Source organism: Schistosoma haematobium, chromosome 3, assembly GCF_000699445.3.
Source record: "Schistosoma haematobium chromosome 3, whole genome shotgun sequence".
Classification (NCBI taxonomy): Eukaryota; Metazoa; Platyhelminthes; class Trematoda; order Strigeidida; family Schistosomatidae; genus Schistosoma; species Schistosoma haematobium.
Window position 1 is genome coordinate 1,447,208 of NC_067198.1, and position 68,096 is coordinate 1,515,303.

At 36.6% G+C, this 68,096-nt stretch overlaps 1 protein-coding gene across 1 annotated transcript; it reads right to left on the reverse strand.

Moving 5' to 3' along the window:
- Window positions 1–6,071: 6,071 nt before the first annotated feature.
- On the reverse strand, window positions 6,072–39,995 carry SFRP5_1 (Secreted frizzled- protein 5; the record flags this gene model as incomplete). Its single annotated transcript, XM_012940061.3, has 4 exons — window positions 39,020–39,995; window positions 20,770–20,844; window positions 14,179–14,726; window positions 6,072–6,650 (listed from the first exon to the last, which is right to left on the reverse strand). Exons 1-4 carry the CDS (start codon window positions 39,585–39,587, stop codon window positions 6,072–6,074), a joined length of 1,770 nt encoding a protein of 589 aa, XP_012795515.2. The 5' UTR covers window positions 39,588–39,995.
- Between the last annotated feature and the right edge of the window lie 28,101 nt (window positions 39,996–68,096).

Below are 68,096 nucleotides of genomic sequence, written 5' to 3' on the forward strand. Positions count from 1 at the left end.
ATAATTTGAGAGAACATTTACAATTAAGTACAACATACTTTCATAACTGAATTACAAATATCTAATTGAATCACAAATTGTATATTGAATAATAATACCATACCTATTGACTAGTATATGATAGAACATAACTCCATCTGGAGCCCATCTGAGGCTGCTGCCGGTCCCAAGCCCGGATAAAGGAGGAGGGTTGGGCATGGAGTTAGCGACCCCATCCCGTAGAAAACTAACTCGCTTAAAAAAACGCCAGCCAGGAAAACTTATTCAAATCGCTTAAAATGATAGAACATGCTCAGATTGTCATTATTATACTTTTAAAGGTTTATTCTATTTAAAAAATGCCTGTGTAACCAATTGGTATTTTATCTATTCTATACAAGGAATTATTATTTATGAATAATGAAAAAGAAGTAACTTTTGGTGTGGTGGTGGTGGTGGCGGTGATAGTGATGGGGGTACGATGTACTTAGTGGTCCTTCTGGAATGGGTTCCGTTTATTTGAAACGTACAAACCCACCAAGTGAATGTGATTTAGTGTGGACTGTGGCCTCATGGATCTTTGGATGTATAATGGCATCGTACCAAAAGAACAAGTAAAGATTTTTGAGTATTTACTTGGCCTGGATATGTATTGTTTACTTGTATCCTAGTTAACAAACGAACTTTCATCCGAGTATCACTTGGTATACATGCCCTGTGAACAAATATACGTTACATGCACACCGGTAATACATAGATTATACCCCATGCATCTTATAGTATACACATAAGTATATTCACCCACCTGGGAGGATAGATGTTCACCACTCTCAAAGAAAACATATTTGCTACATCAGACTGTCTCTTACACATTACATTCATATCAGTTAGCCCATAGCTACCGCCCCAGTATTTCCTGATACACACATAAGCCTAAGCATTCTCTCAAAGGAGGTTGTTGGTCGTCTCTTCGTAGTATTTGTTACCACCATTTTTTATTGTCTTCGACCTGGTAGATAGGTCGCTGATTTTATAAGACATAGGGCAAATATTTTTGCAGCTCAACGGTTCCTTAGTACGACACAACATGTGTACCCGTTGCATATACTTATATACTTGAAACCATAGGTTCAAGAACTTCTGCATTTCCAATACATACACAACTGGTCGCCCGAGCATTAAAATAAGCTTCGAGTATAGAACCGAAAATTGATCAGATACAACAGAGTAAGTGATCGGTTCGATCTAACAGGGTTGCCCCCACTATCGAGCAACGCCACGAGAAGGCCTTAGATTAGACTTTACTGCCAAGTAAATTTTAACATTTATAAATAAAAAATATCAAGCTAATAAGTATGTGATATTTAGCTTAACATATGTATCTCAATAAAGTCGTAGTGCTGAGGAGTTCCATATTACAACAAAACGGTCATCAAATGCTTCAAAATGGTCCATAGTGGCCCAGCTTACATTGACTCATGTATTCAATTATTAGAATTAAAGAATATCAGCAACCTACATTCTACTCGAATCATTAATTAACATCAACTCAAACTGAACTTAACCATTCATAATTAGCCAATAAGGGTCGTATGAATAATGTGAATGCTTTCAACCATACACTTTAGTTAAAGGTAAACATTTTGAACATTAACTATAGTAATTGACGGTCGTTAATGAATCATCATAATATGTTTTACTGATATTATAAACAACTAAGATTGGACATATTCAAAGATAGATAGTGGCTAGCAGTGGAACCCAGAATGCGCGTCACTTCGTCCTATTTGGTCTTCGTCAACTGGATGTACCTGTATCTCAGACTTGTTGGTGTTCACTTTGGGACTTGAACTTAGTACCGTCCGCTTTAAACGTCATCACGTTGCTAGTCACTATCCATCTTTTTTTATGAAGCTTTTGAATTAAGGCAATATGAATAGTATGCACATATGCACATATGAACATATAAACATTGGTACAAGGGGGCACCAAATACACATGCACCATACAGTAACAATGAAGCCAGTAACAGTTATCACTGATTCGTGTGAAGGCTATGATATTGCCTAGGTTCTCAAACCGAGGCAGGTGGTTCCCTTAGAAGGTCACACTCGGAAGCACTGAATGGCAGTTTCGTTTCTCAATGATAGAATAGTAATACAATAGTAAAAAATTTACTACAGAATTTATACATAACAATTCTCATAAATATGTTGTTTATATATGATAACAATCAAAACACCATTGTTATGTCCTTGATCTGTTAGCTCAATAATATACGGGAGAGAACTTGTCTTGATCTAAGTTAAGGGTTTGACGCAACAGGCTAACTGCTTCAACCTTGAGGCTAGAAGTGCCTCAGTCCGAATTGAGATTGAAAGATTTGGATAGAGGTGGAAACTATTCTATCATTTGATTGATTGACAAGCGAGACTGAGTGTGAGAAAACTAGTCAACTGGAACAATACTCGATTCATTCCTGAATCGCACTTCGGAGGTATATGAATAAAAAGATGACAAATACGATCACAACGGACAAATAATCAAAACAACATAATTATATGCATACTAAGCGCTATGGTAGAGAAATGGTGTATCAAAGGTTACAAGCAAAGATGCACAGTGGCTAGCAGTGGAATTCGTCAGATGGATGTACCTGTCTGAACTAAGGATAGAGAGTGAAGTAGTCGAACGCGTTGACAACTTCGCTTATCTTGAAAGTCTGATCAGCCCTAATGGGTCGGTGTCTGACGAAATCTCTGCACGGATTCGAAAAACTCATTTGGCTTTTGCCAAATTACATCACCTATGGCGAAGGCAAGATGTCCGTCTATCAGCTGAAGAACGAATATACTATGCGGCAGTTCATTCTGTTTTACCTTACGGCTGCAAAATGTGGCCACTAAGAATAGAAGATATTCGTAAGCTACTAATAACTGACCGTAGATGTTTTAGAAATATTGCTGGCATCGGCTGGGATCATCGAGTAAGTAATAGTGAGGTTAGACGTAGGGTATTAAGGAATGATGGTAAATCAGTCGATTAGGTTGTGAATCTTCATCGACCGAGATGGTTGCGTATGCCTGAACACCGATTACCACGACGCGCAGTGCTAACTGGTGTTGGGGATGGTTGGAAGAAATTTAGGGGCAGCCAAACCAAGATTTGGCATCAGTCATTTAGGTCACTAACTTGTAGTCTGAGCCATGTTGGTAGATGCAGACTACTTGGCTTGGGTCCGCATGACTGTCGTAACCAATGGTTGGAGACTTTGAGTGACATGGCTCAAGATCGATCACTCTTCATCCTCCCTTAAACCGTGAGATTAAAATTACTTTATATCTTCCTTTCTACCAAATAATTCTTTCTTCCTGTATTACATACTTTTATGCACTCTTTCTTTTATAGATTACTACGATTGACGTGATTATTTCTATGAATCCGGTGTTGATCTTGTTGTGCTAATGTGGTATGGCAACTTGGACGGATGTATATATGCGCCTGATCCTATGTTGTAGCTGACTGACTGACTGACTGACTGACTGACTGACTGACTGACTGACTGACTGACTGACTGACTGACTGACTGACTGACTGACTGACTGACTGACTGACTGACTGGATGTATCTGCATCTCATAATCGATGTTTACTTTAGGACTCCGACCCAATATCATTCGCTTCAAACACCATCACGTTATCCACTTAACTACTGAATCCTAATAGCCACCTGCTTATGGTTTATAGAATAAACTAAATATTAACATTTTACAAGCTCCAAATTTGGCGAACTAATGTATTAAATAATAGTTTCTATGATTCGCCATGTCTTCTTTATTTCATTATTCATAACAATCATAAATCAATTACTAGGTAAGCTTGGATAAATTCATCCATCGATCGATTAGAATGTTTACCAATGATCGAATAATATTTACTATTATAATTGATTCTTAATCTCTGCCTATAAATTCACTTTTTTTATTAGATAATACCAATTTAAGAAACGTTTTCATCAAAATAGCTTTATTCACTTGATATTGTTTGCTTGTATCTTCCTATTGAGGTTTAAGACTGCAATTAATCAGTCTGTTATTGGCATATGTCCATACTATGTGTATTACCTCGATATTGCCTTAATTCACAAAGCTTTATAAGCAAAGATTGATAGTGGCTAGAATCCAGGACGCACGTTTCGTCCTATTTGGGATTCGTCAACTGGATATACCTGCATCTAAGACTTATTGATGTTCACTCTGGGACTCGAACCCAATGTCGTTCGCTTCAAATGCCATCGCGTTATCCACTCAGCTACTGAGTCCTTTATATTTGGAAGTTTTCCATACATACATTGAATATTTATTGCATTAGATAAATCATTTGTAACTACTGGGGTCATATAACATGTTAAATTAAAATTGAATTAACACATTGCGGTGTGTACTACTGATATCGATAGACATAAGTAGTATGTCGTATCAATGGAAAATGAAATTTTTGGTGGTAGTAGGTTAGGAAGATTAAAGAGAAGAGAAGGAGAAGAGAGAAAGATTGGTGTGGAAACGAAAGAACAATGAATTCTGAGACGATTGATTGACATTTTACACACGTACTATTTATTGTATGGCTCTCAGATTTTACTAAGTTGTATTATTTATTTATTTGATCGCATAAATATTGGTACAAAAGAGCACCGAATACATGTGCGCCACACAAGTTACTTGATTTGTGTGTAGGTTGTGATGCTTCCCGGGTGCTCAAACCGAAGCAGGTGGTTTCCAAAGGGAGCCACACTCGGAGCCTTCAACTTAAAGGTCTGATCCACAAGGCAGTGGAACAACGTTAAGAGAAGTAGTCTCGTGATAGCCGGTGACCAGTAATTGGTTCATACGCTAATCGATTCCTCAAGATCCTAGAGCACTTATGCACAACTGATTTTGAATCAGGGGTTTCCAACTCACCTATATGGATCCTTCGTATCCACCAACCAGGTTAAAGCACCGGACATTCGCTTTTCGTCGACAACACCCCTTTCACGAGAAGGCAGTGAGTAGGACTTCCCTGACAGTCTTTGTCGTGAAAGTAATGACAATCACAATGAATAAAACCGAACTTATCAATTCACAAAGATGTGATTTTAGTAAGATTATAGATTTTCAATATAATTGAGAGCAGATTGGGTTGGACAATGCTGACCGGCGGTCTATGCTCCATTGTGAGTAACAGGCCTAAGTAAGTAACTAAGTAATTAATTAATTAATTAATTAATTAATTAATTAATTAATTAATTAAGTAAGTAAGTAAGTAAGTAAGTAAGTAAGTAAGTAGAGTAATTAAGGAAGGAAGGAATTGTAAAGTGAATATTCTAATGCTGAACTATTAAATGTGTATTACAATTTGAATGATGTATTTTAAAGCTTCTTATCTCTTTTTTCATTGTCATTTGATGTAAATATGATTCCCTTCAACTGAAAAATGAAAAAAAAATTTTTTTTTAGAAAATATCCTTCATTTTATTGTTAGAGTTATATGTTATAATTTACAATGATATGGTTTGTGCGAAAAACGTTCAAAGTTTAACTGAAGGTAAACAAATCAAATGAAATTATCATGTGTATATATGTATACGTTGGATAATGATAATGAGGTAGCAACCAAAAAAAGAAGAACAATTTGATAGAAGCAAAGTTTTGTTTTGGCACAATAAATTTAACTACTAATATTTATAATTAAGTAGTGTAATTCTTTATAACGAATTTATTTAACTTGCGGCAAATACATTCCTTCTATACTCTCATAAATTCGATATAAATGTGCATTAAAAATTACTATTTGGGGTGTAGGTATGTATGAATGTGTACATAATGTCTTCATTTTATGGCGTTGTTATTCAACAATAAATGAGAATATCAACAACAACAGTAATAATACAAACGAATTAAAGGAAAGGGTGGGGAATATATATATGAACTTGTTTGTAGGTATTCAGTTGAGGTTAACTTTATAAGGACCCTGTATATAAGAGTCTTATTATTTAATTAATGGTAGATAGTTATGACACATCAAACCAGAATATAAAACTGGAGGGTTTTTTTAATCCGAATAAGGATTTATTGGTGATTGATAACGATAAAGATTAGTGTCATATTGATTTTGTGAATTAGATTTCAACAAAACTTTGTTTGTTGATGATTTCCACTTTTTTCTACGTTCACGAAACCTTGATTTGTGTGGTCTTTGTTGTTGTGGTCGTTGCTGTTGTCTTTGTAATTGATGAATTTCATTTAAATAAGTAGTTTGTGCATTATTTATTTCAAGATTTAAATGACTACTGAAATCATTATTAGTAGTATTCTGATTTGTAGATAAATGAGATGGATAATTATAATTGTGATGGTTGTTTAATTTAGTTTTTAGATTTAAATTAGATAATGGTTTATTGAATTCATTATAATTTGGTGAATCAGATAATTCAGATGGAGCTGAACGTAGAATTTTTAATGGTCTCCCAAGATGTTGTTGATGATGATTTTGTATAGTTTGTGGTTGAACTAGATTAGATAGACTTGCTTGATTTTTATTACATAAATGTGATGCTGATTCTTTACGAATAGCATTTAATGATTGACGAAATTCAATTGATTCACGATTCCATAAACCTAAGAAAGTCACCTGAAAAAAGAGGAATACAGATTAAATATCAGAAGGGGTTTTGTGGATATTATAGTAATTTTAATAGTTGAGGTCATGAGTCAGTTGAAGCTAGACCACCACGGAAAACCTGGACGTACAATATGACCGTTTCGTCCTATTGTGGAATTCCTCGGCAGTGCGACTCTACAATCCCGCCTCACGAGATTCCAACCTAGGGCCTTCGACCTTTCGTGAGAACGCTTAACCTCTCGACCACTGAACTTGTTAGCATCCAACGGTATTAATGTCTAACTTCAACTAATCCATGAAGTTAGCGACACATCTACCATTGTCTTTAGTGAGTTATCATCTCACAACAGACCCGGCTGAACTCTACTGGTCACTGCTTCTTACTAGAACTCCAGGAAATACTTCTTGAAGCTAGTCAGTGGTCTAGGTGTTAGACGTTCGCTTGTGAGATCAGTAGGTTCTGGATTCGAATCTCGCGGGTGGAAGGATCCTGTATGCACACTGCTGAGACGTCCCACAATGAGACGAAATAGCCGTCCAGTAGTTCCAAGTTTTCAATTCACATCTAACATTTATCGGTTCATGATCTCAATCGAAACTCGACAATCTTCACAAACTTATACTGATAAATATTAAATGAGTTCAGATAATTTACAATGGATAGAAAGGTGATATTTTGCATATATATCATATATATATATATATATATATATATATATATATATATATATATATATATATATATATATATATATATAATATATCACATAGTTCTGATAATCTTCGTCTTCTTATATCATTATCGAAATCTATAATCAATCATAAGGTATTTCATCACTGATACTACTGAATCAGAATTTCATTATTATTATCTAGGAATTCAAGGAGGATATGTGTACTCAACTTACAATCTTCTTTATTATAACTATTAGAATTTACGAAAGAATGAAAATAGTTTTACTCTGATCAACTAATTATTACATCTGAAAGAAAGAACGAGAGAGTGAGATAGGCGGGCGGGTGGACGGGCGGTCTGACTGACTGGTAGGCAACTAGTCAGACGAAAAACTATCTCTATCGACATTCATGACATAATACTTTTAAACTAGTTACTAGATTACTACTTATCAAACTAACAACAACAAAAAAAAAACACTTCATATTCACATTCCATTCTTCTCTTCTTCCAGGGTCTCAATCCATTACTCTATAATTGGCAGGTGAATTGTTTTTTTCTTTTTTGTAGTTTTTAATTCGCTATTCGGTCTAATAACCTTTTCTATTGTCTTTGTAATTCTAATTTGTACTAGTCATTTAATATTTGTCTACTAATTTCTTCGTTCTTTTTATATTGTTGTCTATTTACCGCCTTTCCACTCCCCCCTCCGTCTCTACAACCACGCACGCACGCATGCAGGCACACGCACCCACACACACAGGGGGAGACCTACTTACATACATATTGACATTTTCATCCTCCTTTTGAATTAGCAAAATGTAAAAAAAAAAAAGAAAAAAACATTTATCATAGGGAACATTTCATAAAGAAGCCATATGTATCCATGTCTGTTTTCAATGTAAATAATAATAATAATAATAATAATGATAATAATGCAGATCATTGAAACATACCAAAGAATAAAGGTGGATCGATTATTGAATTTTGACAGATTATAATTGTAGAATAAGAAAATTGAATTCTTTGTTTATTTGTTTGTTTGTTTAGTTCCTTCTTTCTTTTTTTTCTTCAGAAAATGATGAAACACAAAACTAACCATTGTAAGATTAGTATGGGGTTGTGGAGATTATTTAAGTTTTTGATTGAGATCATGAACCGATTGATGTTAGACCACCGTTGGAAATGTGGAAGCATCAGATGACTGGTTCGTCCTATTGTTGGACTACTCAGCGGTGAGCATTTACGATCCCAACTCGCGGGATTTGAATCCAAGGCATACAATCTCGCGCACGAACGCCCAACCTACTAGACCAATGAGGCGGTATCCAATAGTGTTAATGTCTAACCTCAACCAATCCACGAAATTGCGCAATCATCTTCCATTTTACTGAAGTAGATACCTGTCTCTACCCAAAACGGATCATCCTTGATGAAGAGTGCCACAATAGGACGAAACGGCTGTCTAGTGTTTTCAGGTTTTCTATGTCGGTCTAGCTTAAATCGACTCATGATCTCTACTATTGAAATTACCATAATATTCACAAAAACCCCTTGTGAAATTAACATTTGTTTATATTATGAAATGAAGATTGATTGAATGGTTAAGTGTTCGCACATGCGAGACCGATACGTCCTGGGTTCGAATATCGTTGGGTGAGATTGTGGATGCACATTACTGAGAAACCCCATACTAGGAGGAAATGAATATCCAGTACTTATACGTTTTCTATGGTGGTCTAGTTTTAATTGACTCATGAATTTAAATCTTATAATTACTAAAATCTCTACAGAAACACCTTTCTGGTAAAAGATGAATGTATTTTAAATTTAAATGGTTGACATCATGAGTCAGTTGGAGTTGAACCACCATGGAAAACCAGGAAGCACTGGATGGCCGTTTCGTCCTATTGTGAGACTCCTCAACAGTGCGCATCTACGATCCTGCCTCGCGAGATTCGGAACCAGGACCTATCAGTTTTGTGCGTGAACGCTTAACCTCTAGACCACTGAGCCGACATCCAACGGTATTGATGTCTAACTTCAACCATTGAAATTATTATAATATCCACAAAAACCCTTCTGATATGTATTTTAAATTGTGTAAGTCATTTGAGTTTAATTGTCGTTTGATTTGTGATTAGGGAATTGCATAGAGCTTAAAGGCAGTAGTAGAAAATATTTATAGAAATGATTTCAGTGAGACTATAATTTATGGACGACATTTGTGTGACGCTAAAGAGACCTTGAGAATGTCCACCTAGGGAATACGTCTAAATGAGGGTTATAAACCAGTGTAAAGAATTAGAATTAATATTAACGGTTGATAGTTAGGGTTAAGAATCAAATATAGACTTTTCATAACGAACTGACATCAGCCGTAATAATAAAAGTCTATTTAGTCAAATGAATGAACTTCGCGCCAAAATTCAAGACTTTTAATCATAACTCTGATTGGTTCGTCCATAAACCATAGTCTCGTCATGATTTCATTTCCTGATGAAAAATATCCCTAGTTTGTAATCTAAGATGGATGGTGGCTAGCAGTAGAATCCAAGAAGCATGTTTTGTCCTGTTTGGGACTCGTCATCTGGATGTATGTGTATCTCAGAGTTGATGTTCATTCCAGCACTCGAACCCAGTATCGTTCACTTCAAATGCCATCACATTATCTACTTAGCTACTGAGTCCAGATAGCCACTTGCTTGTGCAATAGGGTGAAGTTTAAATTCACTTGGTATTGTTTACTTAAATCTTTGCTTATAATGTTTGTGAATTAAGGCAATATCGATGCAATACACACAATATTCGCATATACCAATAAGAGACTGATCAAGTGCAGTCCTAAACATCGAAAGGGATGATTCAAGTAAGCCATACCAAGTGGATTTATCCCTAGTTTGATATTGTTCAACCCGGTTAATCATCTTGAGAGCGAATATTCAAATCAGGTTCTTTCATGTAAAAATATTCATGTTAAAGGATTTTATAAAGATAACTAATTGATTTTAATCATTGAAATCCATTGAACAATGGTATTGCGTTCATTCATTAATAACTGGATGATTTTATACATATTCCCAATTCTACCTCAATTTCATGGATTGGTTTCAGTTAGACATTAACACCATTAGATACCGGCAATTTCAGTAGTCGAATGGTTAAGCATTCACGTGCGAGATCATAAGACCTCGAGTTCGAGTCCTATGAAGTGGGATTTCGGATGTGCATTGCTGAGAAGTCCAATGCTAGAATGAAATGGCCGTTCAGTGCTTTCATAACGATCTAGCTTTAATTGACTTATGAATTCAACCATAAAACTACTAGAATCACCACAAAACCCCTTCTGATAAATATCATCATATGTTCACTAGAAACTGGCTTCAAGAGATATTTCCTAGAGTTCTAGTGAGAAGCAGTGACCGTTGATTGGTGGAGTTCAACCGGGTCAGTTTTGAGATAGGAACTTACTGAAGTCAATGGTGGATATGTGGATCAATTTCATGTATTGATTGAAGTTAAACATTAACACTGTTGGACGCTAACATTTTCATTTGTCTAGAGGTTAAGCGTTTGCGCAGGTGACCGATACGTTCTGGGTTCGAATCTTGCGAGGTGCCGGATCGTGGATGTTCACTGTTGAGGAGTCCCACAATAGGACGAAACAACCATCCAGTGCTACTAGGTAGTCTAACTTCAATTGACTCATAAAATCAATTATCAGATTATTGTAATCTCCACAAAATATTCCCTTTCTAATCATAATGAAATATACGAAATAAATCTATTACATAATCATTCATACTTAATAAAATGAATATACCATTATAATAGAGACTTAAATGAATCCCTGTGGTGAATGATAACTAAATTGAATCACGGTTAAATCACAGTAGGAAACTTGAAAATATTAAAAGTGACAATTTTCATTTCACAACCGTCTATCCCTGTGTGTGTGTGTTTGTGTATGTGTGATGTATGTATGTGTGTTTGTTTGTTTGTAAAGAATAAATGTCTGTTTTGTGTTCGTTGTATTAAACTAATGAGGTAGTGAAACATTTTGATTTTTGTTATTGATGAAGTTTTATTCACTAAGATGAATAGTTTGGTTATAAAGTTTTTCATTGAGATCATGAACCGATTGATGTTAGACCATCACAATTGAAAACCTTGTCGGGTAGAGACAGGTATCTACCCCAGTACAACGAAAGTTGGTCGCGCAATTTCGTGGATTGGTTGATGTTAGGAACTATCACTATTGGATGCCGGCTCAGTGGTCCAGTTGGTTAAGCGTTCGCGCGCGAGACCGAAGGCCCTGGGTTCGAGTCCCTTCGACGAGGGATCGTGGATGCGCACTGCTGAGGAGTCCCACAATAGGACGAAACGGCCGTCCAGTGCTTCCAGGTTTTCAATTGTGATGGTCTAACATCAATCGGTTCATGATCTCAATCAAAACTTAATAATCTCCACAACCCCTATACTAGTATAAAGTTTTTATTGTTCTTCTGAACAATTTCATCAGCATAAACTGATGAAAGCTCCATGACAAAATCATCCAATTCAAAGAACTAAAGTCCATTGAAACAATCTACCTAAGCTATAAGTGTTTTCTACCATCTCAATTACAGTTTATAAGTGATTATATGAAGATTTCATGTAAGTTGAAGATTGTCTTATTACATCATCAATCAAAAGGGTATTGAATAGTTGTTTTTATCTTATTATAAAACTATACAACAATGAACAAATCTCATTTAACAAAATGTTGAACCTAGAACTAACTGGTCTTGAAGAGAATATAAACTCAGAAGGGGTTTTGTGAATAGTTGAAATCATGAGTTTATTGAAAATAGTACCACCATGGAAAATCAGGAAGTACTGGGCGGCTGTTTCATCCTATTGTGTGACCGCTCAGCAGTGCGCATTTATGATCCCGATTCACGAGATTCCAACCCAGAACCTATCGTTTTTGTGCGTGAGCACTTAAGCATTAAACCACTAAGCCGGCATCCAACTGTGTTGATATCTAATTTAAACTAATCCAAGAAATTGAGCGAAACATCCTCTATTGTCTTCAGTGAATTACTATCTCACGACAGACCCGACTGAACTCTACTAGACACTGTTTCTCACTAGAACTCCAGAAAATACCTCTTGAAGCCAGTCACTAGTGAGCATATGTTGATTAATATCGGAAGGGGTTTTTGTAGATATTATAGTAATCTCAATAGTTGAATTCATAAGTCAATTGGAGCTAGATCACTATTGGAAAACCTGGAAGAATGAAAGGTGCTGGTTTCAAATCTCGCCAGGCAAGATCGTGGATGTGCACTACTGAGGAGTCTCACAATAAGATGAAACAGCCGTCCAGTGCTTCTAGGTTTTCCATGGTGGTCTAGCTTCAATTGACTCATGACCTCAACTATTAGAATATGAACTTTTTAAGTAACCAATACAATAGTTTCAAATTAGATGTTAATACTTGCTTCATGCTACTCTTCAACAGTAGGTACCTACGCATCAATAAGTAGGCTTTAATTCATAGCGAAGATTATTATTCAAATATACATCAATCAAAAATGTAAATCGAGAGTTCCATAAATTCGTTGAATATCATCTTTTTATAATCGTTTTCAGAAGAGACCAAAAGGAGAATTCTTTCGAACAAACAATACTCTGACATGCAAACTGGTAAGAATCAAAGATTCAATATACAAGGAGGAACAACAGAATTGTATTTAAGAAATCGAATGTCACATATGTAGGTGAAATATTAAGACAACTGAATGTGAGAGTGAAGGAATACAAACTATGCTGAAAGCGATAGCATTACACTCAATAGAATAGGGTTATACAATTGATTTCAATGGTATAAGAATCCAAAAAGAAGGTTATAATTCTTACAAAGAAGGAAGACTAACCGCCAAAGACCTCCTATATAGTAATATAATTTAAATCTATATAAACAAAGCGAAGATCTATAGTGATTAGTAGTGGAATGCAGGATACAAGCCACTTTCTCCTAATTGGAACTCGTCAACTGTATGTATCTTTATCGTAGAGTTGATGTCCGCTCTAGAACTTCAACCCAGCATCGATCACTTCAAACGCCATCGCGTTATCCACTTAACTATTGAGTTCAAATAACCACTAGCTTGTGAAATGGGGGTGAAGTTTAAATTCATTTTTGATTGTTTATTTCAATCTTCACATTGATGTTTAGGATTAGAATTGATCAGTCTTTTATTGGCATATATGTATTCTGTACGGATTACTTCGATATTGCCTTAATTCACAAGCATTATATGCAAAGATAGATAATGGCTAGCAGTGGAATTCAGGACGCCCGTTTCGTCCTATTTTGAATTCAGTAATTAAGTGGATAATACAATGAAGTTTGAAGCAAACAGTACCGGCTTCGAGCCCCAGACTGGATATCAATTCTGGTATTGTCTGTTTATATCCTCTTATTGATGTTTAAGACTTCAATTGATCAGCCTCTTACTGGCCTATATACATCTTGTAAGGACTGCATCGATATTTGCTTTAAGTTATAAGCATTATAAACGAATATAAGAAAGAATTAGAAGAAGTTTTGTGAAGATTTTTTTTAGAAATTTCACTGGTTGAAATCATGAGTCAATTAAAGCAAGGCCACCATGGAAAACCTGGGAGCCACTGGACGGTCGTTTCGTCCTATTGTGAGACTTTTTAGCAGTGCGTATCCATGATCTCGCCCTCTCCCCACCGCGAGATTCGAATCCATGACCTATCAATCTCGTTCGCGAGACTGATGGTCTAATTTCAATGGACTCATGATTTCAACCAATGGAATATAAGAAATTTTAACAATTTACTTACTTGTAATTGATTCGTATATTTTTTTGTATTTGAATCTTGTATACGTCTACCCATAATAAGCCATTTTTGATTTGATAATGATGAAGTGAAATGTCCATTTATAAATGGTAATAATGGATTACATGATGAACAACTTAATATTAATTCATTAATACCATCTAAATCATGTAATTGTGAATTTCTTGGTTGTCGATGTCGTTTTATTTTAGTTTTAGATTCAATTCTTTGATGATGATGATGAACTCCTTCATTGACATTGATTAATTTTGACTTGTATTGATTTTGTTTGGATACTTTCAATTCTCTTCTTGTTCTTAATTGATAAATCGGATCTAGTTCATTATCATGATTATTCAAGTGATTACGTCTTCTTCTTCTTCTTCTTTTTGTTCTTCGACTATTTCGTTTACGACGATATTGATCAATATTACTTAATTGTGTACCATCATTACGTATTAATTTTAATGCTAAAGTTCTTGGTGTTAAATTTAATATGATTGATGCTTGATTCGGTTGTAAAATCATATCTTTGACAGAAGCTTTAAGAACTAAACAAAATCAATCAATCAATAAATAAATAAATCGATAAATCAATAAATCAATAAATAGATTATTTGATTATTTATGTGTATAAGATTAATATAGTTACGATATTGAGATGGTGAGGAAGATTTGTAGCTCAGGTAGATGATTTTGATGGAGTTTTGTTCTCTGAGCTGGATGGTTTGGTTGTGAAGTTTTCATCGTTCTTCTGAACAATAGCATGATACCATTGGATGAAGTTCTTCCTAGTTTACCGACTGATATTATTAAGAATTCAATGATAAACTTAACATCTTGGAGATTTTAGTGTTTCTACAAGACAGATAGGACTTTGGGTTTAATCCAGTATATGATAGTGGTTGAGTATTACTAAAAAAAGTCCTGGTATGGCCGAGAGTGGGGAGAGTTATCTCTCCCTCTCTAAATACTCTCACATAGTCAAGTGCATACAATCATTGACAAGGAAGACCTACTCATTACCTTCTCTTGGCAGGGCTGTTGTTTACGGAATTGAGAAGACGAAAAGTGAATATCCAGCGCTTTAATCGGGTTAGTGGATATAGAGGATCCATCTAGGCGATTTGTAAAACCCTGATTCCAAATGAATGGTGCAGATTAACTCCAGAATCCTGAGTAAACAAATGACGTATAAACTTATTGTTGATCACTGACTGCATCTGTTAAACTTGCTCCACTGAATTGTGGATCAAACCTTTAGGTCAAAGACTCTTGGCATGACCCTCTGAGAAAACCACCTGGTTCGGTTTGAGCATCGAGGCAGTATCCCAGCCCTAACACCAATCAAATGATTTTTGTACCCCCTTGTACCAATGTTCATGTGTTTAAATAAATAATAACATAAAATTCAGCAAAGATCATAGTTAAGGGTTATAATAATTAGCAATGCACCTTTAATTCGTTTGACATTTAATAGAATTCAATTATATTCTATAATGATTTCCTGATTGATTTATTAAACCAAGTTCATTCATTCATGTTTATGCATAGATTTTACATACGATCTATTTCAATGTTACTTACATTCTGACAGTTTTTTATGTTATGTAACTACTAGGTTATTTCTTACTTATGCCTGTTACTCCGAATGGAACATAAGCCGCCAACCAGCATTCTTCAACCCGTATTGGGTTATAGTTAGAGAATATAAGTGCACATCCACGATCCTACACAAAAAGGACTGGAACCCAGTACCTTCGATCTCACACGTCAACTCTTAATCTCAATACTACTGAACTGTCATCCAACTGGGTCGAGACAGTCGTTTAGTGCTTTCACGTTTTCAATGGTAGTCAAGCTTAGATCGATTCATGAATTCAACTGTTAAAATGACTACATTCTTAACAAATTCCCACTCTCTAAATGGTTAAATAATTAAGAAAATAATTACTCTCAATTGTAAAACTGGATTGATAAAACACAGAAGTAACAAACTGAAATAACTCCGCCTGTAGCTCTAACAGGGTTACTGCCGGTCCCAAGCCCGGATAAAGGAGGAGGGTTGGGCATGGGGTTAGCGCCCCCATCCCGTAGAAAACTAACTCGCTAAAAAAACGCTTACCAGAAAAAATAATCCAAACCATTTAAACTCTGCCCTGGGAGTTAGAAGGTCTTCAGTTAGAAGAATTATGACGCTTCATGGTGAAAGCCGAGTCCCTTCGGAAGCCACGAGGCCGATGCCCCTTCTAACAACTAGAGCAAAAATTTTTCTAGGTACATGGAACGTTCGAACAATGTGGGAAACCGGGAAGACCAGTCAAATAGCAATGGAAATGAGGAGATACAACTTAGCAGTACTGGGAATCAGCGAAACCCACTGGACCCAAGCTGGACAGAAAAGGCTAGCCACGGGAGAGATGCTGCTATACTCCGGTCACGAAGAGGAAAATGCTCCACACACTCAGGGAGTCGCTCTTATGCTGTCCAAAGTAGCACGAAATGCACTCGTAGGATGGGAGTCTCACGGATCCAGAATCATCAAAGCATCATTCAAAACAAAGAAGGAGGGGATTTTAATGAATATTATCCAATGTTATGCACCCACCAATGATAGCAACGACGACATTAAAGATAAGTTCTACGAGCGGCTGCAGTCAATCATTGAGAAATGCCCAAGAAAGGACCTAACTATTCTGATGGGAGATCTAAATGCCAAAGTCGGAATAGACAACACTGGATATGGAGATATTATGGGACGACATGGACTGGGAGAAAGAAACGAAAATGGAGAAAGATTTGCAAGTTTGTGTGCATTCAACAAATAAGTCATAGGAGGCACAATATTTCCACACAAACGTATACACAAGGCTACATGGATCTCACCGGACCACACTACAGAGAACCAAATCGATCATATTTGCATCAACAAAAAATTCCGAAGGACGATGGAAGATGTGAGAACCAGGAGAGGTGCTGACGTAGCTTCAGATCACCACCTAGTTGTAGCCAATTTAAAACTGAAGCTAAAGAAAAACTGGACAAGTGGACAAACAGCACTACAAAGGTTCAATACAGCCTTCCTTCGAGATACTGACAAACTCAATGAATTCAAGATAGCTCTCAACAACAGGTTCCAAGCCTTACAAGATCTACTGAAGGAAGAAGAAACTACTATGGAGGACAACTGGAAAGGCATCAAGGAAGCATTAACTTCAACGTGTCAAGAGGTTCTGGGCCTAAAGAAACACCATCATAAGGAGTGGATCTCTATAGAAACACTGGACAAGATCAAAGAAAGAAGGAACAAGAAGGCAGCAATTAACAACAGCCGAACACGAACAGAGAAAGTCCAAGCACAAGCTGAGTACATAGAAGCAAACAAACAAGTGAAGAGGAGCATTAGAGCCGACAAGAAGAAATACGTGGAAGAACTAGCAACGACGGCAGAAAAAGCTGCTAGAGAAGGAAATATGAAACAGCTTCACGATACAACGAAGAAACTATCAGGGAAATACAGTAAACCAGAGAGGCCGGTCAAAGACAAAGAAGGCAAGCCAATCACCGAAATTCAACAACAGTGTAACAGATGGGTAGAATACTTCGAGGGACTCCTGAATAGGCCGGCTCCAATGAATCCACCGGACATCGAAGCAGCACACATAGATCTTCCTATAGATGTCAACCCACCAACGACGGAAGAAATTAGAATGGCCGTCAGACAAATCAAGAACGGGAAAGCAGCAGGACCCGACAACATACCAGCTGAAGCACTGAAATCAGACATCGAAGCAACCACAAGCATGCTATACCTTCTATTCAAAAGGATTTGGGAGGAGGAACAAGTGCCGATGGACTGGAAAGAAGGACACCTCGTCAAGATTCCAAAGAAAGGAGATCTGAGCAAATGTGAAAACTACAGAGGCATAACACTACTGTCAATACCAGGGAAAGTCTTCAACAGAGTGTTGCTGAACCGGATGAAGGATGCAGTAGACGCCCAACTTCGAGATCAACAAGCTGGATTCCGAAAGGATCGGTCGTGCACAGACCAAATTGCAACACTACGGATCATCGTCGAACAATCAGTTGAGTGGAACTCATCACTATACATCAACTTCATTGATTATGAAAAGGCATTCGACAGTGTAGATAGGAGGACATTATGGAAACTTCTTCGACACTACGGAGTTCCTCAGAAGATTGTCAACATTATCCGGAACTCATACGACGGACTACAGTGCAAAGTCATGCATGTAGGACAGATAACAGATGCATTCCAAGTAAGGACTGGAGTAAGACAAGGCTGTTTACTCTCTCCCTTCCTCTTTCTTCTGGTGGTCGACTGGATTATGAAGACCTCAACATCTGAAGGAAAACACGGAATACAATGGACAGCTCAGAATCAATTAGACGATTTGGACTTCGCAGACGACCTAGCCCTCCTATCACGTACACACGAACAGATGCAGATGAAGACAGCCAGTGTAGCAGCAGTCTCTGCATCAGTAGGCCTCAGCATACACAAAGGGAAAACCAAGGTCCTCAAATTCAAGGCGGAGAACAGCAATCCAATCACTCTTGATGGCGAAACTCTGGAAGATGTAGAGTCCTTCACATACCTGGGAAGCATCGTCGATGAACAAGGAGGTTCAGATGCAGACGTAAAAGCGAGGATCGGCAAAGCAAGAGTCGCATTCCTACAATTGAAGAACATATGGAACTCAAAACAACTTTCAACCAATATCAAAGTGAGAATCTTCAATACGAACGTCAAGGCAGTTCTACTGTATGGAGCTGAAACTTGGAGAACTACAACAACCACAATCAAGAAAGTACAAGTATTTATAAATAGCTGCCTACGCAAGATACTCAACATCCACTGGTCGGATACCATCAGCAATAGCCTTCTGTGGGAGAGAACAAACCAACTTCCAGCTGAAGAAGAAATTAGGAAAAGACGATGGAAATGGATAGGACATACATTACGCAAATCGTCAAACTGCATCACGAGGCAAGCCCTAACTTGGAACCCTGAAGGGAAGCGAAAAAGAGGAAGGCCAAAGAACACATTGCGTCGGATAATAGAAGCAGATATGAAAAGGATGAATTACAACTGGACGGAGCTGGAAAGGATTGCCCAGGACAGGGTTGGATGGAGAATGCTGGTGAGTGGCCTATGCTCCTTCACGAGGAGTAACAGGCGTAAGTAAGTAAGTAAGTAAGTAAGTAACAAACTGAAATACTAAACTACTATTGCATTAAGTTATATATAACTAGTTAACTAGTAATAGTGTTCAACAACTTTCAACAACTTTTCATACCTTTGCTTTAATATCATATACCGTTTCTAAGCATTCAGTTACCATAGTTAGTTGGTAATCTACAATGAAAGCTTTAGGAAGGATTATCTTACAGCATCTGTCAATTATAACTCAGGTATTTACCTCAAACAATAGAAGAATGGTTCAACAAAGTTATAGATCGATTGAAATTAGACACTAACATAGTTAAGTGCTGGCAACTTCAATGTTCTAAAGATTAAGCGTTTGCCCATGAGACCGAATTTCCTGGGTTCGAGTCCGTTTAGTGTGAGATCATGGATGTGCACTGTTGAGGAGTCACATTCTAGAATGAAACGGCCGTTCAGTATTCTTAGGTTTTCAATGGTTGTCTAACATTCATTCAATCACTAAAATCTCCACAAACCTTCATTCTAATTATAACTCAGTTAATTAGTGAAGGTTTTCAGTGATAAGTGACGGGTATACACGTGTATACAGTCGACTGGTTTATCTCCTAATCATCATTGTTACAATTAAAAAGGATAAGTATCAGAAAGGTTTTTGTGGAGATTGTAGTAATTTAAACAGTTGAGATCATGAGTCAGTTGAAGCTAGATCACCGTGGAAAACCTGGAAGCACTAGACTGGCTTCAAGATATATATCCTGGAGTTCTAGTGAGAAGCAGTGACCAGTGGAGTTCAACCGGGTCAGTTGTGAAGCAGTAACTCACTGATGATAATGATGGTGGATGTGTCTCTCGATTTCGTGGATTAGTTGAAGTTAGACATTAACACCGTTGGATGCCGGTCATCTCAGTGGTCTAGTGGTTAAGTGCTCGCGCGCGAAACCAGTAGGTCCTGGGTTCGAATCTCGCAGAGGGCGAGGTCGTGGATGTGCACTGCCAAGGAGTCCCGCAATAGGACGGAACGACCGTCCAGTTCTTCCAGGTTTTCCATGGTGATCTAGCTTCAATTGACTCATAGTCTCAACTGTTTGAATTAAAAAGGATAAGGAAATAAATGTCTACAATCATATAAAATTATCGTTTTAATGAATTTCATGTAAGCTTGGAAAGAACTGGAGAGAATTGTCCACGACAGGATTGGATGAAGAGTGCTGGTAGATGGCCTATATTCTTCCATAAGGAGTAACAGGCGTAAGTAAATGTAAGCGTCAAAATGGACTGACACAATTATATAACATGACATAGTTTCTAGTAATTCCATTCCCTCTCGTCCTTTCAGAATCATATCCATATATTGAATTCTCAAAGATCATATAAGAAAAAAATAATCAATAAATACTCACCTACATCAGCCATACAATAACTACTGGCAATATTTTCTAAAGTAATTGCTTGTTCACAAGGTACACATGTTACAGCTGAAATAAGTAAAATGAGTAAAATAAGTAAGAAAAACAGAATCAATTAATGTTAGATTATTATTATTATTATTACTGATTATTCGAACATATGAATATTGGTATAAGGGAGGGGCACCAGATATATATACACCACACAAGTCACTTGATTTGAATATGGGATATGATAATGCCTTGGTGTCCAAACCGAAGCAGGTGGTTCTCTTAGGGGACCATACTCGGAGATTTTGACCTAATTTTTTGTTTGAACACATAAATCTTCGTACAAAGTGGCACCAGATACATATGCGCCACACAATAATAATACGAATATGAAGAATATAAAGAATGTAAGGTGAGTATAAGAAAAAGGGTTACAATAACGAACAAAAATTAGTGTATGATAGTGAAATGATTATAATGGGAGAGCCAGTCCAATTAGCAACAGTATAGCCAGAGAGAATATTTCCACTTAAAGAGGTTACGTCTTTTTTATGAAGAAAGTAAAATAAAGTTACAGCAGGATCTCCATCGGCTTCTATTCTGAGCCATATCTGATAACGTCTCTAGCCACTGTGTTGCACCATCTCTAGGACCCCAACCAGGGAGTTGCGAAGGACTGACAGAAGTCAGTCCTGCACAGCTTTCTTCCATACCGCAACACCATGTCATACACTGACAACCTCTCCGCTTTTTCCAATCAGTCCCAGTGTCGGTAAATAATGAACGACGTGTAATTCTCTGGGACAACATTCCTAGAACATATTCAAGCCACCGAAGTCGATGTTTCAAGGTAGTGAAACTAACTGAATTATCGTCTCTGTGTCCAAACACACGATGCTGAACGTCCGCATTACTAACATGGTGTAGCCACTGGATGTCAGCAATCCTTCGGAGACGACGATGGTCAGACACAGAGAGTTGTTAAACATCCTCAACTCTGAGATACCAGATTTCAGAAGCATACAGCAAAACTGCTCTCACTGACGTACTGACATCACGAAGGCGCTAAAGTTGGTCTAGATTGGCATAAGCCTCTCTGGCTTTCACTATACGTACATTGATCTCATCACTCACACCCCCAACAGCACTTATCGGCTACCTAGATACACGGACTTCTGCTCACCATCCAGGGTGAGTACAGGATCAGGGTCTTGGCAGTCTTGTATAAGTACTTTGCAATTAACAGGTACGAAGCACATACCGTACCTACGGACATTGATTACCAACTGATTAAGTACGGATTGCATGGCTTGGATATTATCGCACAGTAAGACAATATCATCCACATACTCAAGGTTGAGAAGTCTTTCTTCAGACAACAGATTCACGCCGCCACGCGTGTGCTAGATTCCATTTCTAGCTATCATCCAACTCTGCTTACAATCTTAGTGACTTAATGGCAAATATCGAAACAATTCGTATAGAATGTACATATACCAATAAGAGATTGGCCAATTACAGTCCTAACAATAAATGGGACGATTCAAACAACTAATATAAAATTAATGAAAATGTGTTTATAACTCGATATAGATTAAACATCACTTTCTACTAGTGATAATCATTAATATCCGTCTTTATCTCCCCTTCATCATATTAGTTAGACAGTCTATGAATGGTGTAAAACTTATTACCAGGATTACAAATGTAGATAAGATTAATAATAGAATATGTGCAAGCACACACACAGACCCACACACACATACATTTATACATGTTCAGATTAATGTATATCATCATTGTGTTATTCTTTTGTTATACATTTTAGAGAAGTAAAACTCTTCTCAGTAGGCTTGACTGAAAAATAATGGTCATCTAAAAAAAACATATGATAACAACAACAAACTAACTAACCCCTACTGAGTTGGATTGTTTAATTTTTAAAAAAAAATCAGTATGGGGGTTTGTAAAGATTGTAGTAATTTTTAATAGTTGAATTCATGAATATCATTCAGTGTTTCCAAGTTTTCCATATTGGTAATCGCGCAGGGGGGGTGCAGGATGGTGGATGCGCACTGCTGAGGAGTCCCATACTAGGACAAAACGGCCGTACAGTGGCTTCCAGGTTTTCCATGGTGGTCTAGCTTCAACTGACTTATGATTTCAACTATTTAAATTACAAAAATCTCCACAAAACCCCTTCTGATATTATAAATCCACTCAGTATTGTTTATTTGAATCTTCTAATTGATTTGTATAGGACTGCAATTGATCAGTTTCTTATTGGCAAATGTACATCCTGTGCGTGTCGCCTCGATATAGCCTTAAGTCACAAGTATTATAAGCAGAGATGGATAGTGGCTAGCAGTGGAATCCGGTTTCATGTGCGTTTCGTTCCATTGGAGACTCATCAGATGGATCTACATGCATCTCAGAGTTAATGTTCACTTTAGGATGTGAACTTAATGTCATTCGCTCTAAACGCCATCGTGTTATTTACTTAGCTAATGAGTCCTGATAGCTGTTTGTTTATGCAATAGGATGAAGTTTAAATTTACTTGGTATTGTTTGTTTGAATCTTCCCATTGATGTTTAGTACTGCAATTGATCAATCTCCCTTATTGGCATATGTGCATACTGTGCATATTGCCACGATATCGCCTTGATTCACAGGTATTATAAACAAAGATGGATAGTGGCTAACAGTTTAGTTATAAACAACAATGTGAAGATTCAAGTAAACAATATCAAGTGAATTTAAACTTCACTACATTCCACAAGCAAGTGGGTTCGAGTCCAGCAGTGAACATCAATTCTGAGATGCAGTTACGTCTAGCTGACAAGTCCAAAATAGGACGAAGTGACGTATTAGATATGTTATCGACTGTATACTGATATACGTAAAGAAAAACAAATCAATGAAAAACAATAACTACCAAACATTGTAGTTGATTAACTGAGTTCATTTCATTTTGTCTACAGTAAATCTTTATTTATATTTTATTTATTTATTTTAACACATAGATATTGGTACAAGGAGGCACCAAATATATATGCGCCACACACATCTCATTTGATGTGTGAAGGCTATGATACTACCCGGGTGCTCAAATCAAAGCAGGTGGTTTTCTTAGGGGGCCACATCCGGAGCCTTCGACCTGAGGGTCTGATCCACAAGGCAGTGGAGCAACGTAAGGAGGTGTCGTCCCATGGTAGACGGTGACCAACTATTGTTTCATACGCCATTTGTTCCCTCAGGATACGGGAGCCCATGTGAACCATTAGTTTGGAATCAGGGTTTTCCAACTCCTGTAAGTGAAATCTCCATGTCCACCAACCCGGATAAGGAGCCAGTCATTCACTTTTCATCCTCTCAATTTCGTAACCAACACCCCCGCCACGAGGAGGTAGTGAGTAGGACTTCTTTGGCAGAGGCTATATACGCTTGGCCATGTTCTCACATGGCCAACTTTCGGCCGTACCAGGGCATTTTGGGACAAAATTTATATACATACTGATTTGTGGAAATAAATTCAATGTTATTCAAATGTAATTTACTTATGCCACTCACTAGTATAGAACGATTATTTTTTCAGGTTCATAAAGGTTCAATTTATTGATAAATAAAATAAACAAGAAAAATCATGATATAATAAAGTACATCAATACTAAGATCGTGAAAAGATTCAAGCTGACTAATCATTGAAATCTTGAAAACATTGTGAACTTGTTTGATCCTTAGATGGAATTTCTCAGTAGGACTGGGGTTGATGGTCAAGAATTCAATTTTCTGGTTGTAAAGTCATGGGTATGTACTGTTGTGAAGTCCCATACTAGGACAGAACGGATGTTGAATGTTCTCAAGCTTTCAACGTTTATCTGATTCAGATCGGTTTATGATCCTAATAAAATTTGACGATCACCACAACTCTATACCGATAGTTTTTGATTACAGTTGATAAAATGAATAAACGAATCTCGCAGGGCGGGATCGTGGATAAGCACTGCTGTGGAGTCCCATACTAGAACGAAACGGCCGTCCAGTACTTCCAGGTTTTCCATTGTGGTTTAACTTCAGTTGACTCATAAATTCAACGATAAAATTACAAAAATCGCCACAAAATTCCTTCTGATAATAATCATCATGTGCCCACTAGTGATTGGTTTCATGAGGTATTTCCTGGAGTTCTAGTGAGAAGCAGTGACCAGTGGAGTTCAACCGCCTCTTTTGTGAAATAGTAACTCACTGAAGACAATGGTGAATATGTTGTTCAATTTTGTGGATTAGTTGAAGTTAGACATTAACACCACTGGATTCCGGAAATTTCCGTTGTCTGCAATAAAACAGTTAATTCTTAGATCCATGATGAATGTTTTTTTATTTGATAATGAATACCACGGACATTTGGATGGTGTAACCATGAGGTCATCATTGGCCCCTCTACAAGCAGACATTTTTCTTGCAAAACTAGAAAATGGACCACTTAAGGACACAATCAGTCATCTGACATCTTACTGTTACCATATAGATGATACTTTCATGGTATTAGGAAAAGAACATTACAAGGATAATTAACTTAATACATTTAATACTGTTCATCCATACAATTGTCCCATAATAAGAACTGCTAATAAAAGAACATATCGCTACATCCATGTGTATTTACCAATTCAACTGCTCCTACGGGGTCAGTTGTATAGAACGTACAATTTGACAAGTCCATCATCATATAGAAGAACACTATTCGTTCTGATTGAGCAAAGGACAGGTAAGAATGATTAATAGTTCTATTCTCGCTTACTTGATAGTGGACACAGGTCATCAAGTTGACTTAAATAAAGCTTTTTACGTTATCAACTATATTCTACAAGTTAGTCTTTTGCACATGGCTGAAGTCATTGGAATCCATGTTCACAAAACCAAACCTTTACATCGAAAACAAGTTTATACAACCACTTTCGTTACCTTAGATACAGGTATAGGAGTGAGTTGGTAACAGAATATTGATAAACTATATCTGAATTTCTTCCACTTTACGTATTCTACATATCCTCAACATTCATACCTTGATTCTTACATAACTACTGTGAGAATGACCTCTCATCAAAATATTTCATTAATTCTTTTTATAAATTATGTAACGTGGCAACTGCTTGATTTTCGAATAATTACCTTGACTATTATAATCCTCTTCTAATTATTCAGTGTTAATTTATAATCAATCTGTCATTATATAATTACTATGTTACGTAACTACTCGTTGAGTATTATTTCATTCTTAATAGTTGAATTCATGAGTCGATATACACTAGACAACCATTGAAAACCTTGGATTACTCGACAACCGTTTCGTTCCAGTATATAACTTCTCAACAGTTCACATCCTTAATCTCACACTGAACGGACTCGAATCCAGTACTAACGTTCTCATGCGCGAATGCCTAGCTTCTAGATCATTGAGCCAACATCCAATGATGTTAAAATCTAATTTCAATAGATCTGTGATCTTGTTCAACCATTCATCCATTGTCTGAGGTAGGTACATGTCTCTACCCGATACAGATTGGACTCCACTGGTCACAGCTCAATAGTCTAGAGTTTAAGTGTTCGCGTGGAAGGCTGGAGGTCCTGGGTCTGAATCCCGTATGCGGGATGAAAATTGTCTCCTCAATCAACGTAGATGTTAAACAGTTAGAAGTCAAATGTTTAAACCCATATTCTCACCACTCACTCATCCCACTAGTATTGAAAAATTTATCTTGTTTCCCTAATAATAAAACAGTAAATATATTCCTTAGACTAGAAAAACAAAGAATATTCCGTGAAACTATAATTTATGGACGACCTTTGAGTAACGTTAAAAAGACCATGAGAATGTCCACCTACATACCATGGCTAAATGAAGGTTATAAACCAGTTTGAAGAATTAGGATTAACATTTACAGTTGATGGTTAGGGTTAACAACTAGATTTAGAGTTTTCATCATGAACTGACATCAACTATAATGCTAAAACTCTATTAAGTCAAATGGTTGAATGAATTCCGCGCCAAAATACAAGATCTGCTATCTTATGTCTGATTGGTTCGTCCATTAATTATAGTCTCACCGACTAATCAAATATAGTTGTGAATATTTACAACATGAAATCTGCATATCATCCATAAAAAACGGGATTGGTTAAATTTAGACATTCACACCATTGGATGTCAACTCAGTGATTTACAAGTTAAGCATTCACGTGTGAGGCTGAATGTCGTAGGTTCGGATCCTGCAAGCTGGACCATAGATGCGCACTGCTGCGGAGTTCTATACTAAGACAAAACAACGATCCATTACTTCCAAGTATTCCACAGTGAATCCAACTATTTTAAAACAAAAAAAAACTTTTTTTGATTGAGATCATGAACAGATTGGTGTTAGACCACCGTTGGAAACCTGGAAGCATTGAACAACCGTTTCGTTCTATTGTGAGACAGTGCGTATCCACGATTCCGTTCACGGGATCTTTCAATGGTTGAGATCATGAGTCAATTGAAGCTAGATCATCATGGAAAACCTGGAAGTACTGGACGGTGTGTCCATAGATGTGCACTGCTGAAAAGTCCCACAATAGAATGAAACGGCCTACCAATATTTCCTAGTTTTTCATCACAGTCTAACTTCAATGGACTTCTGATCTCAACCATTAAAATCACTATATAAAATCTTTACTATTCTTTCAATTGATTTATATTCAATCATACACTATATAGAAAATAAACAAAGAATCCTAAGTTTAACAGTGTAGAGAGAAAGAATTTCCCATACAAATTTGTATTTATACAAAGTAACTATGCATAAAACATGTATGAATGTTTTCGGTATTTCATGATTTGTTTACCTTTTTTCTAATTGTATTTCATTTATGTTGATTCATTCATTTATTCATCTATTCATTGACAGTTGGATAATTCAATAGAAATAGAAAATACTAAATCACTATATATCTATATCTATATATATGAATGTATGAAAGATGATAATGAGAGAGGGTTTGGGGTAGGTACGTAGGTATGTAGATAGATAGGTGGATAGGTAGGTAGGTACGTAGGTGGATAGATTGGTAGATAGGTAGGTAGGTAGCTGGGTGGGTGGGTGGATAGGGAAATGTTTTGAAATAAATGAAACAGAAAACCCTTTATATTTACACTAAAGTAGCATAAAAAACTTTAGCCTTTGTCAAGCAACAACAACAACAACGAAAAAAAAGAGAAAAAAACGATAGACAGAAGATAAATACAAAATGCACATTGTAGTAACAATGACCAAGACAGAAAAATTTACACACACAAAAAAAAACATTTCAGCGGTATATTTCTTTGATGTTAAATCAAATCAAATAACATAATATCATTGTCTACAATATGTATATCGTTGAATATCGTTTGTCTATGTGTACGACATTAGTAAGCTTAGTAATCATGACTACAAAAACGCATTAGGTCGTTTATGTAATCAATTATGTAATATACATGATCATATTAGTTGTGTGTATACAATAAGTTAGTAAGTGAGAAGTAGTAGTAAACATTCAATGGATAGTAGGAACAAAGTTCATTTTGAAATGAATCTATAGATTGTCAAAGCTATTTAAACCAGATCCCAGCGGAGGAAGAAATTAGGAAGAAGCTTTGGAAGTGGATAGGACACATATTGAGGAAAGCACTCAACTGCGTCATAAGGCAAGCCCTCACATGGAATCCTCAAGGCCAAAGGAAAAGAAGAAGACCAAAGAGCAACACATTACACCGACAAATGGAGATAGACATGAGAAGAATGAACAACATTGGATAGAAGTAGAAAGAAAGGCCCAGGACAGAGTTGGTTGGAGAATGCTGGTCGGCGGCCTATGCTCCATTAGGAGTAACAGGCTTAAGTAAGTAAGTAAGTAATTTAATCAATGAGTTAGTTTCAATGTAATACAATGAATATATCCTAGTATTAAACTCTTCGAAAAAGTGGGCTTCAATGATTTCGTACACAGAATTCAAAGTTAAGTTTAAGCGTTTTGAGCATGAGACTGAATGTCCTGGCTTCGAGTCCGTTTGATATGAGATTGTGAATGTACACTTCTGAGAAATCTCATATTAAGACGAAACAGTTATCTAGTGCTTCCAGGGCATTTAAATGCATAGAAATAAGTTTTGGATCACCTGGATAATTTTTGGTGAATAATTGATAAATAGAACTGTATAGTAAGTGTGTAGGAAAAAATAGCAAACATTCAATGGATAGTAGGAACAAAGTTCATTTTGAAATAAACTTATAGATTATGAAAACTATATGGTCAATGGGTCACTTTGAATGTCATACAATGAATGTATCCTAGTATTGGACTCTTTAAAAGTGCATATCAACGATCTTGTATACAAGATTCGAAGTTAAATATCAACAATGTTGAATGATAGCAAAGTCAATGGTCTAGAGGTTAAGAGTTTACGTATAACACTAAAGGTTCTGAATTCGAGTCTGTTTGGTATGGAATCGTGGATGTACAGTTCTGAGGAGTCTCATATTACGACGAAACGATCGTCTAGTGTTTCCAGGGCACTTAAATGTGTAGAAATAAGCTTTAGATCACCTAAATAAACCTTGTTGCATAACTATATGAGAGGCGTGTAGAATAAAGCTTATAATGATCTTGGAAACTTCAATTATCATCACATACATATAGTAAACCAGCCTGATGATTCCAATGTTTGTGCTAATGATGTTCATTTAAACATGAAAGTTAATGAATGTGACATCATTAAAAATATCAAATATCAGGACCTTCCATTTAAAATTGTATATTACTCATGAGTAGTTAAAAGTCAATATCAATTCCATTTTGGGGCATGAAGAGGTGAGAAAAGCGAAGTTAAAATTAAGAAAACAAGTAAGCAAAATTGAAATTCTAATAAAATTCAATATTGTGATGTTAATTGAACTCCTTAAAATTTACATATAAAACTTATTATACAGGAGTTAACATCAATTCTGGGATGTAGGTACATCCAGATGACGAGTCCCAAATAGGACGAAACATACGTCCTGTATTCCACTGCTAGCCACTATCCATCTTTGCTTATACTGTTTATGACTTAAGATAATATCGAGGTAATCCTTACAGGATTCATATATGCCAATGAAAAAGACCGAGCAATTGCTGTCCTAAATACCAAAGCGAAGATTCAAGTCAACAATACCAAATGAACATATGGTCAACAGTTTAGATTGAAATTTTCTTATCGAAAGTACACAGTGATCAAATATGAGTTTGCGTTTCCAACATAATATCAAAAACTCATTTCCTTGAGAACTGGTTATGTTAGCCGGTTGTCTATACCTCATAGATGAAAAGAGTTTTGAAACTTATATCTGATTTTTGGAAGCTACATGGTCCAGACTCCTATCAATAAACCGTAGGTCTCCTATTTATATATATGATACATTGCGTTCTTGCTTTATTCCCATACTTTGGTAACTATATTATTAAGAGAGGGGTTTTGTAGATATTATAATAATTTAATAATTGAATTCATGAGTCAATTGATGCTAGATCATCATGCAAAACCAGGAAGCACTGGGCGGCCGTTTCGTCCTAGTATGGAACTCCTCAGCAGTGACAATGGTAGACGGTGGCGTAATTTCGTGGATTGGTTGAAATTAGATATGAACGCCATTAGATACAGGTAATTTCAGTGGTATAGAGGTTAAGTGTTTGCGTGCGAAACCTATAGACCCTGGGTTGAGATTACACAAGGCAGGATCGTGGATGCGCACTCCTGAGGAGTCCCAGTGTTTTCAGGTTTTTCATGGTGGTCTCTCTTCAATTAACTCATGAATTTGCCCATTAAATAACTATTTTATTTCAATAGCTGGGATCATGAGTCAATTGAAGCTAGACAACCATGGAAAACCTGGAAGCACTGGACAGCCGTTTCATCCTATTGTGGGACTCTTCAGTAGTGTGCATTCACGATCCCGCCTCGCGAGATTCGAAAACAGGACCTGACAAACTGATCAGTCTGTTTATGATATATATATATCCTATACGAACTACCTCGACACTGTCATTAAATCACAGACATTATAAGTATAGATGTATTGTATCTTGAATTAGATTCAGTTACATTCAATTGACTAGTCCCAAATAGAACGAAACATACATCATAGATTCAATTATTAACCACCATTATATAATGATTTCATATTTGTACCAGTCTGTATTGATAATCATCTTGATCATCATATATCATATTATGTAACATGGTAACAACTTTATAACTTCGCCTGGAGCGCTGGAAGTGGATAGGACACATATTGAAGAAAGCACCAAACTGCGTCACAAGGCAAGTCCTCACATAGAATCCTCAAAGCTAAAGGAAAAGAGGAAGACCAAAGAACATCTCACACCAAGAAATGAAGACAGACATAAGAAAAACAAACAAAAAAACTGGATAGAACTGGAAAAGAAGGTCTAGGACAGAGTGAGTTGGTTTAAGAATGCTGGTCAGTGTGACCTATGCTCCACTGGGAGTAACAGACGTAAGTAAGTAAGTAAGTAACAACTTTATCATGAATAGGATTGACTGAATGCAAAACAACAAAATGGTTAAAAGAAAAGAAACATTCTATAATAAATCATTAGAATATTCGAATACAAGACAAGCATGTGACTGATCTTTCTTTTTTTTCTTTCTTTCTTATTACTGAACATAAATTTTTCTGTCCTTAAATTAGTCAAGTCTATGTCTGATTTTCTATGAATAGGGTTTCTCTTTTTTTTTCTTTCTTTTCTCTATTTTCTCTTTTTTTTCTTTATTTGTTGTTGCTCTGGACAAAAAGAAAATAGAAACCCATTTTCTACTGTTGTCTTAGTGACTATTCATTAAGTAAGTGTCTGATTTAGTTAAGTTTTTGTCGGATAATGAATGAAAGAATCACGTTTATTGCAGATAATGTCGAATATTTTATTATACATTATTATTATTTGAATACATGAATATTGGTACAAAAGGGCATCGAATACATATGCGTCACACAAGTCATTTGATTTGTGTGTAAGATGTGATACTGCCCGGGTTTTCAGATCGAAGCACGTAGTTTGCTTAGGGGGGCCACCCCATGAACCTTCGACATAATGATCTAATTCACAAGGCAGTGGAGCGACGTTAAGAGATGCAGTCCCATGGTAGCCAGTGACTAATAATTGGCTCATACGTCATTTGTTCCCTTAGGATCCTGAAGCCCATGTGCGTTATCGGTTTGGAACAAGGGTTTTCCAACTGACCTAGATGGACCCTTCGTGTCCACCAACCTAGTTAAAGTGCCGGATATTCGCTTTTCATCTCAATTTCGTAAACAACACTCGTGGTGAGAGAAGGCAGTGAGTAGGACTTCCTTGCTAGTGGTTGTATATACGTGGTCATGTGAGAGCATTTGGAGAAGGAGAGCCGATTCTCTCCACCAGGGGTTTATCGAATATTACATTGAATTCGATAATCATACAACATTGTTGTGAAGATGACTTAGTTCTAATCGCATGAATTGATATATTAGACAGAAAACTATTATTTGATGAAGCTCTATAGAGTCATATGAAATCTATTACATGATAATTTCAAACCAAAAAATCTTTGACAAGAAAATCATCATTATCATTTAATTAATCTCTTCTCACTACACCTTAGTCCTACAGGATGTCAGTAGTGGCTTGGATAGAACAGTCATAACGTCTCTGAAAGTGAAGCTGGGTCGAATTGGTCAGGAAGCGTCAGTTCCATCAACATTACGGGTACACCTTACTAACTAGTGCCATATAGCACAAAAGCTAGGTTTAAGGTTTCTTGTCGACTACCTTCAATCACCATCTAAGAAAAGAAGATTGCAATATATCCTGAGTAATTTGTGACCGCTCCTAAGTTTGATCTTGAGAAGAGTTATGTGTACTAGGTAAGTGAAGGATTAAACATTAGACATTAACACCGTTAGATGCCGGCTCAATGGTCTAGTAAGTTAAGCATTTGCGCACGAGACTGAAGGCCCACAATAGCACGAAACGGTCGTCCAGTACTTACAGATTTTCAATGGTGGTCTAAAATCAATCGATTCGTGATTTCAATCAATAAGTGAAAGAGTCGGTGAGAATTCACTCATCAGTTTTCGCAACATTTCAAAAACTTGTTGATAAATTCATCAATTTCTATGTGGAGATTAGATTTGCATTGAGTTTTTTTGCCAAGTGTTTAATTAATTACCACAGTTTTGTTCATAGAATCTAATCTCTTATTGAATAGAATATAAATGGATGATTACTAGGGTTGTAACAGAATTTCATGTGTACACATATAGTAATATGCTAATGTATAAACAAACTTTTCCTCATATTTATCAGTGATTTGTGTGAGTCATGTGATACTACACTGGCCCTCAAACCGAAGCAGGTAATTCTCTTAGGAGACCACAACCAGAACTTTTGACCTAAAGGTTTAATCCACAAGACAATGCAGCAACGTAGGGAGTTACAGTCCTACGGTAGCCGGTGACCAACAATTGGTTCATACACTATTTGCTACTTCAAAATCGTAGAGACTATGTACACCATTGGTTTGGATTCAGGGAAGATGTAGTTATACAAATCAGTGATAACTACTACTAACCTCATTATTATTGTATAGCACATATGTATTTTGTGACATCCCTCCCGTATCAATGTTTATATATTTAACTAAATAAATCCTTATATGTTGTTACTAACAACTAGTGACTATATTCATCAACTGTTGCTTTAGTTATGACACCTGTCTAATTGTAATTCAATTACGAGAAATTAAGTAAGGGAATAGTACAATTTTACATTTTACAACTTATCAATATGTAGTAATAAACAGATTGAAATTTGACAAAACCTTTCATGCTGTCATAATATGGAATAATGAAGAAGAGTGTGTTTGTTTGTTTGTTAAAACATACTTTTGTTACCAGGATATTAAAGTTGTGTTAATGATTAGAAAGATTGGTACAAGGAGGCATCAAATAGATATGCACTACATAAGTCACTTGATTTATATGTGAAATGAGATAATACCTTGATGCCTAGATCGAAACAGGTGGTTTACTTAGGAGGCCACACTCAGAATCTTGGATCTAAAGGTGTAATCCACAAAAAAGTGAAACAATGTAAAGAGATGTCGTGTCTTGGTAATCAGCGACCAACAATAGGTTCATACGCCATTTGTTCTCTCAGGATACTGGAGCCAGCCCATGTGCGCCATTGTTTTGGAATCAGGGTTTTCCAACTCCCCCAAGTGAACTTTGCGTGTCCACAACCCGGTCAAAGTGCCGGACATTCTCTTTTTGTTCTCACAATTTCGTAAACAACACCCCACCACAAGAAGGTAGTGAGTAGGACTTCCTTGTTAGTGGTTTTACGCATGTGCCCTTATGAAAGAATTTGGAGAAGGAGAGCTGACTCTCCTTACTCTCAACCGTACAAGGGCATTCGGGAGGTGAAAAACTAGCTTCTAGCTAAAGAGGAAATTCAGGAAAGACGTTGGAAATGAATAGGACATACATTACGGAAATCATCAAACTGCATCACGAGACAAGCTCTAAGCTGGAATTCCGAAGGGAAACGGAGAAGAAGAGGAAGGTCAAAGAACACATTACGTCTGGAAATAGAAGCAGATAGGAAGAAGAATGAATAACAAATGGAAAGAACTGGAAAGGATTGCCCAGGACAGGGTTGGATGGTGATTGTTGTTGGGCAGGAAAGTCAATTATCTACATATATATTCAACAAAGTATAAACAATTGAAAGAATCGTGAAAAGCCTATACCTTTATTGTTCATATAAGGTTTATGTTTATGGTTATTTGGTTTGAAAAACTCGGGTTCGATCTATGAAGGCAGTCCAGTGCTTCCAGGTTTTCCATGGTAATCTAACTTCAAATGACTCGTGAATTCAACTATTACTAAAATCTCCTCAAAACCCCTTTTGAAAATTTATTAGTTGAATTTATGAGTCAATTAAAGCCGGACCATCATTGGAAACCCGGAAGCACTAGGCGGCCGTTTCATTTTATTATGGGACTCTTCAGCAACGTGCATTCACGATCCCACTCACAGGATTTGAACCTAGCACTTATCGATCTTGCGAGCGAACACTTAATCTCTTAGATCACTGAATTTGCCAACATTCAATTGTGTTTATGTCTAACTTCAACCAATCGGATTTGCCATGGTGATCCAGCTTCAATTGATTCATGAACTCAATTATTCAATTGTAAGAACCAAGATAATTATGGGTTCTTGAAGATCGAATCAATTATTATTCTTATTGGAAATGAAAACCATAATTGATGTCAATTAAGAAGGGAGAGAAAGAAAAAAAGCCAATTAAGTCAATTGGAGAGGAAAGTGTGAAAGTTTTTTTTTAAAAGGACTTAAAACAACAATTAAACTGGATTAATAAATGAAATCAATGAATCCAGGTCATTACAACTAATATAGTAACAGTCTCTGCATCAGTAGACCTCAGAACACACACACACACACAAAGGAAAAAGGAAGGTCCTCAAATACAACACGAAGAACACCAACCTAATCATACTTGATGGAGAAACTCTGGAAAAGGTGGGAATATTCACGTATCTGGTTAACGTGATCGATAAACGTGGAGGATTTGATGCAGACATAAAGGCGAGGATTGGCAAAGCAAGGATCGCATTCCTACAGTTGAATAACATATGCAACTCAAAACCAAAGTCTAAATCTTCAATACAAACGTCAAGACAGCTCTAATTTTCAGAGATGAAACTTCGAGAACTACTACGACCATCATCAAAAAGGGATAAGCAATTATCAACAGTTTTCTACTCAGGATACTCAATATCCGCTAACCGGTTACTATTAATAACAATCTATTGTGGAAGAGAACAAACCAGGTTCGGACTAAACAGGGAACTAGAATAATACTTTAGAAATGGATAAGATATACATTGCGAAGATCATCAAGCTGAATCAAAAGACATGCTTTAATTTGAAATCCTGAAGGGAAACGAAAGAGAAAGACCCAAGAACACACTGCGCTAAGAATTGGAAGCAAACATGAAAAGGGTTGCCCAAGACAGTGTTGGATGAAGAATGCTGGTGAGTGGCCTGTCCTCTTCGAGAAGGGGCAACAGGCAAAAGTAAGTAAGTAATAAAGGAAAGTCAAAAATTCCTTATCAGGGATTAGATAGTACATTTAAACTACAAAAACATTTCAATGAATAGCTTAAATAAATAAGCAATATGTTCTTAACAATGACAAACTTTATAGACGAATTAACATCACTTTTCATAGAAATCAGTCAAATCGTAGGCGATATAGTTACTGATCCGTAACATTGACTTACGTTTAACGTTATTAAAGTGGTGAGCCTATCTTCAAACTAAAACACACCCTGGAAATCTGCTCAAACGGTGAACATTTCGAACTCTACTTATCCGGCAAACGAATTAAATGACCAAGTTAATTGACGAGTAATTCAAATGACTTAACCTATAATGCAACACATTCATCGAAGCCAGTACAGCAATGATAATGGACATGCTTGAATTGTATTATCTTGTCTATACTTTGTCCTCATGTTAACTCTGCTCATTGATCTATCCGGCGGGGGAGGCATTGTTCCATTTATACGAGGATTGACGATAAATATGTACATATATTCCAATAACAATCAATCATACGATATAATGGAAGTCATTTCCTGCATCATGAACCAACTGTATAAAGTGGTAATATGTCGATTACGCAAAGAATCTATCTAATAGCTTATCAACGACATTCTATGTACATTTTGACTGCAATGCTTGATTCGAAAGTTATATATATATATATATATATATATATATATATATATATATAGTGGTTAGTAATGAAATCTAGGACATGTGTTACATCCCATTTCTGAGTCGTCAGTCGGATGTACATGCATCCCAGTGCTGATGTTCACTCTAGGACTCGAACCCAATACCATTCGTTTCAAATGCCATCAAGTGATTCTTTTAGCTACTGACTCATGATAGCCACATGCTTATAAATAGACGTTATTCTTATTCAGAAACTGAAAATCTAACTGCTAATATCTTGAATATTAGTCGAGAATGTCATGAAGTTTGCAGTATGATTCATAATTATGTATATTATACATCTAAATATTGAAGACTTTAGAAATTATATTTTCGGTTTTTGACTAAAAAGTTATTTTAATTAAGATCATAAATGGATCAATGTTAGATCAGCATCATTGGACGACGGTTTCATCCCAGTATGGAACTCCGCATCAGGGCGCATCTATGATCCCACTCACGGGATTCGGACCCAGAACCTTTGGTCTCGTGAACGAACGCTTTATCTCTTGAAATGGCCATCCTCTGCTTCCAGGTTTTTCATAGTGATCTAGATTCAATTAACTTATGATCTCAACTATTGAAATTATTAAAGTGTAGACATAATCTATTGATAGATTCAATGTTTGTTTTGTACAGTTTGAAAGTTTATTAGCTTGGAATTAATTGATAAGCAAGACAGTTAAGTATTGAATGTAAATTAAATGAAATTGTATAAATTCAAATAACCCTAATAGCGATAATGATTTAAGCGGATATTATAATTCAATTGAAGAGAAAGACCACATTACACCGAGAAATGGAGACAGACATGAGGAAAATGAACAAAAATTGGATAGAACTAGAAAGGAAGACCCAGGACACAGTGGGTTAGAGGATGTTGATCGGTGGTCTATGCTCCAGTGGGAGTAACAGGCCTAAGTAAGTGAGTAAGTAAGTAAGTAAATAAGTAAGTAAGTGAGTGTAATTCAATTGTCTAGTCGAATTCATTTCTCTCTATTTTAATCTGATTTGACATTAATGTATTATGATTAACCATACTTATAAATGTAAGAATTAACATTGAATAGACAACTTTGTACTTGATTATTGAATTGAACTAGCTAAAATAAATTATTATGTGTAAATGACATTTGACAGGTTGAACCAGATTTCTGCATGAAAGTAAACTTCACCCCCATTGTATAAGCAAGTGACTAGTAGGATTCAGTAGTTAAGTGGATGACACGACGACGTTTGAAGTGAATGGTATTGGGTTAGGGTCCTAGAGTCAACATCAACTCTAGAATGCAAGCACATCCGGCTGACGAGTCTCAAATAGGACGAAACGCACGTCAAACTGAATTCCACTGCTAACCACTATCCGTCTTTGCTTAGATCTCATGTGAATTAAGACAATATCAAGGCCGTTCGCACATGATGCACATATACCAATAAGAGACTGATCAATTACAGTCTTAAACAACAATGAGAAGATACAAGCAAACAATACCAAGTGATTTTGCTACTAACTTCACTGTTAATATGTTCATCATCATTTTGTTATTATTGTTGATGATTTATTGATGATTATCGTTGCGTTAAAAAGTACATATTTATTGTTGTTCAGTCAGTCAGCTACATCGTCCGACCAGGCATATATATGCCTCTTTAGTGAATGAATGTACTGAAACCAGAACTCTTCTTTAAACCCGTCTTTTTGTTGTTGTTGTTGTTGTCCCTGCTGTCTTGTTTTATTGAACGTTTCTAATTTATCGAATAGATTCAAAGAAGAATGTCATATAATCGCTTGATTTATAGATAATACAGCTACTGCCGCATTACGTAGTGGGTGATGGAAACACTTCGTTAATACTTATAATATCATCCTGTCTATTTTTACATTCGAAGTTAACTATTACTGTGAATCGAAATATAAACTCAATCTATGGCAAGGATTATATAACTACCTTGAGTATAAATTCACTTGATATTGTTCTAATTGTATCTTCCCATTGTTATTTAGGACTGAAATTGATTAGTCTCTTACTGGCATTTGTACGTCCTATGCGGATTAGCTCAATATTGCCCTAAGTCACAAGCTTTTTAAGCAAAGATGAATAGTGGCTAGCAATGGAATCCAGTATGACTCGCGTTTCGTCCTATTTGTGACTCGTCAGCTTGATTTATCTGCATCCCAGAATTGATGTTCACTTCGGGATAACTCCAGTTGATGAGTCCCAAATAGGACGAAAAGTTCCTCAAACTAGATTCCACTGCTAACCACTATCCATCTTTACCTTGAGTATAACTTTTTTTCAAAAAACTTGTATAATTCTGCTTTACTTACCTGTACTTTTTTCTTGTGGTGGTATACACATACTTTCAGCTAAACGTGGAAATTGTTGACAATGTACTATATCTGGCCAATCAAATCCAAATAATTTCATTCTAGGCAAACATGCATTACGTACTTGATTACATAATTCCCAACATGGTGGTATTTTAGCTTCTTGATGACTTTTTAAACAAACTGGTGCATATAATGAACATAAAAATCGTTGAATATCCGGATGACAATCTGTATTCACTAATGCAATCCATACATTAGCTTGTTGTATAGCTTCACGTAATGATTCATGATGTAAAAAATTTGGTAATACCATACGTGAATAACCTACACTTTTACATAATGTCATATTAGGTGGAATAGTATGACAATTCCAATAGGCATATGAATTTGTATCACTTGAATATGGTAATGAAATGGATGATCCTATTGATGAAGAAGATAGTTGTGTTGAAGGATTCCATTCATTATATGAATTAGAAGATAATTTTAAAAAACCACGTCCAATACAATATATATAAGGTATTAAGTATAAAATACAGAGGATATAATTATGTAATAATAACATGTTTCAATTTTGTAAGTTCAATTCTTGAATAGAGATTGCTGATGAGCAGCCTTTACTCCTATACGAAGAGTAACAGAGTGTAAGTAAGTTCAATTCTTGAGTAGAGATTGCCGGTAGGCAGCTTTTGCTCCTACACGAGGAGTAACAGAGTATAAGTAAGTTCAATTCTTTTCTATTTAAAATTTTATATTAATCCACTTGAATTCATTTTATAATCCATTCCATAGAATTCAATATCAATCATCTCATGCCCAGTATAATCTGATTATCCTAAAGTAATGTTAAATAGTAGTATTAGTAGTAGTGGTAGAAGTAGTAGTAGTAGTAGTAGTAGAAATGTCATGTATATTATACTTTTATCAGTAGTATGTCACAGATTTAGGATTAGAATTGACAAAGTGAATCAATGACTAAGTATCATTACAATCAATTATATATACTTTTATTTTAGATAAAAGCTGTAATTTGATTGGTTGAAAATATTAATTGTATATAGACCAATCAAAATTCAGAAACAAATTAAATTTTTAAAAAATGCCCAATAAATGATACATTAACGGACAATCGTGCTTTTTACAAGGTATATAAAAGAAACTCACTGATGATAATGATGAATGTGTCGTTCACTTTTGTAGATTAGTTAAAGTTAAATATTAACACCATTGGATGACAGCGATTTCACAGGCCTAAGGGTTAAACAATTTATGCGCAAGAGTGATAGGTCCTGAGTTCGAATCTAGTAAGGTGGAGTCGTGGATGTGCACTGTTGAAGAGTCCCAAAATAGGACAAAATGTTTGTCTAGTGTTTTTCAGGTTTTCTATGGTAGTTTAGTTTCAATTGATTCAGATCTCAACTATTGAAATTCATATTAGAATTATTAATTTATAAAGTAAAAATTATATGAGTTCCTATCTCACAACAGACCTGGTTGAACTCCACTGGCAACGGCTTCTCCCTAGAACTTCCAGGTTTGTGAGATATCAACTCACTGAAGACAATGGTGTACGGTGGCGCGACTTCGTGAATTGGTTGAAATTAGACATTAACACCGTTGGATGCCAGCTCACTGGTCTAGCTGGTTAAGCGCCTGGTGCGAGACCGATAGATCCTGGGTTCGAATCACACGGGGTGCGGGATCGTGGATGCCCACTGCTGAGGAGTCCCATACTAGGAAGAAATGACCGTCCAATGCTTACAGATTTTCCATAGTGATCTAGCTTCAATTGACTCATGATTTCAATCAGTGAAATTTCTAATATCTCCACAAAATCCATTCTGATAATAATAATCACCTGCTCACTAGTGACTGACTTCAGGAAACGCTCCTGAAGTTCTAGTGGTAAGTCTTTACCAATGGAGTTCATCCAGGTCTGTTGTAAAAATTATGTGTAGTAGGATGAGATATAAGTTATAATATAATTGAAAAAAGGATTAGAATAGTCTTTCTTTTAATTAATGATTCAGAGTTACTTGAATAGTTGAATTCGTGAGTCAATTGAAGCTAGATTATCATGGAAAACCTGAAAGTACTGGATCGCTGTTTTGTCCTAGTATGGGACTCCTCAGCCGCATTTGCCCATGATGCCACACCAAACAAACTTGGATCCAGTACCTTCAGTTTCGCACGCGAACGCTTAACCTCTAGACCACTGATCCGGCATCCAACGGTATTAATGTGTAACTTCAACCAATCCACGATATTCTGCGACCGTCCTCCATTGTCTTCAGTGAGTTACTGCCTCATCACAGACACGTTTGAAATCCGCCGGTCATGGCTTCTCACTTGAACTCCAGGAAATTCATTTTGAAACAAGACACTGGTGAGCACATGATGATTATAATCAGAATACGGTTTTGTAGAGATTATAGTAATTTAATAACTGAAATAATGAGTCAATCTGAGCTAGACCATCATTGAAAGTGTGAAAGCTCTAGACTACCGTCTCATCCTATTATCGGACTCCTCATGGATCGATTGAAATTAGACATTAGCATCCTTAGATTCTAGTTCAGTGGTTTAGAGGTTACGTGTTTATGTGCGAGATTGAAGGTCGTGGGTTCGAGCTTTGAGTGAAAGATCGAAGTTCTAAGATGTATTATACTAGAATGAAACAGCTATCCAGTGTTTCTAGGTTTTCAATAGTAGCAATCTAGCTTATATCGACACATGAATTCAACTATTTAACTTACTTCAATCTCTACAACATCCCCATTCTAATAGGAATGTAAAAAGTATTAGTTGTTTTTAAATACCATATTACATATTACACTTATTACATAATCTATGATTCTTATCTTAATATGTAAATTTGATTTATGATAATTACAGATTGAATGAAACATTTTAATTGAATTAAAAAGAGACAATAAACATCTGTTTCATTGTTCTAATAGAATAATCTCATTATGTTTCATTGCTTATATTGGGTATATAGTTGTAAATTAGGATTATGTAATGATAAGAAACATATTGTTATAGAGATAATCTTAATATTTGGATGACGATGATGCTTTGGATGATGCTTTGGACGATGTTTTGGATGATGATGATGATGATGCTTTGGATGATGATGATGATGATGACGACGATGCTTTGGATGATGATGATGATGACGATGCTTTGGATGATGATGATGATGACGATGCTTTGGATGATGATGATGATGATGATGATGATGATGATGATGATGATGATGATGATGATGATGATTCTCATTACAATACGTCAACAAATGAAGTATTAGAACGAAACGGCCGTCCAGTGCTTCCAGGTTTTCCATGGTGGTCTAGCTTCAATTGACTCATAAATTGAACTACTATATGAATTATTATTATAGGGGTGTTAATGTGGTGTGTGCTACTTATGTTGATATAAGTAGTCAAGAATAGAATGTCTGGCAACAGAAGGTTGGAAAGATAGAGCAGGGAAGAATGGGAACAAAAAGCAATTGGTATGAAAATATAAGAACAATGAAGTGTGAGACAATTAATGAACATTTTGCAAATGAAATATTGGTGTATGATTTATAAAGCAACTCTGTAATTTTGTGCTAAATATAATCGGTTGTGTTCACCTGTGTTCTCCTTCACTAGAATAATATGAACTATCTTAATTAATCCGAATGTAGTCCACCAAGGTAGATGATCTGTGCTGAATGATTGGAGGCATACTCGAGTTAGATGGGGATGGTGTAACGAAACAGATAACTTAGAAGTCACACCTTGCGATCAGCATCTAACGTGAATTACCCATTCGATGTATCAAAGTACTATGAATGCTTTGAAGACTGTATAACACAAAGGACGTTATTACTGAAATATATTAGTTAAAGTGGATACAAGCGAAAGTAAGACCCCCACTGCATGAGCTGGTTCATGGAGTACAATTAACTGATGTGCGTTTGTTTTCCTTGACCTTGACAAGGATCGATGATTCAGTGACTCAACTGCAGGATGATTTGACTATGGCTCAGTGACATTTTACTAACCCTACACTAGTTTACGACTGTTTAGTAAGTCATAAACATAATGCAGAACATTTAGTTCAGCTGAAGTGTGATAGTTCTCATTTTTAAATTTAGTTCTTGATAAAAACTTACCTAAGATTCTAAACTCTTCAGAAAATCCACTCTTACTTTCGTGGTATATACTACTGATATCGACAAATATAAGTAGTATGTAACATCAATCGAAAATGAAATGTCTATCGGTAGGAGGTTAAACATATTGATGAAAAGAGAACGAGAACAGAGAATGATTGATGTGGAAATGAAAGAACAATAAAGTTTGAGACGGTTGATGAATATTTTGCAAATGAATAGCTTACTGTTTAATTCTTAGATTTTACTATGTTCTACCTGAAGTTTGTGCTGATGATGTCGTTCAGAAGAACAATGAAAGCTCTACAACTAAACCAACCAGCCCAGAGCACAAAACTCCATCAAAAACTAAGACGTTCGGAGCTGGTAGGTGAATCCAGGTGAAACTTGTTTTGTCTTTTTCTTACTGATTAGTATCAGAAAGGGTTTTGTAGTTATCATAGTAATTTCAACAGTTGAGATCATGAGTCAGTTGAAGCTAGATCACCATGGAAAACCTGCAAGCACTGGACGGCCGTTTCGTCCTAGTATAGCACTCCTCAGCAGTGGGCATCCACGATCCCGCACCACACGAGGTTCGAACCCAGGACCAATCAGTCTCGCACCAGGCGCTTAACCAACTAGACCACTGAGATGGCCAGCATCCAACGGTGTTAATGTCTCACTTCAACCAATCCACGAAGTTGCTTCAATTGACTTATGATTTCAATCAGTGAAATTTCTAAAATCTCCACAAAACCCCTTCCAAAAATAGAAAATTTAAATTTTTTTTGTTTTTTCAAGTTGATGACAGTTTTAGTTTAATGTTATACCGAATAAATTATGAATATTTTGTTAAATGACGAATCATGAGACTAGGGACTTATTTGTTCCTAGAGGATGATTTTTCTTAGTGATGTGAAATCGAGCCTACAAATACCCTGGTACGGTCAAGGGTGGGAGCAGTTCGTTCTTTCTCTCTCTTTCTCCAAATGCTCACATATGGCCACGTGCATACAATCACTGGCAGGGAATTCCTACTCACTGTCTTCTCGAAGCAGGAGTGCTGTTTATGAAATTGGGAGGACGAAAAGTGAAAGTTCAGCGCTTCAACTGGGTTAATGGATACCGAGGGTGAGTTGGAAAACCTTGGTACCAAACCAATGGTGCATATGGGCTACAGTATCCCAAGGGAAAATGGTGTATGAACCAATCGTTGGTCACTAGCCACTATGGGACTGCATCGCCTTACGTTGCCCCACTGTCTTGTGGATCAGACCTTCAGATCAAAGACTCGAGGTGTGGCCCTTAAGGAAACCACCTGCTTCGGTTTGGGAACCTAGGCAGTATCCAAACCCTCAGATAAACCGAATGATTTATGTGGCGCATATGTATTTAGTGTCTCATTGTACCAATGTTTATGTGTTTAAATAACTAAAATAATAGATGTGAGATTGATTTCTGTTATGAAGTTTGTTGGTTTATTGAATTTTCAATAAAGTTGTAACCAATGGAATTCAACCAAGTTTGTTGTGAATCAGTAACTCACTGATGACAATGGTGGACGGTGGTACAATTTTGTGGATTGACTGAAGTTAGACATAAACACTGTTGGATTCCGGTTCAGCGGACTAGATTTTCAGCGTTCGTGAGCGAGATCTAGGGTCCTGGGTTCGAATCCCGCGAGCCGGATCATGGATGCGCATTGCTGAAGAGTCTCATACTAGGAACAAACGGTCGTTCAATGTTTCCAAGTTTCCCATTCATGAATCCAACTAATAAATATTTAATCCTGAAGAAAGTATAAAAGTGTTATTATTATCGATAGATACTTAGGGTAGTTTGCTTCTCAATGTTTAACTCTCATGATTAATTTCATGATCAATTCCAAAATAATGGTTTTCGATAACTAACACTTCTTTTAATTCATTTTGTATTGGTTGTTTGAGTGATGGAGTAAACATCAACTCTGATATGAAGGTACATTCAGCTGACGAGTCCCAGATAGGACGAAACATGCATCCTGGTTTCGAATGGTAACCGCTATCCATCTCTGCTTGCAACATTTCGTTTTCTTACTGAACAAATTACCGGCACAAGAATAATGTACATATCTGTGAGGTGTAATCACATGATGTTACATTCAAATATACTCAGTATGGTGGGTTTTTTTCTAAATATTTATCTTAAGGTCGTTTTCAGTCGTTTTGGTCAAATAACCCACAGAACCCTGTTCAATTAACAAACACTGAATGGTTATTTCGTCCTTATTTGTATTGATTGAAGTTAGACATTAACACTGATGGATGCCTGTACGTTCAGTGGTCTAGAAAGAAAGTACTGAGTTCAACTTCGTTTAATGTGGGATCATGGATATGCACTGTCGAGGATCCTCATACTTAGACGAAACGGCCGTCCAGTACTTCCAGATTTTCCATGATGGTCTAACTTTAACTACAATATCCACAAACACACCTCATTCTGAGAATAATTTAAGTTTATTGACAAAACCAATTCATTGAACTCTTTACAATAAATAACATACATTTACTTTAAAATAGAATATTCACACAGTGTTTAATTCATCAAATTCTTTTACCCCCTGATAAGTTCAATACATTCCATTGTTATTTTAATCATAAACAATGGGATTTGTACAGTATATAGGTGATCTCATTAAATAACATAAGATAACTATAAAATATCTAGTTTAGGAATTCACTACCTTAATTGATAGATTAATAAGTTATATTTCACAGATTGAAATCATGAGTCAATTGAAGCTAGATTATCATGGGAAACCTGGAAGTTCTAGTGAGAAGCCATTACCAGTGGAGTTCAACCAGGTCGGTTGTGAGATATCAACTCACTGAAGACAATGGTGTACGGTGGAGCAAATTCATGGATTGGTTGAAGTTAGACATTAACACCGTTGGATGCCGGCCGACTCAGTGGTCTAGATGGTTAAGTGCCTGGTGCGAGACTGATAGATCCTGTGTTCGAATCTCGTGGGGTGCGGGATCGTGGATACCTACTGCTGAGGAGTGCTATACTAGGACGAAACGGCCGTCCAGTGCTTGCAGGTTTTCCATAGTGATCTAGCTTCAATTGACTCATGACTTCAACCAGTGAAATTTCTAAAATCTCCACAAACCCCTTCTGATAATGAGTTATATCATCAATTTATGAGTTTAGACTGAAAATGATATACATTATATCATGATTGATGGTTAATAGTGAAATTTAGGATAAGTGTCTCGTCCTGTCTGAGATTCGTCAGTTGAATGAACATCATAAATTAAAAGTTTTAAGAAAATTGTTTCGAAATTCTACGTTGAAGAGGTGTGATCACAACGATAGCATTGGACGATGATAGCATCATAATGTAGATAAATTGAAGCTGAAGATATAGATCATTAGACTACAATTGAATGATCCGAACACGTTGTTCTCATTACTTAATTACTTACTTACTTACTTACGTCTGATACCTTCAATGGAGCATAGGCCGCCGACCAGTATTCTCCAACCAACTCTGTCCTGGGACTTCCTCTCTAGTTCCATCCAATTCTTGTTCATTTTACTCATATCTGCATCCGTTTCTCGGTGTAATGTGTTCTTCTTTGATCTTCCGCTTCTCCTTTGGCCCTGAGGATTCCATGTGAGGGCTTGTCTTGTGACGCAGTTGGGACTTTCCTCAATGTGTGTCCTATCCACTTCCAGAGCTTATTCTTGATTTTTTCCTCCGTTTGAATCTGGTTTGTTCTCTCCCACAGTAGATTGTTTCTGATAGTGCCTTGCCAACGGATCTGAATTTTTTTGCGTAGATAACTGTTAATAAACACCTGTATCTTCTGGATGATAGCTTTCGTAGTTCTTCAGGTTTCCGTCCCACACAGTAGAACTGTCTTGACATTTGTATTGAAAATCCTGACCTTGGTGTTGGTTGACAGTCGTTTTCAGTTCCAGATGTCCTTCAATTGTAAATATGCTGCTTTTGCTTTACTGATCCGCGCTTTCACATCTGCATCATATCCACTGTGTTCATCAATGATGCTACCCAGATATGTGAAGGTTTTTACATCTACCAAATCTTCTCCATCAAGTATCATTTGATTGTTGTGTGTTGTGTCGTATCGGAGAATCTTGCTTTTCCTTTTGTGTATGTTGAGACCTACTGCTGTTGAGGCTGCTGCTACACTGGTCGTCTTCTCTTGCATTTGTTGTTGCGTGTGCGGTAGAAGAACCAGGTCATCTGCGAAGTACTGACCATCTTACACGAGGTGGGATCTTGGATGCACACTACTGGGGAATCCCACAATAGAATGAATCGGCCATCCAGTGACTCCGGGTATTCCATGATGCTCTAGCTTCAAATGGCCCACGATCCCAACTATTAAAATTAATATAATGTATTCATTATATGCCATAAATTGTTCTACAGTATTGTTTGACGTGAATATATTTCAACAATCGGAATGTAATACAAAGTTGATGAGATCTATACTCCCCTCCTCCTCCTCCTCAGAATAGTTCAATCTTGTTTTTGTTAAGGTTTAAAACATAATCTCATTTTTTAAAACCAAAGTAAATGGAACAGGTTTCGAACCAGTAATACAGAAGCTCAAAGTCAAATACATTTAACACTGTGTTACCGTTCATTTGATGTAACATTGTCAAGTACATATAATACGATGTATCGAAATTCTCCCGATAACAAGAAACATATTTTCAATAGTCTCTGGAATTCTACAGCTTTCTATACCATGAGCCACGTTTAACTTGTTTCAAGTATCTATAACTGAGCTCATATAATCACAATTGATTGACCACTGGGTGGTGATCAATGCGATGTATGTCAGATACTTCTTTAGTGCAGATCGTATGCTATCGAACAAGTTGCAATTTGACCACTAGTCTAGGTGACTCAACATCGCGTACACTATGTTGAGATAAGATGGTGGTTAGAAGTAGTTAACATGAAACCCTACATCCAGGTTTCGTGCTATTTGGCATTCGTCAGTAAGGTGCACCTGTAATCTTGAGGACTTAACGCATACGACATTGATCACCACCCAGTGATCAACCAATTGTGACCACATCTCAGTCCTACAGGAGTTCGGTCGCGTCCCGGGTAACCCAGTGGTAACTTCTTTAACTGTGAAGCTGAGTGATACGGGATCGAACTCATCAGGGAGCATTAATTCCCTCAAGATTTCAGGTACATCAAGTAGAACGAAACACGGGTCAACGGTTCCCTGTTAACTACCACCAACCACCATCGGATCTCATAATTTTGAGATGGTGGAGAAGATTTATAACTTACGCAGAGTTTTGTTCACTGATCTGGATCGTTTAGCCATGATCCTTTCATTGTTCTTCTGAACAACAACAACATTATCATCAGAAACACCAAGTAGAAAGTTGATCATAGAACGTTATCTTGTTTTTTCAACTCAGTTATACTAAATAACTGATAAGAATCCATAGAATATAACAAATTTACATTACTTTCCTAATCCAATTTGTTTCCTTTTTAAAGGTGAACATATATGAAATACATTCCACATTTATGGATACGTTTCTTCTTCTTCTTCTTCTTCTCTCTTTCTCTCTCTCACTCCCTCTTTCTCTCCATTTCAGTTTGTTTCTTCTCGTTTCTTCCTTTAGAATGATACATGAAAAAAAGAAAAAAAGAAAAGAAAAGAACAATCTCAGCTGATAGTTAATCAATAAAAGCAGGATAAGATTGAACAAAACGATCAGTATTTTTAAAATAAAATGCACCAATACAAAGAGTAATGCAAAAGTACTGTAAATAAACACCTGTAATTGATTTCATATTGTATAAGTTACATTAGATGGATACATGAATAGTGAATAGTAGTGTATATGTATGTATGTATGTAGTATGTATGTATGTGTGTATGTATGTGTGTGTGTGTGGGTCTGTTTGTGTACTCCTGTCTCTAAGTATGGTGAATGAATTGCCAAGTGAATATGATACATTAGTTTATGGTCTTTTTGTATATGTTCAATATTATTTGATCGTTTTCGTCATAATCAGATTATTGAATAAGATTAGTCGATGAGAATAAGAAAAGATTGGTCAAATAAATCAGACATTTTAGAAAGAAAAGAATTTATAGACGAACCAATCAAGTATAAGATAACAGGTCATGGATTTTGGCGTAAAATTCATTCATCCATTTGGTTAGAGTTTGATGCTAGATCATCATTGAAAACCTGGAAACATTGGACGGCCGTTTCGCCTCATTGTGGGACTCTTTAGCAGTCCGCATTCACGACCCCACTCGCGGGATTTGAACACAGGGTCTTCAGTCTCGCGCGTGAACGCTTAACATACTGAACCATTGAGCTCGCCGGCATCCAATGTTGTTAATGTGTGACCTCAACGAATCCACGAAATTGCGCGACCATCTTCCATTGTACTGAGGTAGACACCTGTTTCTATCAAGAACTTAACAATCTCCACAACCCCTAAATTGATCATTACTATTTGCTTACTAGTGACTAGCTTCGTGAGAAAATTCTCGGATTTCTGGTGAGAAGCCGTGACCAGTCGAGCTAATCCGTGTCGGGTAGAAACAGGTGTCTACCTCAGTACAGTTGAAGATGGTCGCGCAATTCGGTGGATTGGTTGAGGTCACACATTAACAACATTGGATGCCGGCGAGCTCAATGGTTCAGTATGTTAAGCGTTCACGCGAGAGACTGAAGATCCTGCGTTCGAATCTCGCGGGGTGTGGGATCGTGGGTATGTACTGTTGAGGAGTCCCATACTAGGACGTAAACGGCCGTCCGGTGCTTCCAGGTATTCCATGGTGGTCTAGCTTCAACCGACTCATGATTTCCACCAGAAACTTAACAATCTCCACAATCCCTAAACTGATTTATCTTAGTTTGATAATAAAGAAACACTGAACAGTTGTTTCATCTTAGTAAGAGACTAATTATCAATGCAGATCCACCGAGCATTGAACCCAGGACCTTCAAGTTTCACCTTGATTGTTTCATTTCAACACCATCAAGTCGATATCCAATAATTTGCATTTAGTGATGTAAAATATGAAATTCAACAATCCCTATAGAACCGTTATGCTACTAATAATCATGTCAGTCAGTCAGCCAGTAACAACGTAGAAATTCATGCGTACGTACGTACATCAGTTAGATTTGCCACAACACATTAGCACAGAGATACAGTTGTCGATTCAAATCCCATCATGGTAGAGGCGGTAAGAGTATAAGCAACAATCGAAAAGATTAGGGTTTGAAGATGTTATTTAAAGGATATAATACAGTGAAATAAATTTGGAAGGAGAAAAATAATAGGGACATGAAAAATTCAAAAGATTAGAATTTGGGAAAACACAAAGAGTGGATGCACCTGCACACACCATTGCAAACGATTTTGAGCCATTTCATTCAGGATCTCTAACCATCGGTTGCTATCATCTCGTGGATCCCAACCAGGTAGTTTACACCTACCTAACAATAATCATGTACTTACTGTTGAATAATTTCGACAGGTTACTCCGGCAATTCTATTTAGAACCCATGACCAATGGGGTTCAACCATGTCTCATGTGAGATTTATACCCATCAGCAACATTAAGAGACGATTGTAAAGTCTTACAATTTAATTGAATTTAGATGATTTATGACGTTTACGGGGTCAATTGTGAGATATAAATGTCTTGAATTCAGTCGTTAATGGGATAGTGAATGTCTACTGATAAGAATTCTTATACTAGAACAAACTAATTCTCTAATACCTCCTAGTTTATGACAATTAAAGTATACATTCAGAAAATTCCCACACTCTTATCTTTCATTTCATGATTCTTTCTTCATTCACTCATTCATTCACTCTCGTTATTATTATTATTATTATTATTATTATCATTAATTCTCTCACACTTTGATTCTTTGGATTTATTAAAATATTAACAGATTACTATTATTATGATTATTAGTAATATTCACATTGAATAATGAATTCTACTTGTCATTAGGATACATCAATCATATAGTTTACATAAGATGTTTAAATGTTGATAATTAGTTTATTTGCTTTCATAATATTTGGAAGATAACTGTTATTATTGGATAATAATAGGATTATCGCTGATTGAAATCATGAGTCAATTGAAGCTAGATTATCATGGGAAACCTGGAAGTTCTAGTGAGAAGCCATTACCAGTGGAGTTCAACCAGGTCGGTTGTGAGATATCAACTCACTGAAGACAATGGTGTACGGTGGAGCAAATTCATGGATTGGTTGAAGTTAGACATTAACACCGTTGGATGCCGGCCGACTCAGTGGTCTAGATGGTTAAGTGCCTGGTGCGAGACTGATAGATCCTGTGTTCGAATCTCGTGGGGTGCGGGATCGTGGATGCCTACTGCTGAGGAGTGCTATACTAGGACGAAACGGCCGTCCGGTGCTTGCAGGTTTTCCATAGTGATCTAGCTTCAATTGACTCATGATTTCAATCAGTGAAATTTCTAAAATCTCCACAAAACCCCTTCTTATAATAATAGGTATAATAATATTACTGTGGTGTATACTACTTGCATCTATCAACATAAGTAGTATTTAACACCAATAGGAACTGGAAACTTTGAAAACAGAAGGTTATAAAGGTCGGCTTGAAGAAAACAGAATTAAAGAAAAATGAGTTGTAGATCGGAAGAATCATACAGAATGTGAAGCCTAAATGATGGAAGATTTGCAAATAGAGTATTCAGTGTATTACTTAAATACTTACTTACTTACTTACGCTTGTTACTCCTCGTGGAGGAACATAGGCCGCCCAACAGTATTCTTCATCCAACCCTGTTCTGGACAATCTTTTCCAGTTCTTTCCAGTTGTTATTCATCCTTTTTGTTATATCTGCTTCTATTTCCCGACATAATGTGTTCTTAGGCCTTCCTCATCGCCGCTTCCCTTCAGGATACCAAGTTGGGACTTGCCTCGTGATGCAGTTTGATGATGATCCTAGCCACTTCCAATGTCTTTTTCTAATTTTCAGCTTCATCTGCAAGCTAATTTTTCTTCTCTCACAATAGTCTGTTGATGATTTTATCTGGTCAATGAATGTTGATTGTCTTGCGTAGACAACTATTTATAGAAACTTTTACCTTCTTGATGATGGTTGTGATAGTTTTCAAAGTTTTAAGCTTCGTACAGTAGAATTATCTTGAAGATTATGATTCAGTGTATGGTATTGATATTTTACCAAGATATTCTGTACACTCGATCCTCCTCATCTGAGTCTTTGTTCATTACATTTCTAAGAAAATGAATTGTAATTTCTGTAAAATAAATACCTTAAATCTCCCAGTTGAGGAAGAAATCAGGACGAAGAGCTGGAAGTGGATAGGAAACACATTGAGGAAAGCACCCAACTGCGTCACAAGACAAGCCCTCACATGGAATCCTCAAAGTCAAAGGAAAAGAGGAAGACCGAAGAACACATTACGCCGGGAAATGGAAATAGACATAAGGAAAATGAACGAGAATTTGATGGAACTAGAGAGGAAGGCCCAGGACAGAGTGGGTTGTAGAATTCCGGTCGGCGGCCTATGCTCCATTAGGAGTAACAGGCGTAAGTAAGCAAGTAAGTAAGTAAGTAAATACCTTAAATCATTAGAAATACACAAACATTGTTAGTTGTAAATTCAGATTCTATTAATATATCGTTTATTATTCACTATTACAGAAAATAGTGGAATAAATCCTATTCAATGTCCTGTTATCTAGTTGGCATTCTTTTAGCAAGATTTTTTTCTACGGGATAGGGTTACCGACCGCATGCCCAACCCTCCTCCTTTACCCAGGTTTGTGACCGGCAGTAACTCTAGAAGGGTTATAGGAGGAGAGTGCTGGTGGGCGGTCTATGTTTCTGCACAAGGAGTAACAGGAGTAAGTAAGTAAATATTCTATTATCCTTAAAAGTGTCATCTTGTTTAATTATAACGGATTTTAAGAGTCTATCTATAGTATTACGTAATCTGGAAGCATATTACTTTTTATCCAAATGGTAAGTAGTTGTAGCCGATTGAACTCTTGTCACTATCTGATTCGGGTAAGAAGTTAATTGTAACATGAATGCCTAAATAGTTAAGTCTATGGTAATAGCATCGAGTAACATCTGTTCAAGTTTCGTCGAACACATGAATTGTATAATAACTCCAAATGAGACTTAATGATTATTGGTCATTACATTCAAGTTTCTTTACTGTTATCTTGAATTTGAACTAACCAAACTTGTGGTTTCGTTGGTACTTCATCAATATAAAATGGATCAGTACAATATGACACTAGTAATTATTGTATAAACAAATAGTATTCATTCTAATCGTTGTAATGTCTTATCCATAACTTGTTTAGTTAGAAAGAATTTCTTCACCATCGTGTTTAATGAATAAACCATTTAACCGTAATCGTGCCTTAGGTTGTTGAGAATATGTGATCTGCTATGCGAATGTCGCAGCATAAATTGGTATATTGTACATTGAGCTAACATACGCTGATGAGTCACTATCTACTGACAGACCGTGGTTCATTACATTTGACACTTATGACAATCCTGTAGTTGAGATCATGAGTTATTTGAAGCTAGATAACGATGAAAAACCTGGAAGCACTGAACGGCCGTTTCATCTAATTGTGGGACTCCTCAGTAGTGAACAACCATGATCCCGCCTCGCAAGATTCGAACCCAGGACCTGTCAGTCTCGCACGTGAGCGCTTAACCTCTAGACATTGATGAGTTGTAAGGTCTATGAAGTTAGCATATTCATAATTAATTTTATCTTTGCGTTTGTTAAAACTTCATATGTTAATTAGTTAGAAACGATCCACAAACTCTTATACATAGATCTTTCAAGTAAGTTGGCATTTGTCATGATGGCATATTTGAAAATATGAGAAGACTGATGATCTGAATAAGATCTAAACTCATATTATTCAGTGACATAGAGATCTACACGAATTGATCACTCTTTAATAATCAATATCCTGTTGCATGATCCATTGCTTTGAATTGAATTCTATTCATCAAATTGAATAGTTTAAATGTTAATCTAAGTTGAGTATTAATTGTGGTTTCCTCATTAATCTCAATAGGCAATTGAGTTTAAAGAAAATCACTTAATTGATAAAACTACTTTCCCCTTAAGTGAGTTATTCAACTAAATACAGATAAGTTCTTTCGTTTGTCGATTGTATTGTATTTGAATACCTCTTCATTTTGGATAAGTTTTAGTAGTAATATTGTGGTGCGTGCTACTTATATTGATATAAGTAGTATATGGTGCAAGTCAGGAATGTAATGTCTGGCCGCAAAAGATTGGGAAGATCAAGAAAGCAAGAAAACGGCAATAGAAAGCAATTAGTATGGAAATGCAAGAACAATGAAATTCGAGACAATGATTGAACATTTTGCAAATTAAGTATTATAGTGTGGTTTTTCTATTTCACCAAGTAACTCTGTAATGTTGTGCTGCATATAATTCGGTTGTCCTCACCTGTGCGTTCCTTCATTACAATATGACTCATCACACTTTACATCGGAAACAACACCTTCCATTGAATCGACAGACGCAGTATTTTGTTCCTATGTTTGCGCATAATTTTCTTGATTGGTTGATAAATTTAATCGATTTCAATGTGCTTGTTGATTGCTGATTGACCTGAGTGCCGGGCTTCTAAAAATTCTCTGGTGTTTTTGAAATTTCCTCTATCCAAGATTTTCACATTTTTCTAGTCAAATGAGTGTCCGCAGTTGTCCACGTGTATTGATATAAGTGAGGAAATGTCACGTCGTTTGACTGCTAATTGATATTCATGCAGGCGAAGGTGGAGAGGGCGTCCGCTTTGTCCGAAGTAGTGTTTTTCGCAACACAAAAATCAAACCAATGGGAGACACAACCAAAACAAAGAAGTAAACAATGACAAATTTAAAGTTAATAAGAACCGATCAATGTCGAGGTGTACAGAACAAGCTGTGAAACGCATATGGAGAAATTCGAACACTTCACTTCTATGTGAAGTTTGTGTTGATGATGTCGTTCAGAAGAACGATGAAAGCTCCACGACCAAACCATCCAGCTCAGAGAACAAAATTCCATCAAAATCATCCACCTGAGCTATAAATCTTCTCCACCATCTCGGAAACAGAATGCAATTTGTATGAAAATGCAAGAACAATGAAATCCGAGTCATTATGAGATAATTAATAGACATTTTGCATATTTTGTATTTACTTTATGATTGTTAGATTTTATTAATAAGTCCTGTAATTTTGTGTCAAATACATTCGATTGTCCCCACCGATGTTTTTATTCACTACAACAGGACCTATCCATTTCTCACGAGAACTCTCACTGAAATTCCCGGCATCCAACGGTATTCATGTTTAACTTCAACCAACTGACAAAACTGAGCCACTTTCCATCATTATCTTCAATAATTTACTATCTCATATTTGACCCGGTTAAACTTTACTGATCATTGATTCTCATTAGAATCTATATGCGCGATTTGAACTTAGAACCTATCGGTCATCCATTACTAACAGATTTTCCATAGTGATCTAGCTCATGAATTTAACTAATAAAAATGACTATCACCTCCACAGACCCCGCTCCCCCCTTTCTAATCATAAACTATTTGTTTATTTATTAAAACTTTATCAAAATATACTAAAACAAATCAAATTTCAAAAAAAAAATTGGCGCCAACTAAGTAATCCGTTTAGTTTATGTTGTCAAGATGAAATTCGGCCGTTTAGATTCATTTTAAGAGAAAAAAAAACAAAAATAAACAAACAAGGAATTTTTTTTTATTTTTAAAAAATGTAGGTAAAATAAACAATTTGAATAAGAATATTGTGTAAATACCACCCAATATAGAATGAACGGTTAAATTATTGGACAGAATCAATTCATGAATATGTATTAGATTGTAATGAAGATTATTGCTTAGTTACTTACTTACGCTTGTTACTCCTCGTGGAGGAGAATAGGCCGCTCACTAGCACTCTTCCCATACAACCCTGTTCTGGGCAATCCTTTCCAGTTGCTATTCATTCTCTTTCATATCTGCTTCTATTTACCGACGTAATATGTTCTTTAACCTTTCAATTCTCTGTTTCCTATAAGGATTCCAAGTTGGGGCATGCTTCATGATGCAGTTAGATTATTTCTGTAATATACGTCTTATTCACTTCCAATGTCTTTTCCTAGTCTCCTGTTCAGCTGAAAGCTGGTTTGTTCTCTCCCACAGTAGGCTGTTGCTGATTTTATCCGATCAATGAATGTTGAGTATCTTGCGTAGACAACTATTTATAAATACTTGTACCTTCTTGATAATGGTTGTGATAGTTCTCTAAGTTTCAGCTTTGTACAGTAGAACTATCTTGACGTTGGAATTGAAGATTCTGACTTTTATATTTATTGTGAGTTGTTTTGAGTTCTATAAACTGTAGGAATGCGACCCTTGCTTTGCCAATCCTCGACTTTACGTTTGCATCTGGTTCTCCTTTTTCATCGACGATGAATGAAGATCATTTGGCGAGACTATAATTTATGGATGAACCAATCAAAAACATTTGAGGGATTTCAAGGTTATGACCTCAATTTCAGTAATTGATGCTTATGTATGATCGATTTACAGAGGATTTTAAAAAAAGACGTTATAATTGAGCGGTTATAACAAATGAGACTACCAGAAAGTTCCTTTATTTGTGATTGTGTTAATCAAATGACTTGTGAACTTTGTGCAGATTACCGTGATGATGTTGTCTCTTGATGGAAGAAGTCTTCCAGAAGAGAAACTTTTCTCGCTTGATCCAGATAGAGACTAAGACAAATTGTGATAATTGTTGTGAACTGTATGATAAACGCACCAGTAGCACTGGTTGCAACATTTGCATATGTTACTGAAGCTTCGGCAGTTCGATGGCGTGAATGTTGTAGAGATAAATGTGCAATAAGAATAACAAGCTTACACGAGTAGTTTGAGGGAGTCGGGAGAAATGTTGAAATATCAGATGGGTTTTGTGGAGATTGTAGCAATTTCAATGGCTAAGATCATGAGTCAGTTGAAGCTAGACCACCATGGAAAACCTGGAAGCACTGCACGGCCGTTTCGTCCTAGTAAGGAACTCCATAGCAGTGCACATCCATGACCTCGCCCCCTGCGAGATTCGAACCCCGAACCTACTGGTTTCGCGCGCGAGCACTTAACCACTAGACCACTGAGATGGCCGGCGTCCAACGGTGTTAATGTCTAACTTCAACTAATCCACGAAATTGAGCGACGCATTCACCATTATCTTCATTGAGTTACTATCTCACAACAGACGAAACGGTTGTCAGAAAACGAAAATTCAACAGAGGACGTAGTGCTGAAGAAGACTATATAAGTAGCACTTCCATAAATATACTTCACAGGTCTTTGGAATATACAATGGGTCATCTCAAAAGGGACACTTCCAATGAGTTGAAAACCGACAGGCTTCAACGATAATAGCAATTATACGGAAATATGTGCAACCGGGTACTAAAACATATACGAATGACTGCAGAGCGTATCGATGCCTACATAGACTTAGTCATATGCATCGTGTTGTGGTCCACAAGCGGCATTTTGTGAACGCAACAGCCGAAGTACACATAAACAATATTGAAGCTATATGATCGAGGCCGGAAGAGTTTATGAATCCTTATCATGGTTCCAGAGGTTGACTATTATAAAGCCATATGAATGAGTTTTTCTATCGCATGCATCACAATTTCAGAACCTCTGAACATCTTCCTAATCTTGAAAAGTTATTAAACCATGTAAAAGTGTATCTACTCCAATTCTTCGGTATTGTATAGTATATTTTTACTCTATACTATTGTCCCCTGATTGGCTAATATTTTTCAAGGTTACTTAAGATTCATTCAAAAGTCGTCCATGAATTATAGTCTCATCATATACATTTTGAAGTGAGATCTGACTATCCAGTTTAATCATTCACCATAATGTCAGTTCTTGTCATGATACCACTCTAAAGTAGATCATTTTGTAGAGCAATAACATACTTAAGCATCATTTGAATGAAATATTCTCTATGACATTCAACTATTCATGTTTAGCAGTAGTATATTTAGATAGCATGATGAAATAGTTTACTCCCAATAAGACAGTAGTCTTGACTCATTGCTTAATGATCTTTCAGTGAAAACTTGATAGTGGTAAGTTCGGATTGAAATGGATCCACACGATAATCAATATAGAATATTTCTGAAGTAATTGATATATAGACAGCATCCATTCAATGTATAATTTGTGAGTAATTAACTTTACGACTAACCGGAACCAATCAAAGATTCATAAAAAATGTTATGGAGTATCAAGCATCTGTTCAGCCTTTATTTTCGGACTCTTCAACAATTGATCAACTATGACTTCACACTGGATACAATCCAATAACTTCAAATCTTGGGACCAGTATCTTACTATTCAACTCTGCCTGGAGTCCCTCCGGAGGCTACTGTCGGTCCCAAACCCGGATAAAGGAGGAGGATTGAGCATGGGGTTAGCGACCCCATCCCGTAGGAAACTAACTCGCTAAAAAAACGCTAACTAGAAAAAATTATTTAAACCATTTAAACTCTACCCTGGGAGCCAGAAGGTCTTCATTTAGAAGAGTTATGACGCTTCATGATGAAAGTCGAGTTCCTTCGGAAGTCACGAAGCTGATACCCCTTCTGACAACCAGAGCAACCATTTATTTAGGTACATGGAATACTCATACAATGTGCGAGACCGGGAGAGTCTTCCAAATCGCTGCAGAAATGAGGAGATACAACCTAGAGGTACTTGGGATCAGTGAAACTCATTGGACGAAAGTTGGACAACAACGACTACTATTCAACTACACAGTCCAAATTCAATAATTCACTTTGATTAAGTTATAACGTAAATTTTTGCGAATTGACTATTTTCAGTGAATTACTGACTGAAATAGATCGAAAGTATTCAATGTGGAACATAACTCAATTGTAATAATATTCAGTAAGTTGTAATGAATTTTGTCAGTGTTGTGTTATTTCTTTCTGTTAATGTCAATGAACGTAATCGGTCGGTCTCATTTGGCGTATATGAATCCTATAAGGATTGTTTCAGTATTACCATAAGTATTTTAATCCAATTTGTATGATATCTAGGAGAGAATTCTAGGAACTCAGTAATTAAGTGAATAACACATTAGGCGTTTGAAACAAAAAATACGAGGTTTCAACATTAAGCTTGTTATTCTGTAAACTAATTGTATTAGAACATGAGAAATATTGTAATTAAAACTATCTTAACTATAAATTTAAATATAGACGAAGATAGTTAGTGACTAGCAGTAGAATCCAAAACGCATGTTTCGTCCTACTTGGGACTCTTCAGTTGGATTTGTCTGCATCAAAGACTTGCTATTCACTTCGGGATTCTAGAATGAAAATACATTAACCTGATGTATCTCAAATAGGACGAAATATGTGTTTTGAGATTACACTGCTAGCTACAATCTATATCTGCTTATACTATTTGTGACTTACGTCAATATCAAGGAAATCCGCACAGAATGTATATATTCCAATAAGAGACTGATCAATTTCAACCCTAAACATCAATGGAAAGATTCAAACACACAATACCAAATGAATGTAAATTTAATTGTTCTTCTATTTTCAAGAGCTTTAGAGCCTTTAATTTGCCAAGCACTCATCGATTATTCATACATGAATCTCAATTATCAACAGAACCTATGATGTATTTATAGTGTACTGTGAACGAAAGCCACCATCCAGAAGATACAGATATTTATTCAGAGTTGTCTGCGCAAAATACTTCGGATCCTTTGGTCGGACACTATTAGCAACAAACTAGATTCAAGCGGAGGAAGAAATGAGGAAGAAGCATTGGAAGTGGATAGGACACACATTGAGGAAAGCACCCAACTGCGTCACAAGACAAGCCCTCACATAGAATCCTGAAGGTCAAAGGAAAAGAGGAAGACCGAAGAAGAACACATTACACCGAGGAACGGAGATAGACATAAGTAAAATGAACAAGAATTGGATGAAACTAGAAAGGAAGGTTGAGGACAGAGTGGGTTGGAGAATGCTGATCGGCGGCCTATGCTCCATTAGGAGTAACAGGCGTAAGTAAGTAAATAAGTGAATTGTAAACAGTTTCTTCCTGAAAAAAGTACCTTTCAACTTAGTCGTACTGTAGAAGTCTAGACTTCTACCTGATGTCTGTACTGGTGATGTCTTTAAGAAGAATGATGAAAGCTCCACGACCACACCATCTAGATCAAACAATAAAACTCCATGAAAATTAGTCGTACTGTAGTTATTTAATGATTGATATATTCGTATGAAAATTATTTCGAAGACTAAATCTATATCGAATAGTAGTTCACAATCGATGTTGAAGGATTATTAAAGATTGATTAAATAAGAATAATATATTTGTAATATCTGATGTTTCGTGACTCAGTGTAAGCCACTTCTTCAGAGAATAAATAACCAAATCAGAATTAATTTTAATAGTTGAGATCATGAGTTAATTGGTTCAGACTATAATTCATGAACAGACCAATCACGTATAAGATAACAGATCTCGGATTTTGGCGCGAAATTCATTCATCCATTTGGTTAAATAGAGTTTTATCATTATAGCTGATGTCAGTTCGTGATGAAAACCCCAAAATCTAGTTCCTAACCTTAACCATCAACTGTAAATCATAATTCTATTTCTTCACACTGGTTTATAATCCTCATTTGATCCTAGTTGTCAGGTGGGCACTCTCAAGGTCAGTCTAGAGTCTCTCAGTGGTCTTCCATAAATTATAGTCTCACTATCAATTGAAACTAGACCACCATGTAAGATCTGGAAGCAGTGGATAGCCGTTTCGTCCTACTGTGAGAAACCTCAGTAGTACGAATCCACTGATTTCACCATGTGAGATTCGAACCCAGAACCTATCGTTCTCGTGCGCTAGTGCTTAACCTCTAGACCACTGAACCGGCATCCAATTACTATAATATCCACAAAACCCCTTCTGATAAAAATCAATCCATGTTTAAATAGTACAAAGGAACAATATAAAAAAAACAGATCTGAACAAGACAATGTTATGTCATTTCGGTCAAGGTGATTTATAAGCGACATGTATATAAAAGTATATATATATATATGTGTGTGTGTGTGCAGGGTCAGGGATGAAAAAATGTGTGACCTTTGTGGTGTGAAATGATAAAGTTTAATTTGTATGTACGATATTAATGTGAATTGTGAATAGAATCAGACACGGTAGCTTGAATAGATAGTTCAAGTCAGATGTACAATGAAGCCTTTTTTTCTATTGAGAGCAGTAGTATTAAGCATTATATGGAAAATCGTAATATGCTCACTGGTGACGGTCTTCAAGAGGTATTTCTTGGAGTTTTTGTGAGAAGCAGTGACCAGTGGAGTTCAACTGGGTCTGTTGTGAGATAGTAACTCAATTTCATGAATTGGTTGAAGTTAGACATTAACACTGTTGGATGCCAGCTCAGAGGTCTAATAATTAAGTGGTCGCACGTGAGACTGATAGGTCCTGGGTTCGAGTCTCGCGGGGCGGAATTATGGATACCCACTGCTAAGGTACCTCATAATAAGACGAGACGGCCGTCCAGTTCTCATAGATTTTCCATGGTGATCTCACTTCAATTGAATCATGATCTCATCTATTAAAATTACTTTTTGTAATATTTTTTATGTTTTCGAAAACGATTTGATGGTTGTTGAAAACGGTATGAACTGCTATTGCCGATTTAATTCTATTTTAATACACAATCAATCCTCCTATTTAGAAATTCTAAAATCATTCAAATACTTAATTGGGATGATGGAAATCTATTGAGTTATTACGTAACCCGTTTTGTTATAACTGTTGATTTTAAGGTTCAGTCAGCTACAACATGGGACCAGATACATACATGCATCGGTTCAAGTTGCCATACCATATTTTAAGATTAGATATGTTACAAGAGGTTATGGTTGGAATGAGTGATTATCACACGCCGAACCCTCGACCTAAATGTCTAATCCATGAAACAGTGGAGCAACATAAGAAGATGCAGTCACATGGTAGCTGGTGACCATCAATTGGTTCATACATCATTTGGTCCTTCAGGATACTGGAGCCCCTGTGCACCATTCGTTTGGAATCAGGATTTTCTAACTGCCCTCTGTGGATCCTCAGTATCCGCCAACGCGGTTAAAGTGCCAGACATTTGCTTTTCGTCTTCTCAGTTTCGTAAACAACACTAGTGCCACGAGAAGGCAATGAGTAGGACATCCCTGTCAGTGGTTGTATGTAGATGTTCATGTGAGAGTATTTAGACATGGAGAACTGACTCTCCCCACTCTTGGCCGTACCAGGGTATTTTGGGGCGCATATCTTCATACTGAAAAGTATGTCAACTACTTCGACATTTCGATCATAGTATTTTGCATTTTCATAAGAATTAAAGTAGCTTAACAAGCTTAGTTTGTCAGTGAAAACAAATCTGAAACTGTTCTGGCGTCCCTTTTCTACTTATTCCTACATACTATTGATTTATTTGATATCTGCCTACGACTTGGGATCTAATCTGTTCTTTGGTCTAGTTATTTTTCTTTCACCTTCAGAATACAGAGACAGGGCATACCATATGACACAGGTTACACAATATATTTCCTATCCACCTCCATTAACTTTTCCCAATTTCCTCTTTAGCAGGAAGTTAATTTGTTAACCGTTGATGGTGTCCAGCCAACGGATATTGAGTATCATGCGTAGACAACTGTTTATAATTACCTGTACTTTTTTGATGATGGTTGTAGTAGTTCTCTAAGTTTCAGCTTGATACAATAGAACTGTCATAATATTTGCATTGAATATTCTAACTATAATGTTGTCTGACTGTTGTTTTGAGTTCACGGTGTTCTTCAATTGTAGTGATACTGATCTTAATTTACTACTCTGTGCCTTTTCATCTACACTAGATCTGCTTTTTTTACCGATCAAACTTTCCAGATAGATAAAGAATTTGACCTCTTCCACAGTGATTTATTTGGTGTTCACTGTGTCTTATTATTGGGATCTTTTCTTCACCCTGTAGCGGTAAATAAATCCCCAATATCAATAACTATGTAAGTCTTCGACATTGGATGCTGACCACATTAGTTTTAATGAACTCACCTAGCTAAAGGTGCTCGGTCATACATTCGCACCTGATTACAAGTGGAGACTCCACATTCAACTTCTTGTGCAATTGCTAACCAGCTTAGATCAGTCATTTCTCGATATATTGATAGCCTATCAAAAATATATCTTCAAACCTCCTCGCTTCTGACTTTTGATTTCACTGGACGGGCACGATTCATTTATAGAAGGTGGTACTTGTTAAAAACGCGGGATACAGTGGACATCTAGGATGCAGCTGGACGATCTCGACTTCGCAGATGATCTGGCCCTCCTATCGCAATCGTAACAACAAATGCAGGAGAAAACGACCAGTGTAGAAACAGCCTCAGCAGCAGTAGGTCTCAATATACACAAATGGAAAAGCAAAATTTCCCGATACAACACAGCATGCACCAATCCAATCACAATTGACGGAGAAAATTTAGAAGATGTAAAAACCTTTACATATTTGGGCAGCATCATTGATGAACATGGTGGATCTGATGCAGATGTGAAAGCGCGGATCGTCAAAGCAAGAGCGGTGTATTTACAACTGAAGAACATTTGGAGCTCAAAACAACTGTCAACCAACACCAAGGTCAGAATTTTCAATACAAATGTCAAGACAGTTCTACTGTATGAGGCGGACACCTGGAGAACTACGAAAGCTATCATCCAGAAGATACAGGTGTTTATTAACAGTTGTCTACACAAAATACTTCGGATCCGTTGGCCAGACTCAACTAGCAACAACGTACTGTGGGAGAGAACAAACCAGATTCAAGCTGAGGAAGAAATGAGGAAGAAGCTGTGGAAGTGGATAGGACACACATTGAGGAAAGCACCCAACTGCGTCACAAGACAAGCCCTCACATAGAATCCTGAAGGTCAAAGGAAAAGAGGAAGACCAAAGAACACATTACGTCGAGAAATGGAGACAGACATAAGAAAATTGAACAAGAATTGGATGGAACTAGAGAGGAAGGCCCAGGACAGAGTGGGTTGGAGATTGCTGGTCGGTGACTTGTGCTCCTTTAGGAGTAACAGGCGTAACTAGGTAAGTAAGTAAGTTACTTGTTAAAGTGTTGTCAAACTACAAACACTTGTGACATTTTCAATCTTTATATATTTTGATGCTAATTACTAAAGAGACCACTGATACACTGGCTGTTATCACCTGCATTTGTTGTTGTATCCAATCTGTCCATTGTATTCTGTGCTTCCCTGTAATATGAAGGTCTTCATAATTTAATCAACTACAAGAAAATAATGAATGACGTATATGAGCAGTTTTGTCTAACACTGATCTTTGCTTGGAATAAATGTATAAGCTCTAAATTCTTTATTGTTTCCAAACATATAGTATTTAAACGAAGGAAGGTCTAGTTGGTTAAGCGCCTAGCGCGAAACTGATAGGTCCTGGGTTCAAATCTCACGGGGTGCGGGATCGTGGATGCGCATTTCTGAGGAGTCCCATACTAGGACGAAACGGCCGTCCAGTGCTTCCAGATTTTCCATAGTGATCTAGCTTTAATTGACTCATGGTTTCAATCTGTGAAATTATGATCATTGTAATGAAGATTAAGATTTTTATTTTATTATTCTTATGAAGAAACAGCTGTAAAACAGATGTCAATTATACTACTAATAAGCACAATATAATATACATACACACATATATATGAGTATACATGTATAGAATACAATGGATATTATAATTCAATCATAACAATAACATTTCTATTCTATTCTTTGTAAACGGAAATAGATTGAAATGGTAATTTGAACTTATGACCTAACCAATATTCATAATTACTGACAATAATGAGAATGCAGATGATTCTCCCTCCCTCCCACTCCCACTCCTTCTACCTCTCTTTCTCTTTCTTCTTTCTTATCACTACAGAAATAATGCTAAACAAGAGTATATAGTCAACTATGAATAGAGTTGTATATAATACAGTGCTTAGTAATGATAACGTGAATGATTCTCCCCCCCTCCCCCCCTTCTCCCCCCTCTCTCTCTTCTTTCTTATCACTACAGAAATAATGCTAAACAAGAGTATATAGTCAACTCTGAATAGAGTTGTATATGTTTCTTTAATGCTTAACAAATAGGAATGATAATAACTTAAATTTCCTGTTTCACTATGACAATTTTCTCACTATTTTATACAGCAATAAAACCTTTTAAATGATTACGATTTAGAAACAAAGAAGACAAGGAAGAAGAAGATGATGATGATAATAATGATGAAGATGGTGATGAAGCATAGAGATCAAGTGAATACGCCCATAGTAGACTTAGAGCATTGATAAAACTGATTCTAATGTCTATTAGTATGTAAGGGATTTTATAGACAGTAGAATGATTGACATGTTCTTTTTTTTCTATGTTCCTCATTCTTTCTATTGCCCATTTATGACTAAAATGAATGGAAAATTAATGTATTATTTCTCTAATTTTATCTAAATAGTTTTAATAAACTACCTACATAATAGTTGGATTCATGAGTTGAGTTAAGCTAGATAACTATTGAAAACCTGAAAGCACTAGATGGGCGTTTCGTCCTAGTATGTAACTCCTCAGGAGTGTACACCTATAATCTCACATTAAACGGACTTGAACAGAGGACCATTGGTCTTTCACACGAACACATAACCTTTAGACCACTGAAATTGCCGGCATCCAACGGTGTTAATGTTTAACTTCAACCAATTCACGAAACTGAGCAACCGTTCACCATTTTCCTCAGTGAATTACTATTTTACAACTGATCTGATTGAACTCCACTGGTCATTGCCTCACACTGGAACTCCAGGAAATACCTTTTGAAGCCAATCACTAGTGAGCACATGATGATTATTATCAGAAAGGAGGTATTATGGAGATTGTAGTAATTTACTAGTTGAATTCATGAATCAATTAAATTTAGACAACCACTGAAATCCTGGAAGCAATGGATGATCATTTCGTTCTAGTACGAGATTCGTCAGAAGTGCACATCCATAATACCATACTAAACGGACTCGAAACCAGAATTTCAGTCTCAAGCAAGGATGTTTAACGTCTGGACCATTGAGCTGGTGTTCAGTGGTGTTAATATCGAACGTCAATCGATCCATGATCTAGAGGTTGACTGTTCTCGTGTGAGACCAAAAGTCCTATGATCAAGTCCGTTTGGTATTGGATCGTGAATGCTCACTGTTGAAGAGTCTTATATTGGGACGAAATGGCTCTACAATACTTCTAAGTTTTCAATAGCAGTCTAGTTTAAATCGACTCATGAATCCAACTGTTAAAAAAAGAAATACTGCAATCTTCACAAACTCCCATTCTAATAATAATTTTCATGTGCTCACTAGTGAATAGCTTCGTGAGGGAAATCTCGCAGTTCTAATGAGAAGCCGTGACCAATGGAGTTATTCCGTTTGGGTAGAGTCAGGTACCTACCTCAGTACACTGAAAGATGGTCGCGCAATTTGGTTGATTGGTTGATGTTAGACACTAACACCATTGGATACCGGAGAGCTCAGTGGTCCAGTAGGTTAAGCGTTCACGCGCGAAACTGAAGACCCTGGGTTGGAATCGCACGAGCGGGATCAAAGACGCGCACTGCTGAAGAGTCCCATAATGGAGCGAAACAGCCGTTCAGTGCTTCCAAGTTTCCAACGGTGGTCTAACACCAATCGGTTCATGATCTCAATCAAATACTATTTTAGCTTAATATGCTGACCGATTAACGTTATGCTACACCCCTTTAAGCTTATCCACTACTCTGTAGATTAAATACCCAAAAATAGCTCCCAAGCAAGCAGGATGATGGGGTTATGGAGATTATTAGACTTTACAGATTATATCAATTTTAGATAAAGTCGCCGATGCGCACGGATGAGAATCTACATACTAAAACAAAACAATTGTCCAGTGCTTCATGGTCTTCAGTGGTTACCTAATCAAGTTCAGATTGTGATGTAAACGATAAAATTCAGCAACTTCCAGAAACCCATGATCATGTGCTAGCTGTTGACTTATTTCGAGAAGTAATACCAGAAGTTCAATTGAGAAGCCGTGACAATGGGATTCTAACCATCCTGGGTGTGAAACATTTACCTAACAATTGCATCGGAGGATAGTTGTATATCATGAAATAATAAAATTTAGAAATACAAACCACTGGAAACTGACACAGTTATCTAATGTTAAAGTGATCGTCACTAAATCTGAAGGTCTTAAGTTCAATCATCAATTGAGTGCCCCCAAATGCCCTAGTACGGCCAAGAGTGGGGAGAGTCAGCTCTCCGTCTCCGAATTCTCTCACATGGCCACACGCATACAACCACTGATAGGGAAGTCCTACTCACTGCCTTCTCGTGGCACTATTGTTTTTTACGAAACTGAGAAGACGAAAAGCGAATATCCGGAGCTTTAATCGGGTTGGTGTATACTGAGGATCCACACAGGAAAGTCCTGATTCCAAACGAATGGCGCACAAGGGCTCCAGTATCCTGAAGGACCAAATGGTGTATGAATGAATTAATGGTCACCGGCTACCATGTGACTGCATCTTCTTACGTTGGTGCACTGTTTTATGAATTAGACATTTAGGTCGAAGGTTCGGCGTGTAGCTCCCT